Source organism: Chiloscyllium punctatum, chromosome 23 (genome assembly GCF_047496795.1).
Source record: "Chiloscyllium punctatum isolate Juve2018m chromosome 23, sChiPun1.3, whole genome shotgun sequence".
Taxonomy (NCBI): Eukaryota; Metazoa; Chordata; class Chondrichthyes; order Orectolobiformes; family Hemiscylliidae; genus Chiloscyllium; species Chiloscyllium punctatum.
This window is the reverse complement of record NC_092761.1, coordinates 33,523,408-33,595,496: the sequence shown is the minus strand read 5'-3', so window position 1 is coordinate 33,595,496 and position 72,089 is coordinate 33,523,408. Positions and strand designations below refer to the sequence as shown.

Below are 72,089 nucleotides of genomic sequence, written 5' to 3'. Positions count from 1 at the left end.
GTTGTGTTACCAGGATACATGAACACCAACTGGCCACCAAAAGACATGACTCAATATCACTATTTTCCATACATCCAGACAAAGAAGGGCACCACTTTGATTGCGACAATGCACACACACATACTAAGACACGCAAGGACGTTCTTAGAGGAATGACATTCTGACCAGAAGTCCATCAATAAACGCATCAATTTAGATCCTATCTACCTTCTCTTGTAAAACAAACGAACTGGAAATGACATCACCCATCTTAAGAACCCAGGACCTATAAATAGAGAGGCGTGACATACCACCAGCACCTCAGCAGAGACTCTTACTGATGATGTTACCTAGTCATAGTGTCGAATTGTCAGAAAACATACCTTCAAGCACAGCGAGCTAACTTGCATACACACAAACTGTTATTTTTTTTTTTATTAGTGGGATTTCGGAGTTCTTTGTCACTCATGGGCGGCACGGTGGCACAGTGGTTAGCACTGCTGCCTCACAGCGTCAGAGACCCGGGTTCAGTTCCAGCCTCAGGCGACTGACTGTGTGGAGTTTGCACGTTCTCCCTGTGTCTGCGTGGGTTTCCTCCGGGTGCTCCGGTTTCCTCCCACAGTCCAAAGATGTGCAGGGTCAGGTGAATTGGCCATGCTAAATTGCCCGTAGTGTTAGTTAAGGGGTAAATGTAGGGGAATGGGTGGGCGGCGGGTCGGTGTGGACTTGTTGGGCCGAAGGGCCTGTTTCCACACTGTAAATCTAATCTAATCTAATCATGTATTAACAGATTACGAGGTGAGGTGAGCTTACTTGGGTTTGTGGTTTTAATTAACAGAAGTGCTCGACATAGATGTGTTCACAGTTTGGGGCCCTGCTGTAAGGGACTTGGACAGATTTGAACAGATTTCGGGTACAAAATGTCCCAGCAAATTCCAACAGGTTGCAATTAGTGACCGAGATCTTCAAATAAAATCAGTCGGAAAATCTGTTTAATTTTGTTTACTTTTGGTTGTTTAAATTAAAAATGAGGAAAATGGATAATAACATTACTAAAGAGGTTCCCAAATTTGCCAAGAAAGTTTAGAAGGACAGAAGGGGGACATTTTTAGAATTAGCAAATACGTTAGAATTGGGTTTAACCAGGGACAAAAGGAAAGTAGAAATTATAATGGAGTTGGTCAAGCACTTTGATGTATCAAAGAAACAGACATGTGCAGTAGAGATATAAAAAAAACTTAAATTGCAAATATGGCAACTGAAGTTAGAAGATAAAGAAAGAGTCTGAAACAGAGAGAGAAAAAAGAGAAGGAGAGGAAAAAGAAAGAGAGAGAGAATTTGAGATTCAATAGTTGGGAATTAGACAAGAAAGTTAAATTAACAGGATGGAGTTGAAGGGAGAACGTCAGGATGTATACAACAATGGTAGTGCTTTGCCATATTTCGGTGAGAAAAATGTCAAAAACTTTTTTACTTCATTTGAAAAAATGGCTCGGAAGATGGCGTGTCCAGTGAACTTGTGGGTAAATGCTCGTTCAGACTAAGCTGGTGGGCACAGCTGGTGAGGTATGTGCAGCGCTGTCAGATGAGGGGTCAAGAGATTATGCAGATGTAAAATTGGCTATTTTGATTGGCTATGAATTGGTACCAGAAGCATATAGACAGAGGTTCATAAAAACAGAGACGGAACCAGGTCAGACTTGCGTTAAGTTTAAAAGAATTAACTACAGTCATTTTGATAGTTGGCTGCTCGACTTAAAAATAGATAAGACCTGTGAGGCTCGAAGGGAGATTATTCTGCTGGAGAAGTTTAAAGACTCACTTCCAGAGACGGTAAGAATTCATGTACACGAACAGCAAGTTTAAGAAGCGAGAAGCGTGGCAGAAATGGCAGGTAAATCTGCATTGGTGCATGAGATGAAATTTAGCTTCCAGGAGAATTTTCATCCTGTGAGGGATAGAAATTGGAAGAAAGGAAGATCACACATTACAAAGCGAACAGTAGCGCACAATAGTTTACCACAGGTGAAAAAGGTAGCCCAAAGGGGTTGAAAGGTGGTGAAAGGCCTCAGGTGTTCTCACTACAAGGGCATGGAACACATAAAATTCCAGTGCTGATGGTTTAAGAAGGGCACTGGGAAAAGGTGGTTTCACTGCAGTAAGCTGGGACACACAGTGGTGGTCGTCGAAGGAAGGCACTTTGGGGAAAGATGTGGCAGAAGAGGCTAAGCCCAGTGGCATTAGTGAAACTAGTAAAGGAGACCCCAAGTAGAGCTGAGGAGCTGCAGGAGAGTGCACAGCCGAGGCAGGGTCTGCGTATGGAGTTAGTACCCGATCTCTGAAAGAATTCGCCTCTGTAGATAAAGTTTACTCAGAAAGAACAAGGGGAGAAGGACAAGAAGTTATAATTTTGTGAGATATGGGATCTGCTCAGTCTCGAATAGTTGAGAAGTGAAGCGCCGGAAAAGCACAACAGATCAGGCAGCTTCCGAACAGCAGGACAATCGAATATCAGGCAGAAACCCATCGTCAGGAATGTGGTGGGGGGACAATGGGGCTGAAAGATAAATACAAGGGTAGGAGCTGGGCTGATGGTAGAGTCACTGGGAAGGCGAAAAGATGATGTAGGTGGGAGTGATAGTGATCTGTCAGAGGGCAGGGTGGAGTCGGTAGGTGGGCAGGAAGATGGCAGGTTAGGGATTTCAAAAGGCCAGTGCTAGGTTGAATGGTTCAATCTGGGAGAGGTTGGGGGAGGGGAGATTTGGAATTTGGTGAAGTCAACGTTGATGATGGTTCTAGTTTGAGGGTTCTAGTTGTCCAACCACCTATCCACAACACCCTCCTCTCCGACCTATCACCATCACACCCCACCTGCATCTACCTATCGCCTTCCAAGCTATCTTCCACCCAGCTCCACTCCCACTCTCCTATTTTTTCTCGGCCCCCTTCCCTCTCCCTTACCCCACCCCCACTTTCCTGATGAAGAATTTATGCCTGAAACGTCAACTCTTCTGCCCCTCGGATGCTGCTTGGTTGGCTATGCTCTTCCAGCCCCACACTTTTCAACTCTCACCTCCAGCATTTGCAGCCCTCACTTTCTCTCGGCCTCTAATAGTGAGAGATGAAAGTATTTTCACTCTTTCTGACATATTAATCAAGATCGTAACAATTTGTGGAATGGGGTTAGAAATTAAGTATTCCCTTGTGTAACATCAGGATGGAATGCCAAATCAAGGTTGGGGCAGTAACAGTGACAGTGAGTAACAGAGTGTCATTTCCAGGAATATAGTTTATTCCTGTGAACGATTTAACAGGATACAAGGTGGGAGTGGCACCCCTTGTATTGGAGAAGGCAAAAGGAAAACTAAGGAATTGGGGAGTTAAAAGAAAAATACCCAGGATTTTTCCAGACTGTATAGTAAAAAGATTCCACTGTCATAAGTTAGAGCAGGAAGGAAAACTGTAATAAAAAGCCAAAGGAGTTGATGTGCAGTGAACTGACCCCCTGTTTGATGTCACGCTGCAGGAAAAACCTGAACAGGCAGAGGATCAGGCAGAGGGGTTTAGGCCAGAAAGGCTAATGGACTTACAACAGATATATACACATACATTCACACACACATACACATGCACACACACAGAAAAGGAATCACAATATATTGTCGAACGTTGTTAACTTAAAGATAAAATGCTAAAATTAAAATGGAGACCCCGATAGGTTAGTGCAGAAGGGAAATGGGCCGAAGTGCACCAGATTGTTTTAGAGGTAGCGTACAGTGTTACGGGTAGCACATAAACTAACTGCAGGGGTCACTTAGGTGTACAGAAGAATCAGGTTAAGGTACAGAGGCATTTCTAGTGGCCTGGAATGCACACGGACGTGGTTATTATTTGTTGCACATGTCAAACATTCTAAATGGTAGGTAAGTCACAGGCAGTAATAAAGCCAGAACCTTTGTTACCAATTACTGCATTCGAAGAACATTTCACGTAGGTTATGATGAGTTCTGTAGCTCCCCTATCTAAAATAAAAGTGGAAACTAATATTTGCTAGCCATAATGGATGTGTCTACCAGATTTCCAAAGGCAATTCTATTATGGAGTGTTAAGGTAAAAAGGGAGGTGGAGGAGTTGATAGCTTTCTTTACTCACTGTGGGCTCCGCAGAGAGATTCAGTCAGACCAAGGTCTCATTTTACCGCTCAGCTGTTTAAGGAAGTCATGGATAGCTTCGGCATACAGCAGTTTAAATCAAGGGTATCCCATCCTGAATCCCAGGGAGTCTTGTAAAGTTAGCATCAGACGCTGAAGACCATATTAACAGGGTACTGTCAGGATTACCGGAATGATTGGAATGAAGGTGTCTCATTGAATTGTTTGCCATAAGGCAAAAATTATTTGTCCCAAATAAATCTACTCAGTTTACTTCATTTGAGTTAATATTTGTACATGAAGTGAGAGGTCCTTTGGAATTAATTGAATATAAATTGACAGGACCGAAGTCAGAGATCTCACACTCGGATTATGTATGTGAGGTGAGGGAGAGATTAGATGGAGTAGGTGAGTTCGCTAAAGATCACCTGAAGTGCACAGTATAGAATGAAGCACGTGGCAGATAAAAACTCTGAAATTTTGACGATTTCCTGTAGGGATGACATATTAGTATTGCCACCAGTGATAGGTTTTCCCGTCAAAGCCAGGTTTAGTGACTCAAGAACAGAGTTATGGTCAGATGAACAAATTGTGCAGTTTACCTGTATGATGTAGTGACCTTTTGCAAGTGATTGAAAGCTCACATGTTACAGTTGGCAGAGCATGTTGAACGATTACAAGAAGCAAACTTGATAATAAACTTAAAGAAAACAGAATTCGCAAAGGCAGAGGTGACGTTCTTGGGACATAACATTGGACATGGAAGGTTGATCCCATGGAACACAAAGACAAAGGGCTTTGAGGAATTTCCACAACCATCCTCGAAGAAAGAGATGCTTCGATTTTTGGAACTGAGTGGATTCTATCGGAAGTTTGTTCCAAACTTCAGCAGCGTATTGGCACCACTGATGGACTTAGTAAAGAAGAATACAGAATTGTGGTGGACAGAATAATGCCAGGAGGCATTTGACAATTTTAAAGCAGGATTAATCACCGCACCAGTTTTAGCTACACCAAATATTTTGAAACCCTTTGAAAATTCTATTTGCTTCTAGGGATATAGGGCTTGGAGATGTATTGATACAGCAAGGTTATGATGGATTTGAATGGCTAATTGGCTACTTGTCTAAAAAACGCAATATCCACCAGAAAGAAAAATACAACATTCTCCATTATTGAAAAAGAATGATTAAGTTTTGCACTGACCTGACAATATTTCAATGTTTATGTGACAAATAAATTGTTGGAGATTGTTGTGGACAACGACAAACCTCTCACGTTTTTTGGAATATTTAAAGACCAAAATATGAGAGGATTTCATTGGGGTCGTATCACACCAACTTTAAATTTACAAAATGTACATGCTGTGGATCCTAAACTGTGATAGCAGATGTGTTATCGCGGATTTAAAGGATAAACTTTAGATAAGATTTGACTTATTCCAGTTTAAATAGGTGTACAAAATTAATATCAATGACATAACTGAGATTAATAATTTTGTATTTCATAATAATGGGATTAAGAATTAGAGGAAAAGAAACGAAGCCATCTTTTCATTCTGCTGGTTCTTTTTTTTCTAAAGAAGGGAGGTCTTATGAAGCCGAAACTATGTATGGGCACTTTAAAATAGAACGGGTTTTGTTGAATAGAAAGTACAGCACAGATGCCAGCTAAATGTCAGGCTGTTCCATATGTCACAATTAGCTGGGAAATGGAGACCTGAGTTTTGGTTGCTGTTTTCACAATAATTCAAATACAACCAAAGAGTTTAAATAATGGTCAGGATACCAGAAGCCAACGGAACTTGAATATTATTGTTTGGACACCTGGAAAGCAATCAAATTATGAGAATTTTTGTATCATGGGGAGGAGATAAACCCAGCATTTTGAACACTAGAGGGAGAGCCGCTGTCATCCAACAGCAGAGTAACTGCTGTAGAGCAGCAGTGCTAACTGGCCATCTCAAACACTCTCTTTCAAAGATACATGTTCATGTAAACCTACTTGCAATAAAAACATGACCCAGGGAGATCAGCAGCTGGAAGAGTGAACACAGCAGGGAAGATAGAGACTGTGTGGTCTTGAGATTGTAATGTTTAATATATGGGCTGTTGGAACAGAATATTTTTACAGAGTTGGAGTCAGATAGTAAGTAGCTAAGAAAAGAGGAGCTTGTATTTGTGAATAGTTGTTGTTTAGTGTTCAGTATTAAACCTAAGAAACTAATTGTTAATTTTTGTTCAAATAGTGGAATGTAGGAGATCTGTATCACTCATATTTTAACAGATTACAAGGTGGGGCGAGCTTTTCTGGGTGTTTGGGTTTAATTAACAGAGGGGTTTCGACTCTACCTTGTAAATGTCCATCCATGATAACCCCAATTCGCCCATATCCTTCCAGTCCTTTCCTATCAACATATTTATCCAAATGCTTTTGAAATGTTGTTAATGTATCTCCTTCAATCACACCTGCGGACAGCTCATCCACATACCAGCCTCTGTGTAAAGAACTGGCCCCTCAAGTTCCCTTTTATTCCTTCCCCTTTAACCTTAAACTGATCCTCTGTCGTCCTCGATTCTCTGAACCTTGGAAAAAGACTGAGAGTATTAACCCCACCATCATGATCTGATTCAGCTCTATAAGGACTCCCTCAGTCTCCCACATGATAAAGAAAAGGTCCTAGCTTATCCAACCTCTCCCTAGAACTCAGACCATTGGGTCCTGGGAACGTCTTTGAAAATTTCTTCTGCATTCTTTCTAATTTAATAGCATCCTCCCTATAACAACGTGACAAAACTGAACACAATACTCCAAGTGCGGACTTACCAAAGTCCTGTGTAACTGCAACATAAATTCGCAACTTCTATACTCAATGTCCTACCTGATGAAGGCCAATGTGCCAAAAGACTTCTTCTTCACTGCCCTGTCTACCTGTGACTCCACTCTCAGAGTACCGTGCACCTGAACTCCAAGGTCTCTCTGCCCACTACACCCTTGAAGATCCTCCCATTCACCATGAGACTCCTACCTTGATTTGAGTTCCCAAAATGTAAGACATCACGCATCGATATTAAATTCCATTTGCCATTTCTCGGCCCACTTCCCCACCTGATTAAGGTCCTGCTGCAATTTCTGATAAACTTCCTCACTGACCATGCTCCCACTTACTTTAGTGTCATCTGCAAACTTACTAATCATAACTTGTACATTCTCAACCAAATCATAGATAACAAACAGCAATGGACCAAGCCTCCAGTCTGACAAGCATCCTTCCAATCAACCCTCTGCTTCCTACCATCAAGCCAACTGTGTATCCAATTGGCCAGTTCCCCCCGCATTCTCCGCGATGTTACCTTCCTGAGCAGCCCGCTATGTGGAACCTTATCAAAGGCCTTACTGAAATCCATAGAGACTACATCTACCATTCTGCCCTCATCAAACATCCTGGTAACTTCATCAAAGGACTTTAAGAAATTTGGGAAGCATGATCTTCCACTCACAAGTCTATGCTGACTGCTTCGAATCAAACCCTGTGTAAGTAATGGGTGCAGTCAATGGTATGCTGTCCTTCATTGTAAGATGATTCGAGTACATAAGTAAAGCCATCTTCCTGCTATTGTAGAGCCTTGTTGAGAGAACATTTGGTGCACTCTCTACAGATGTAATGTCCTTTGTAAGGAATGATCTCCTTACCACAGACACGGGTGATGGTAACATGAGGATAGAGTGAACAAGCTGAGTGTTTAATCTGTAGAGCTGTGAGAGATGAAGAAATGGTGACGCTGAAACACGAGGAGTGGCAGCGATCACTTATTTCCAAAAGGCACATTGACAGGGAGAGAAATTCCATACTTTACCCAGGATTGATTGGTTTGATTTAGACAGTCTAACGTGACTTTCCTAATAGTTTATTTGCCTTTACTAACTCTCCCCATGTTATTGTGCATTCGCCGTGTGAACCCGGTACTGAACGTCAGGTTATTCACAATCCCCAACAGCAGCCAGAATACCTCCGTCTAAAACAGGTATCCATTCCCAATCACTTCCGCCCTACAGAGAGAACACCAGGCTGGCTTATCGGAGATGGAAGATGCCTTCTTGAGACTTCACACAAGACATATGGCTTCCCTCTTCACCACTAGAAAACCACGTTAAAGTCCCACATGTGTATCATAAGCAACATAGCCAAGAGGAGCTACGTGGAGCAGTCTGTTTGTGCAGCCTCTGCCCCCCTTGTTCATCATGTCAGAGCATCAATTAGGAGACACATAAGACTGCCGATGCTGGAGATCAGAGTAGAGCATCAATTGCTGGAAAAGCACAGCGGGTCAAGCAGCATCAGGAATCAGCAAAAATTACCTCATTCTACCCCCGTGTAAGTGCATTGAGGTGGGAATGGCCTCCGACTGTTCCTGTATAAGGGACTCAAGGGAGTGATTGGCTTCAAACTCGTCCAATTGGACAGGGCCAAGGGCCTGACTGGTTAACCCTGGTTCCTGTTTGACAGCTCATTGTACTGACTAGTATGAGAATGTTGCAGCTTTAAGAGGTTATTTTGCCCGTGTTTCTTTTAAGAGAGAGATTGAATGATCGTTCCCAAGCTGGGTAGTTTAGACCACTTGAGTAACAGCTAGGGAGGCCTTGTGTTTATTTTAATGCAGCCTGAATGGGTGTGGCCAGCTCTCACAGATTAGGATCTCTGGGTTTTGGTTTCTCAGTGACATCAGAAACTATTGGGGTCTCCACAGAGTTGGAAGCTTCAGTGAAGGTCTCCTGAATGCTACACTCTCTGAAATTTCTCTTGATGCTGTTTTTAATTCCTGGATTGGAGAAATGTTTGTGACAATCTGTGTCTGAATATTCCTTTTTGCCAAGGGCTGTGTTTATGGGATTTCCCTATATTGGAACAGTTCATTAGTCATAGTTCTAGATCTATTATTCTGTTAAGCTGTCCAATAGAATTACGTTATGCTAAATTCCTCTTTCTTTGGTTTCATTTTCTCTTTCGTGTTTAAGTAGATGGTGTTTTGCTTCACAGAGTAGTTTGACCAGTCACATTGCATCTGAAACAGATACTTTGCATTTCCTTTAAAATGTGAAAACATTAGACTCTCGGCTATTGCCGTCAAATATTTTCAAGGCGCTCTGGTGTGGCCCATCACACTAGACTCCTTCTCCTCCTGAGTAATAGGCTGGAGTCACTGAATGGGCTGTCCCTGTTCATCTCCAATAGTGTCTATGGGCTGAATGACTTCCTCATATTCCTGTGAAACCAGCGTGAGGTATTGGATGAACTCTTGTTTTACTGTGGCAATGTGCAGTGCCCGCCAGTCCTGTTACATGAATGTTACGGACCATTTAACAGCACAAGTCTCAATGGAGTCTGGATCCTGCTACACATGGACAAAGACCAGTTCAGGAGTTGACGGGGGACAAAATGTTCTGAACATTGTGGAATCTTCAGCGACCATCCCCAGTTCTGATCTTATGGTGGGGAAGGTGGGGGCGGGGAGACATTAATGAAGCAGCTGAAGGTGTTTGTGAAGAGGAAGCTCCCCTGAGGATCTCGCACAGAGGTGACCCATGACTGAGATGATGACCATCTTCCTTTGTGCCATGTTTGATCCCAAACACTGGAGAGGTTACCCTGTAACCTATTAAGTTCAGATTTGTTAAGCTCCTTGATGTCAACAGAAGTCAACCACTGCCTTGATATCGGGGCCAGTCATTTTTACCTGAACCCTTGTCTCAATCTCTTTTGTTCACATCAATAGGCCATGATATAGGAGCAGCAAGTGTTTTCTTCAAACAGGTGGGATTGAATGTCAGGATTTCTCTCCTCACGGGTGTTCGGGAAGCTAGATGACTAAACGTATTTGAAGAGGAGCTGTATGGACATTAACCTGTCAGAGAGTTCAGGGCTATGAAGAATTGGATATGAAAGAAAATTTGAGATGAAGAGCAGATCAGTCACGATCTTAAAGAAGGGCAAGGCAGGCTTGGGGAGTGAACAACCTGCCCCTGTTTCTGATGTTCTCCCATTCTGTTATTGGAAAGATAGTGAGTGTTATTTTCATGAATGTTCTGTTATTGAATGTTGCAGACAGGGAGACCAGAGGATTTTGTGAGCCATCCCTGAGTGAGGTATGGTGGCTGTATTCACACTGAATCTGAGTGTACAACATGACTCTGTGAAGAGAGATGAGGGGTCTCTTTCGTACCCAGCCTGGGTTTTCCAATTACATTTCCCAACTCACTTCAAACCGCGTGGGACAGTACTGAGGGGCTGAATGGTCTCCTGTGTTTCTGTGCAACATCTTATAGGAGTAGGTAACCTCCAACTGCTCCTGTCTAGCAGGTTTGAGCGGCTGAATGGAACACAGGAACATTGGACTGAGGAGCAGGAGTGGGTCATTAGATACTTTGAGCCTTCTCCACGAGGCACTAAGTTCGTGGCTGATCAGGATGTGGTCTCAGCCCCACTTTCCTGTCTGCGTCACATTATGCATAACTCACTTCTTTGTCAAATATTTACCTAACGCAGCCTTCAATCAATGTGAACATAGAGAAACGATAACCTTCCACTGAAGAGAATTCTGACTGGAATGGTCCTTTCAGAATTATTTGTCATCCCTCTTATAGAATCAGAGAGTCATGCAGAATGGAAACAGAGCCATTAATCCATTCTGTTCACTCCAATCAGATATCAAATCTGATTTAGACCAATTTGCCAGCATTTGGCCAATATTCCTCCTGTGATTGTATCCGCCTTGACCACTTCCTCTGACTGCACTTTCTGTACATACACCACTCTCTCTGTGAAATATTTACCTTCAGATCCCTTCTAAATCATTCGCCCTCTCCCCTCCAACCTATGCCCTCTTGTTCTGGACTCCCCTATCCTTGGGAGCAGAACATGGCTGTTCAGCATATCCATGCCCCTGATGATTTTATAAACCTCTATAATGTTGCCTCTCAACCTCTGACACTCCAGGGGGAAACACCTCAACGTAATCAGCCTCTCCCAATAGCTCAAGCCTCCAGTCCTGGAACATCCGTGTAAGTCATTTCTGCAGAAAACAGAGGTGTACGCAGTATTCTTAAAGTGACCTCACCAACATCCTGTACAGATTCACCATACCACCACAACTCCTATACTCAATGCTCTGACTGATTAAGGCAAATGTGCCAAATGTGTTCAGCACCATTCTGTCTACCTGCGACTCACTGCTACAGGTAATCATGTACATAAACATCAGAAAGTTAACATGATTGTAGTGCCAGCAGATAGGAGGACCAGTGATACATTGATCATTATTGAGATTAGATTCTGTTAGAAACATGAGCTTAACATGTCAGGAAGTGAAATCAAATCAATTCGTTCAGGGTGGGTTATATGCAAAATAACAGATAGCCCGGAGTGAGTTCCAGACTGGAATCTAATCGAGGGTTTCGGGTGGTTAATATACAGAATACCAGATACCCCGGAGTGAGTTACAATCTGGAATCTAATCAAGGGGTTCAGGGTGGTTTATATTCAGAATAACAGATAGCCTGGAGTGAGTTACAGCCTGGAATCCATGGACATGGGTTAGGATCTATCCTGTCTATACCTGACATATGCTTCCTTCTTTTTCTGAACCAAACCCTCAATTTCTTTAGTCAGCCAGCATTCCCTATAACTACCAGCCTTCCCTTTCAACCCTGACAGGAAGTTACTGCCTGGAATCGAATCAAGGGGTTCAGAGTGGTTTATATACAGAATAACAGATAGCCCACAGTGAGTTACAGCCTGGAATCGAATCGAGGTATTCAGGGTGGTTTATATACTGAACAACAGGTAGCCCAGATTGAGTTACAGCCTGGAATCGAATTGAGGGGTTCAGGGTGGTTTATTTGCAGAATAACAGATACCCCGGAATGAGTTACAGCCTGGAATCTAATTGAGGGGTTCAGAGTGGTTTATAAACAGAATAACAGATAGCTCCGAGTGAGTTACGGCCTGGAATCTAATCGAGGGGTTCAAGGAGGTTAGTATACAGAATTATAGATAGCCCGGGGTGTGTTACTGCCTGGAATCTAATCAATGTCTGTTCACTTTAAGATAGGACGGATTTTGCTGAATCGAAAGTCCAGCCACAGATGCCAGCTAATGGTCAGACTGTTCCAAATGTAACAATTAACTGGGAAATGGAAGCCTGAGTTTTGGTTGCTGTTTTGACAGCAATTCAACTGCAATCAAAGTCTTTAAATAATGCTCATAATATCAGAAGCCAATGGAATTTGAATATTATTGTTCGTACACTTGGAAATCAATCAAATTATGAGAATTATTGTATCATGGGAAGTAAATAAACCGAGCATTTTGAAAATAGAGGGAGAGCCGCTGCCATCCAACATAGAGCAACTGCTGTAGAGCAGGAATGTTAACTGACCATCTCAAACACTCTCTAACAAAGACACATGTTCATGTAAAACATACTTGCATTAAAAATAAAACATGACCCAGGGACACCAGCAGCTGAAAGGGTGAACACAGCGGGGAGATAGAGACTGTGTGGTCTTGAGATTGTAACGTTTAATATGTAGGTTGTTAGAACAGTATTTTTTTTTTACAGAGTTGGAGTCAGATAGTAAGTAGTTAAGAAAAGAGGGGCTTGTATTTGTGAATAGTTGTTGTTTAGTGTTCACTATTAAAGTTAAGAAACTAACTTGCTAATTTTTGTTTAAATAGTGGAATGTAGGAGATCTGTGTCACTCATATTTTAACAGATTACGATGTGAGGCGAGTTTTTCTGGGTGTTTGGTTTTAATTAACAAAGGGATTTGACTCCACCTTGTAAATGTCCATTCACACTAACCCCATTTCCCTGCAGTTGGCCCATATCCTTCAAGTCCTTTCCTATCCTCATATTTATCCAAGGACACTGTTGCTGATGTGAATATTGAGTCACAAGTGATTAGAAGGGATGGCCTTGAGGTACGTAGGGAAGAGGTCTGGGGAATACTGGAAAGGATGAAAATGGATAAGTCCCCTGGGCCCGATGGCATTTATCCTAGGATCCTCTGGGAAGCTAGGGAGGAGATAGCGGAGCCATTGGCCTTGATTTTTATGTCGTCGTTGTCTACGGGAATTGTGCCAGAAGACTGGAGGATAGCGAATGTGGTCACCTTGTTCAAGAAGGGGAGCAGGGACAGCCCCAGAAACTAAACTCCAGTGAGTCTCACTTCTGTTGTGGGGAAAGTCTTAGAGAGAATTGTAAGGGATAGGATTTATGAACATCTGGATAGGCATAATGTGATCAAGGATAGTCAGCATGGTTTTGTGAAGGGCAGGTCGTGCCTCACAAACTTTATTGAATTCTTCGAGAAGGTGACTAAGGAGGTGGACGAGGGGAAAGCAGTAGATGTGGTGTATATGGATTTTAGCAAGGCATTCGATAAGGTACCCCATGGCAGGCTAATGCAAAAACTACGGAGGTATGGCATTGAGGGTGCATTAGAGGTTTGGATTAGGAATTGGCTGGCTGGAAGGAGACAGAGGGTAGTAGTTGATGGGATAGGTTCATCTTGGAGTGCAGTTACTAGCGGTGTTCCACAAGGATCTGTTTTGGGACCATTGCTGTTTGTCATTTTTATAAATGACCTGGAGGAGGGGCTTGAAGGCTCGGTGAGCAAGTTTGCGGATGATATGTAAGTCGGTGGAGTGGTGGACAGCGAAGAAGGATGTGGCAGGTTACAGCGGGATATAGATAAGTTGCAGAGCTGGGCAGTAAGGTGGCAAATGGAATTCAATGGAGCTAAGTGTGAAGTCATTCACTTTGGTAGGAGTAATAAGAAGATGGATTACTGAGCTAATGGTAGACTACTTGGTAGTGTGGATGAGCAGAGGGATCTTGGTGTCCATGTACGCAGATCTCTGAAAGTTGCCACCCAGGTAAATAGTGCTGTGAAGAAGGCATATGGTGTACTGGGCTTTATTGGTAGAGGAATTGAGTTCCGGAGTCCTGAGGTCATGTTGCAGTTGTATAAGACTCTGGTGCGGCCTCATCTGGAGTATTGTGTGCAGTTTTGGTCGCCATACTATAGGAAAGATGTGGAGGCATTGGAACGAGTGCAGAGGAGGTTTACCAGGATGTTGCCTGGCATGGTAGGAAGATCGTATGAGGAAAGGCTAAGGCACTTGGGGCTGTTCTCATTGCAGAAAAGAAGGTTTTGGGGTGATTTGATAGAGGTGTACAAGATGATTAGGGGTTTAGATAGTGAGAACCTTTTTCCGCTAATGAAGTCAGCTGTTACTAGGGGACACAGCTTTAAATTAAGGGGTGGTAGGTATAGGACAGATGTTAGGGGTAGATTTTTTACTCAGCGGGTTGTGAGTTCATGGAATGCCCTGCCAGTAGCAGTGGTGGGCTCTCCTTCTTTATGGTCATTTAAGCGGGCATTGGACAAGCATATGGAGTTTATTGGGCTAGTGTAGGTTAGGTAGGCTTCGGTCGGCGCGACATCGAGGGCCGAAGGGCCTGTACTGCGCTGTATTTTTCTATGTTCTATGTTCTATGCTTTTGAAATGTTGTTAATACACCCCCCCCCCACCTCAGCCACATCTGCTGGCAGCTCATCCACGTACCAGCCCTCTGTGTAAAGAAGTGGCCCCTCAGGTTCCCTTTTATTCCTTCCCCTTTAACCTTAAACTGATCTCCCCTCGATTCTCTAAACTTTGGAGAAAGAGTGAGAGCATTCACCCTATCCATGTCCCTCATGATCTTATACAGCTCTATAAGGTCCCCCCTCAGTCTCCTACACTCTAAAGAAAAGGTCCTGGCTTTTCCAACCTCTCCCTATAACTCAGACCATTGGGTCCCGGCACGTCTTTGTAAATTTCTTCGACACTCTTTCTAATTTCATTATATCCTCCCTATAACAAGTTGACAAAACTGAACACAATACTCCAAGTGCGGCCTTACCAAAGTCCTGTGTAACTGTAACATAAATTCCCAACTTTTATACTCAATGTCCTGCCTGATGAAGGCCAGTGTGTCAAAAGCCTTCTGCACTGCCCTGTCTACCTGTGACTCCACTCTCAGGGAACCTTGCACCTGAATTCCAAGGTCTCTCTGCCCACTACACCCCATAAGGCCCGCCCATTCACCATGAAACTCCGACCTTGATTTGAGATTCCAAGCTGCAAGACCTCACACATCTATATTAAATTCCATTTGCCATTTCTTAACCCACTTGCCCACCTGATTAATGTCCTGCTGCAATTTCTGAGAAACTTCCTCACTGATCATGCTCCCACTTATTTTAGTGTCATCTGCAAACTTACTAATCATGCCTTGTACATTCTCAACCAAATCATAGATAACAAAAAGCTATGGACCCAACCTCCAGTCTAACAAGCATCCTTCCACTAAACCCTCTGCTTCCCATCAACAAGCCAACTGTGTATCCAATTGGCCAGTTCCCCCAATATTCTACGTGATGGAACCTTCCAGAGCGGCCTGCCATGTGAAACCTTATCAAAGGCCATACTGAAATCCATAGAGACTACATTTACCACACTGCCCTCCTCAACATTCTTGGTCACTTCAAAGAGGACTCTAAGAAATTTGGGAAGCATGAACTCCCAATCACAAGTCTATGCTGACTGCTCTGAATCAAACCCTGTGTAAGCAATGGGTGCAGACAATGTTTTGCTGTGCTTCATTGTAAGATGATCCGAGTACATAAGTAAAGCCATCTGCCTGCTGTTGTAGAGCCTTCCTGAGAGAGCATTTGGGGCACTCTCTACAGATTTGATCTCCTTTGTAAGGAATGATCTCCTTACCACAGACATGGGTGATGGGAACATGAGGATAGAGTGAATAAGCTGAGTGTTTCATCTGTCGTGCTGTGATAGATGAAGAAATGGTGACGCCGAAACACGAGGAGTGGCAGCGATCACTTATTTCCAAAAGACACATTGACAGGGAGAGAAATTCAATACTTTACCCAGGATTGATTGATTTGATTTATTGTCACGTGTCCCTCAGTACAGGGAAACACTTTATTTATGAGCAGTGGAGACAGATCATAGTAAGCATGGCCAGGCAGATCATAGAGTGGAAATAGACTTGGACAGAGTAAGGCACACAGGTTACACTGAACAGGACGTGCATTAGACAAGATCAACATGAAGAAGATCGCCATTATTTGAACTGAGAGCATCCATTCATCAGACTAATGTGACTTTCCTAATAGTTTATATGCCTTTACTAACTCTCCCCACGTTATTGTGCAGTCGGCGTGTGAACACTGTACTGAACATCAGGTTATTCATAATCCCCAACAGCAGCCACAATACCTTCTGTCTGAAACAGGAAGCCATTCACACCAGCTTCCACCCTACATAGAGAACACCAGGCTGTCTTCTCAGAGATGAAAGATGCCTTCTTGAGACTTCGCACAAGACATATGGCTTCCCTGATCACCACTAGAAAACCATGTTAAAGTCCTACATGTGTATCATGAGCAACGGAGCCAGGAGGAACAAGGTGGAACAGTCTGTCTGTGCAGCTTCTGCATCTTGTTAGAGCATCAATTAAGAGACAGTGAGGAGCGCCGAAGCTGGAGATCAGACTAGAGAGTCGGTTGCTGGAAAAGCACAGCAGGTCAGGCAGCATCCTTGAAGCAGGTGAATCGACGTATTGGGCATAAGACATTCATCAGGAATCAGAATCAATTACTTCATTCTGCCCCTGTGTAAGTGCATTGAGGTGGGAATGGCCTCCTACTGTTCCTGTGTAAGTGACTCAAGGGACTGACTGGCTTCTTCCTCGTCCAATTGGACAGGGCCAAGGGCCTGACTGGGGTACCCCTGGTTCCTGTTTGACAGCTCATTGTACTGACTAGTATGACAATACTGCAGCTTTAAGAGGTTATTTGGTCGGGGTTTCTTTTATGAGAGAGATTGAACGATCATTACAAAGCTGGGTAGTTAAGACCACTTGGGTAAACAGCGAGGGAGGCCTTGTGTTTATTTTATTGCAGCCTGAATGGGTGTGGCCAGCTCTCACAGATTAGGATCTCTGGGTTTTGGTTTCTCAGTGACATCAGAAACTATTGGTGTCGCCACAGATTTGGAAACTTCAGTGAATGTTTCCTGGTTGCTACTCTCTCTGAAAGTTCTCTTGATGCTGTTTTTAATTCCTGGATTGGAGAAATATTTGTGACATTCTGTGTCTGAATATTCCTTTTTGCCAAGGGCTGTGTTTATGGGATTTCCCTATATTGGAACAGTTCATTAGTAATAGTTCCTAGATCTATTATTCTGTTAAGCTATCCAATAGAATTACGTTATTCTAAATTCCTTTTTCTGTGGTTTTATTTCTTCTTTCGTATTTAAGTAGATGGTGTTTTGCTTCACACCGAGTAGTCTGAACAGTCGCATTGCATCTGTAACAGACACTTTACGTTTCCTTTAAAATAAGAAAACATTAGAATCTTGGCTATTGCTGTCAAATATTTTCGAGGCGCTCTGGTGTGGTCCATCACACTAGACTCCTTCTCTTCCTGAGTAATAGGCTGGAGGCACTGAATGGGCTGTCCCTGTTCATCTCCAGTAGTGTCAATGGGCTGAATGGCTTCCTCATATTCCTGTGAAACCAGTGTTAGGAGCTGAATGAACTCTTATTTTACTGTGGGAATGTGCAGTGTCAGGCAGTACTGTTACATGAATGTTACTGATACTTTAACAGCACAAGCCTGAATGGAGCCTGGGTCTTGCTGCACATGGACACAGACCAGTTCAGGAGCTGACGGGGGACAAAACGTTCTAAACATTGTTGAATCTTCAATGACCATCCCCACTTCTGATCTTATGGTGAGGAGGGTCAGGGTGGGGAGACATTGATGAAGCAGCTGAAGATGTTTGTGAAGATGAAGCTACCCTGAGGATCTCCCACCGAGCTGACCCAGGACTGAGATGATGAACATCTTCCTTTGTGCCATGTTTGACCCCAAACACTGGAGAGTTTACTCTGATTCCTAATGAGTCCAGTTTTGTTAAGCTCCTTGATGTCAACAGAAGTCAACCACTGCCTTGATATCAGGGCCAGTCATTTTTACCTGAACCCTTGTCTCAACTTCTTTTGTTCACATCAATAAACCATGATATAGGAGCAGCAAGTGTTTTCTTCAAACAGGTGGGATTGAATGTCAGGATTACTCTACTCAAGAGTGTTCGGGGAGCGAGATGACTGAAAGTATTTGAAGAGGAAATAGATGGATATTGACCTGTCAGAGAGTTGAGGGCGATGAGGAATTGGGTATGAAAGAGGATTTGAGGCCAGGAGCAGATCAGCCACGATCTTAGTGAAGGGCAAGGCAGGTTTGGGGAGTGAACGACATGCCCCTGATTCTGATGTTCTCACATTTTGTTATTGGAAAGTTAGTGGGTGTTATTTTTATGAATATTCTGGTATTGCATATTGCAGTCAGGGAGATTAGATGATTTTTTTTAACCATCTCGGGGTGAGGTATGTGGGCTATATACACAGTGAATCTGGGTCTACAACATGACCAACAAATGGATCACAAGCTGCAGATAGGGGAAGCTTTCTAAAGAGAGATGAGGGGCCTCTTTCATACCCAGCATGGATTTTCCAATTACATTTCCCAAATCACCTCAAAGCATGTGGGACAGTCTTGAGGGACTGAATGGTCTCCTCTGTTTCTGTGCAACAGGTTATAGGAGTAAGTGGCCTCCAACTGCTCCTGTCTAGCAGGTTTGAGGGGCTGAATGGAACACAGAAACATTGGACTGAGGAGCAGGAGTGGGTCATTAGATACTTTGAGCCTTCTCCACCAGGCACTAAGTTCGTGGATGATCAGGTTGTGGTCTCAGCCCCACTTCCCTGTCTATATCCCATTGTGCATGACTCACTTCTCTGTCAAATATTTAACTAACGCAGCTTTCAAGAAGAAACGATAGAGAAACGATAACCTTTCACTGAAGAGAATTCCGACTGGAATGGTCCTTTCAGAATTGTTCGTCATCCCTCTTATAGAATCAGAGAGTCAGGCAGAATGGAAACAGACCCATTCATCCATTCTGTTCACTCCGATCAGATATCAAATCTGATTTCGACCAATTTGCCAGCATTTGGCAAATATCATTCCTCTTTCAGATACTTTTTAAATGTGCGATTGTAACCGTCTTCAGCACTTCCTCTATGAGCCTTCTCCACCAGGCAGTAAGATTGTGGCTGATCAGGTTGGGGTCTCAGCCCCACTTTCCTGTCTGTATCCCATTATGTGTGACTCACTTTAGATTTAGATTTAGATTTAGATTACTTACAGTGTGGAAACAGGCCCTTCGGCCCAACAAGTCCACACCGCCCCGCCGAAGCGCAACCCACCCATTCCCCTACATCTACCCCTTACCTAACACTGCGGGCAATTTAGTATGGCCAATGGACTGTGGGAGGAAACCGGAGCACCCGGAGGAAACCCACGCAGACACGGGGAGAATCGCCTGAGGCGGGAATTGAACCCGGGTCTCTGGCACTGTGAGGCAGCAGTGCTAACCACTGTGACACCGTGCCGCCCATAATCTTTGTCAAATATTTAACTAATGCAGCTTTCAATCAATGTGAACATAGAGGCACGATAAACTTCCAGAGAAGAGAATTCCGATTTGAAAGGACCTTACAGAATTTTTCATCATCCCTCTTATAGAACCAGAGAGTCATGCAGAACTGAAACAGACCCGTTAGTCCGATCTTTTCACTCCGATCAGATATCAAATCTGATCTAGTCCCATTTGCCAGCATTTGGCCAATATCCCTCTTCTTTCAGATACTTTTTAAATGTGCGATTGTAACCACCTTCACTACTTCCTCTGACAGCACTTTCTGTATACACACCACTCACTGTGTGAAACATTTACCTTCAGGTCCTTTCTAAGTCAATCCCCCTCACCTTCAACCAATGCCCTCTTGTTCTGGACTCCCCTATCCTGGAGAGCAGAACGTGGCTGTTCAGAATATCCATGCCCCTGATGGTGTTATAAACCTCTATAATGTCTCCCCTCAGCCTCTGACACTCCGGGGGAAACACCTCAACCTAATCAACCTCTCCCTAAAGCTCAAACCTCCAGTCCCGGGACATCCGTGTATGTCATTTCTGCAGAAAACGGAGTTGTACGCAGTATTCTTAAAGTGGCCTCACCAACATCCTGTACAGATACAACATACCCCCACAACTCCTGTACTCAATGCTCTGAAAGATTAAGGCAAATGTGCCAAATGTGTTCTGCACCACACTGTCTATCTGCGACTCCACTTTCAAGGAACAATGCACCTGCAGCCCTATGCCCCTTTGTTTCACAAAATGACCCAGGACCTGACCATGACGTATATAATGTCTGCCCAGATTTGCCTTCCCAAAATGCAAAGCTTCATATTTCCCTAAATTAAACTTCATCTGTTACTCTTTGCCCCTTTGTCCCATCTAATTGCGGTCTCGTTATACTCTGAGATAATCTACTACACCACCTTTCTGATGTCATCTGTAAACTTACTAACTATTGCCCCAATATTCACATCTAAATCATATACATAAATGATAAAATACAGTGAACATTTGACATCTACTATTCACAACTCTGGGACCCCCTTTCTCTTAACTGCTTATTACCCGACTCCAGCTCTACAGCAATGTACTGTTTCTGGGTCTGCCATCTTCTCATATCTCAGGTGATTGTAAGCTCTCAGTTCAGAACAGCATTCACCCTCTCTTAAAGGTACAATACACACTTTCAACTTCATCACATTATACCCTGATGAATATTGATAAGTGGGACCTATCCGATTTCTCTTGCTCTGTGGTTTGTCAATATCTCATCTACTCTGTCTCGTATGTGTCAGGATTTTTGTTGCTCCATTGACAGTATGTCATTATTCAACTCCGTTCGTGGGAATATATCAGTATTTCACTTGCTCACACTCGTGAATGTGGAGCAGGATTTCAGTTGTTTCATGGGGACTGTGACACTATAACAATCTCAATGTTTGCAGGTGGCACCGAACCTGGAAGAACTCTGAAGTCTATGGAGGAGAGTGTGGAACTCTAACAGGACAGTGATACGTTGGTGTAGTGTTCAGGTGTAAGGCAGATGGGGATCAATGCAGAGCTGTGTGAGGTCATGGACTGTGGTAGGAAGGACATTGAAAGACAGTTTAAAACAGGCTGTGCCATTCTAAAGGGGGTGCATGAGCAGAGGGCGCTGGGTGTATATGAGCACAGATTGTTGAAGATGTCAGGACAAGGGGGGAGAGCAGTAACGATCACAGATTAGTTACAGTATCTGAGATGTTTACAGGGGGAGGTGTAGGACGGAGTCTCCGTGCTCCCTTCCTGGGAGGTGGTGGTGACGATGTGTTGTGAGCCCACCCTCCTGCCCACCGAGACCGTGGGGATTCCATTTGTACCAGCTCGACACAAAAGGGAGATGGCATCAGGGCCATGGCTTCTAAGTTGTGCCGGGGGGAAATGGAGCTGTCAGTGGGTTTAAAGTGAGAATTGCCCTTCACTGAACATTGCTCCTTACTCGGTTGGTGGGACGTGGATGTTTCAGAATCTCCACAGGAGGTGTCCCTTTCCCCTCCAGCTCGTACCAGGATCCTCCCCACATGGCGGGGGGAAGGGGGTGAGGGAACGGATATCGGGCACTCCACCACCCGGCTTGGCCATTTCTGTCCTATTCCAGGCTGTTTCTCTTGGAATGGGAGAAAGGGAGGGAGAGAGTGATGGTGGGAGTGGGTGGTCCTGCTGTTAGTGTTAGTATAGGTGGGGAGGGGGTCATGGTGAGGTGTCCGGAGTGAGTCAGTCCACAGTGTTGTATCCATGCAGTGTTATTAGTGTGGGGGTGAAGTGGAGGGAGGGGGGGAGAGAGGGGGAGAGAGAGAGAGAGACAGAGAGAGAGAGACAGAGACAGAGAGAGAAGATGCTGCATGCAATAGTGAGAGTGGTGGATCATGAGCCTTGTTCGGGGGTCGGTGCTATAACAGATATACAGTGAGTGTGAGGGAGCAGAGAGAATACGGTGACCCTTATCCTGACAGAGCAGGGAAGGTTATTGATGCTTGTCCTGTGTTGCTGGACATTTCTTCAGACCGCAGATACTGCACTGAGCTGGGTGGGGAGCTCAGAACATGCTCGGTAGGTCTGGTGGTGTCGCCCCCTCTGGGAAGTGAATGGTCCCCTCTGTACTAGCCCATCCACCAGGACCTCTGTTCCCCTGTCGACAAACCGTGGTGTAATTGTCCCTTATCTGCCATGCTCGGGGTAAACTGTGCAGGGCAGCTCCAAACTGAGAAAGCTCAACCGTGTGCCCCTTGGCCTTTTAAAGATGGCCCCAGTGCCAGGGATCAAGAAATATCCAGGGGCACCCGGTCAATAGTGAGTACCTCCAGTCATGATGGGTGGAAGAATCGGGCTGGTATTGAATGAGAGGGACACCAGGGGGTGGAGTAGGTAGTTAATGAGGTGAGTTCGATAGCACCAGGAAACTAGCTCGGCCTCGTGTGGACGATCCCTCTGTCACACTCAAGGAAAATCAAACAGAGATAAATTATTGTTAGAATCTGCCCAAATGAGTCGTCGATTCTGTTGAAACTAATTCCAGTTACAAAGATGCACAACAAATGATCATCTGACCTCACACCAATATCCCTTTTTCCCATTTTTCCTGGGAAGACAGGCTCATGTTACAGGATGTTATCGAAATGTCTACATTTCAGCATTCTGAAAGCTGGGAACACATCCTTCCATGACACTGTCTCTCAGTCTCCCCCTCTCTGTCTATTTCCCAAACCCCTCCCATGTGGTGATATTTAAACTGATTCCCCCGCCACCTCTCTCTGGCAGTGATGTTCACACACACAGCACCCCCTTGTCAGGGCAACAATGGAGATATGGAGCTGAAAATGGGTGTGAGCTAACATCCAGTCACTTCCAGCATGCGCTGTTAGTTTCCCCACGCTGGGCAGTGATCTAACACAGTGTTACTGAGCAATGCCCTGGGGTGGGGTGCACAGTCCTACATGCTGGGAGGATAACTGCTCCAAGTTTACAGATCAATGCATTGGGTGGGGTACACAGCGGGGAGGGTAACTGCCCCTGGTTTACAGATCAATGTACTGGGGTGGGGTATACAGTCCTACATGCTGGGAGGGTAACTGCTCCTGGGTTACAGATCAATGCACTGGGGTGGTGTACACAGTCCTACATGCTGGGAGGGTCACTGCTCCTGGGTTACAGATCAATCCACTGGGGTGGTGTACACAGTCCTACATGTGGGGAGTGTAACTGCTCCTGGTTTACAGATTAATTCACGGGTGATCACTGCACAGATCGCTGTGCTTGTCAGACTATCTGGTTGTGGTTTATAGATAATGCAATGATGTGGTTTGTGTCGCTCCCCATGCTGGATGGATATTTGTTTCAATTTACACATAAGTGCCCTGCTGTGCTCTGCACAGCTCCCAGTGCTGGACAAATATATATGGTCTGGGTTTATAGATCAATGTTCTGATCTGATCGGTGCAGTGTTCCACTCTGGACAGATTGCTGGGTTGTATTGACCAGTGTAATGGATGAATCTGGACAGATTGCTGGGTTGTACTGAGCAATACACTGGCCTGGTCTGTACAGTGAACCACGGTGAACAGATATCTCCTCTGGTTGTGTGGTGTCTGGGCTGGATCTGTGAGGTGGATTGAGAATGTGGTATATCTAACCATTTCAGCTGATCTGGCAATGCCTTTAGTTCCCATTCCTGTGATTGGACCATCCGTCTCTCATCCCATTAATGTTACAGTGTGTCCAGGTACAGTACATCATGTTGGTGGGGTGGGGAGGGGGGGAAGGTCATGGACAGGTCAAGGGGTTCCCCGGAAAGTTCTGTCCCCGACATTCTATAACTGACATTCCCCAGAACGTTCTGTCCCTGACATTCTATAACTGACATTCCCGGAATGTTCTGTCCCCAACATTCTATAACTGACATTCCCCAGAACGTTCTGTCCCTGACATTCTATAACAGACATTCCCCGGAACGTTCTGAGCCCGACATTGTATAACTGACAATTCAATTCACTGACGTCCGGCCGTTCACAAACAAATAATAAGATCCCGAGGGACGAGATCCCGTTCCAGGGAGAAGGAGACACTGTTCCGAAGGCCCCTCAGGCAGTTAAAGGGGGGAATACGTTTTCCCTGTGTTTATATTTCTCCACGACACAGGATCGACCACAATTTAGATCAAAATACAGGAATTCCCAAACTCTGTTTGTCTTCAGGAAACTGGGAGAGAATCCTTCAGGACAGTAACGTTTCCACCCTCCGTATTAGGAACTGGGAAGGAGTGACCTGTGTCTGTTCTCGAGTGATCGAGTGTGTGGGAATGTTCTAGAAACCATCTGTCCTTATGGATGTGTCTCTGTGCGTTTGGGGAGGGAGGGTTTCTTGTGGTTTATGTCACATTTTTGTCAGTAATTCCCACCTTCCCATTTGTTATTCGAGCTCCAATTATTTTAAAAAATCCCTGAATACAGGGACACATTTGAAAATCTCACTGGGTCCCCCATCTAACGGGTCCCTTTGCCTCCAGGCTGATGGATAATGGGTTTGTTTTCTTTCCTCACAGTGAACGTAGTGACCATCTACGTCCTGCTTTATAAAGATTGTGGATTGTCTCCATGTGTCAGACGTTACCTGGGGGCCATGGCAGCGGCGGATCTCTTGGTCATTATCCTCGACCTGATCCTGAGACACATTCCAATTGTCTATCGGGATCAGTTTTATTTCCTGAGGTACTCCGTCCCCGTGTGTAATATCCACGCCGTCCTGGTTTATGCAGCCACTGACTGCTCTGTCTGGTTCACCGTCACTTTCACCTTTGATCGGTTTGTGGCCATTTGTTGCCAGAAGCTGAAAAGTAAATATTGCAGTGAGAAAACGGCGGCTGTGGTTCTGGGAGCAGTGACTGTGCTGAGCTGTTTAAAGAACATTTTCTGGTATTTTATGCTCATGGCTCGGTATTGGCTGTTGAACGCCCCCTGGTTTTGTGAGGTAACATGCGCTGTTCAATCCTCCAGTGTCTGGGTCACAATCGAGTTCCTCCACCACATTATAACCACGTGTGTCCCATTTCTCCTGATTCTGCTGCTCAATGTTCTCACCGTCAGACACATTTTAGTGACCAGCAGAGCCCGCAGGAGACTCCGCGCTCACAGCAATGGCGACGCTCAGTCTGACACTGAAATGTGAAACCGAAAAAAATCCATCATTTTACTGTTTGTGATCTCGGCCAATTTCATCCTGTTATGGTCAGCGTTAATGTTGTATTCTATATGGTTGCGGATGTGGTTTATTGGGTATCGGTCTGTGTCTCTCCATTCCTTTGTGCAGGAATTGGGCTTCATGCTGCAGCTCCTCAGTTGCTGCACAAACACCGCGATTTATGCCATGACCCAGACTAAGTTCAGGCAGCAGCTGAAGAATGTGCTGAAATATCCCTTCACCCAAATCCACCCATCCATCAAATTCCCTGATTAATCACACCATCCAGGATTTTCTCATTTCAGTTCAGTGTTTCAGTGATGGAGCAGCCTGTCGCTATGGTAACAGACTGAGGGTAGCGCTGGTTTGTCCATCCTTATCCCACAGGGGGGTTACACGGAAACATTTCAATGTTTCTCACAACTCAGGGGCCAGTGAGAAAAGGCACCATCCCACTGACTGTATCCATCACTGCCATTTGTAACCAATAAAAATGTTGATTAAAGCGTGCCGAGCAGCAGAGTGACCGATGTTGTTGTGTGTCTTTGTGTTGGAGAAGCTGAACTGGAGAGAGACAGACTCAGCCCCAAGTCCTGGTCCTCAGGGAAGGGGAGGGGACCGGGCCCTGAGCTCAGGAGCTGGGTTTAACTCCCCCTGTACACCCCCACTCCAACCTGGACTCCCCATTTCCTCTCCCCTACCCTTTCTCCTCATTGCTCTCCCTCTCTATCTCTGCATACTCTTTCCTTCTCAACACCTCTCCTTTTCACTCTCACTCATTTTCCCCGTCTCCTATCACACAAACCCCCAATCCCGGTTTCTCCATCTGCCTCCACTCTTCCCTCTCTCCCTCCCTGAAAGAGAGAGCGAGAGGAGAGAGGGATGGAGTTGAGAGAGGGGCAAACAGAGAGGGCAAGAGAGTGAGGGAGATGGCAGCAAGAGAAAGAGAGAGAGACAGGGGCGATAACGAGAGAGAGAGAGGGAGGAGAGAAATGGAGATGAGGCAACAGTGATTCGAGAGAGTGTGAAAGAGCAGGGAGAGACAGGGTGGGGGGACAAAGATAGGGGGGTGAGAGAGAGGGGCAAGAGAGAGAGAGAGAGGAGGCGGGCGAGAGAGAGAGGGGGACGGACAAAAGGGGTGGGAGAAACGGGGGGTGCGAGAGAGAGGGGCGCGATAGAAGGGAGGCAAGAGAGACAAGAGTGCGAGAGAGGGGGGATGAGAGAGAGGGGATGACAGAGAGGGGGGCGAGAGAGACAGAGGGGTGAGAGAAAGAGGAGGACGACAAGAGACTGGGGGCGATGAAAGAGACCGGGGACAAGAGAGAGACTGGGGCGACGAGAGAAACCAGGACCGTGACAGACCGGGGGTGGGGCGGGGCGAGAGGGACCGGGGGTGAGAGAGAGGGGGTGACGAGATAGAGAGAGGCGGTGAGAGAGAGGAGGGGAGCGAGGGGGGGTTGCGAGAGAAAAGGGGCCAAGTGAGAGGGGGCGAGAGAGAGAGGGGGCCGACTGAGAGGGGGGGGGTGAGACAGAGGGGGACAAGAGAGAGACTGGGGGCGATGAGAGAATCCAGGGACGTGTGAGACCGGGAGCGAGAGAAACCAGGAACATGAGAGACTAGGGGGGTGAGAGCAACCAGGGGCGAGACGGAGGGGGTGACAAGAGACTGGAGGCAACGAGAGAGACCAGGGGTGATGAGAGAGACTGGGAATGATGAGAGAGAGAAGGGGCTGAGAGAGATCGGGGTTGGTGAGAGAGACCAGGGAGGGCGAGAGACGCAGGGGGGGCAAGAGAGCGGGGAGGGGAGGGGGCGAGAGAGACGGGGGGGGGGGTGAGAGAGACTGGGGCGAGAGAGACCATAGGCGATGAGAGAGACCGGGAGTGAGAGAGACCTGGGGTAAGAGAGAGGGGGTGACGAGAGACCGGGGGTGACGAGAGAGACTGGGGGTGAGAGAGACCGGGAGTGATGAGAGAGACGGGGGGTTGAGAGAGACCAGGAGCGTGAGAGAACAGGGGCAAGAGAGACTCAGGGGGCGAAAGAAATCGTGGGGTGAGAGAGACTGGGGACGACGAGAGAGACTGGGGGCGAGAGAGAGACAGGGTGTGAGAGAGACCGGGGGCAAGTGAGACAGGAGCCGACGAGACAGACCAGGGGCGAGAGAGACCGGGGACGAGAGAAACCTGGGGCAACGAGAAACTGGGCGTGACGAGAGATAACGGGGCAGAGAGAAGACCGGGGGAGACAAGAGAGACCGGGGGCAAGAGAGACCAGGGGCGAAAGAGAGACCGGGGGTGAGAGAGAGGGGTTGACGTGAGAGACCGGGGGCGAGAGAGACTGGGGTCAAGTGAGACTGGGCGTGAATGAGATCAGGAATGACGAGAGACCGGTGGAGAGAGAGACCGGGGGTGATGAGGGATACCGGGGTTGACGAGAGAGACCAGGGGATGAGAGAGACCGGGGCGATAGACCAAAGGGAGAGAGAGAGACGAGGGGGGATGAGTGACCGAGGGCAAGAGAGACCGGGGGTCGAGAGAGACCGGGGGGAGGCGAGCGAGAACAGGGGCGACAGAGAGACGGGGGGGGGGTGCAACGAGAGGCCAGGGAGGGTGAGAGAGATCAGGGGTGAGAGACGCAGGGGTGCGAGAGAGACCGGGGGGCGATGAGAGAGACTGGGGTGAGAGGAACCGGAGGGTGAGAGAGAGCCCGGGTGCAAGAGAGAACAGAGGCAAGAGAGACCCGGGTGGAGGGGGGTGAGAGAGACGGTAGGGGGGAGGGTGAGAGAGTCCGGGGGCGAGAGAGACCGGGGCGAGAGAGAACAGGGACAAGAGAGACCCAGGGGGTGAGAGAGATCGAGGGGAGAGAGAGACCCGGGGAGATGAGAGACCAGAGGTGAGAGAGACCGGGGCGATGAGAGACCGGGGGATGAGAGACTGGGGATGGGGCGAGAGAACAGGGGTGCGACAGAGACTGGGGGCGAGAGAGACCGTGGGGAGTTAGAGACCGGGGACAAGAGAGACTGGGGAGAGTTAGAGACTGGGGGCGAGAGAGACCAGAGAGAGTTAGAGACGGGGGGCAAGAGAGACTGGGGACAGTTAGAGACCGGGGGCGAGAGAGACTGCGGAGAGTTAGAGAGCGGGGGCGAGATAGACTGGGGAGAGTTCGAGACAGGGGGCGACAAGAGAAACCGGGCGTGAGCAAGACAGGAGCCGACAAGACAGACCATGGTAGAGAGAGACCTGGGGCGAGAGAGACCGGGGGCAAGAGAGAGGGGTTGATGAGAGACCAGGGGGTGACAAGAGAGACTGGGCGTGAGAGAGACTGGGGCAAGAGAGACCAGGGGCGAGAGAGAACAGGGACAAGAGAGACCCGGGGGCGAGAGAGATCGAGGGGAGAGAGAGACCCGGAGAGATGAGGGACCAGAGGTGAGAGAGACCGGGGCGATGAGAGACCAGGGGCAAGAGAGATCGGGGAGAGTTAGAGACTCGGGGCGAGAGAGACCAGGGAGATTTAGAGACCGGTGGCGAGAGAGAACAGGGACAAGAGAGACCCAGGGAGCGAGAGAGATGTTGGTGGAAGGGTACCTGTTGGGATGGTGTGAGATTAAGAAATGGAAGGCTTGCAGACTTCTGTCATTGCAGATGGATTTGTACAGGGACTGGATGACCATGGTGAATATGGCGTGTTGAGGGCCAGGGAAACGAAATTCTTGAAGGAGGTGAAGTGCATAGGCGTGTCACGAATGTAAGTGGGCATTTCCGGAACTGGGGAGAGAGGATTGTGTCGAGGTAGAAAGAGATTATTCGGATGGGATAGGCGCAGGATAAGACAATAGGTCGACTGGGGCAGTCAGGTTTTTGAATCTTAGGAAGGAGGTAGAATTGTGGAGTGCGCAGTTCCCGCACAATGAGGTTGAAGGTTGTGGATGGGAGGTGCCCAGAGGTGAGAAGATTGTGGATAGTCTGGGAGATGATGGTTTGGTAAGGGGAGGAGAGTTTGTGATCGTGGTCTGTAGGAGGAGGTGCCTGCGAGTTGGCACCTGGCTTCAGCTTTGTTCATCTGCCCGACTCACAAGCCTAATTTCTGATGAATGGCTTATACCTAAATCGTCCATTCTCCTGCTCCTCGGATGTTGCCTGACCTGCTGTGCATTTCCAGTACAATACGCTCCACTCATTCATTATTACTGTCTCATTTCACACTACCAGGTCCGAGCTGTCTGTTTGATTCTAATGAGCACTGTTCTCCTGAACTGCGACAAAATCTGCCAATCTGAAACAAAAACAGAAATTGCTGTAAAATCACAGGTGTGCAGGCAGCATCTGTGCAGATGAATCACAGTTAACGTTTCACATCCATTGGGTCCGTCTCTCCACAGATGCTGCCAGACGTCCTGAAATATTCCAGCAACGTCTGTTTTTGTTTGATTTTCAACATCAGCAATTTTTTCGTTTTTGTTTTCTTGTTTTCTGCCAAATATGATTTGGCTAAAGATTATATTAAATGTTTTAAATATGACTACGATGGAATGGCCAGATCCACCAGCCGGCTCCTTTTATTTGGTTCACGTGACCAATGCCTTTCCACTTGGTCACCGCGCCCTACAGAGGCACTGCATATAAATTGACAAAATTGTGGCATTCTCTCGGATTGGTAATCAGGAGCGAGATTGATTGAAATTATTGAAAACTTAGGATAAACAGTTAAAATACGGGATATAAAACGGGAAAATGAAAGGGAAAGAGAGAACGGCGAATGATAGTTTTTTGACAAAACTGAAATATAATTGCTCAAGAATCAGAAAGTGCTTTCATTCACAAACATACCATAATATGGAATTTATGGGACAACCAATGCAAGTAGATCTTAGCAAAATCTTAGTTTTAAAGTCTTGCTGCAACTGTTTCGGTTATAATGAACGCACACATGGGATTCAGTGCTGTAATGATCTCCTAAAATGGAAAAGGAAATCCTTGCCTTCGAGGATACGTGGAGAATGTTCACTGATTCATCCCAATAATGGCAGGACTGTCGTCTGGATGCGTATGAGTAAAATCTTTTAATGTTCCATGGAGCTTCGAATGAGTGGTGAAGGGAATGTCTCCATTCACAAATTAATCGTTCAGTAGAATTCAGTATAGGGACCCATGAAATGATGAACAAATTGAATAAGAACATGGACATACGATACACAATAGGTACGACCATTACTATATGAAAACTGTTGATTTCAGATCCACGGTGGCCTTTGGTGATGGCATTTACTGTCCAGAACCAGTCTGCACTGGAATGACGGGAGACACACTATGAAGTATTTGAACTTCAGTCACCTTTAGAAATAGCTGAGATGGACTCAGGACACGGGGATATAGAGATGTTGGCCTTACAAACCTTTCAGACATTCCGTGGAAGAATAAAGGAAGTGATAGATAATTTTCGTCTCCATGGAGACGATGTTCATGAACTGGATAGATAGTAATTAACCTTATTGGAGTTTATAAATAGAGACGTCGTATTTAAAAAGCAAAGAGTTCATAGTGTAACTGTAAAATCTTTAGGTCACACTCAGTGGAAGCATTGTGTGTAATCCTTATCCTCATTCTCCACCAAAAGCATGTAAAGAAGTGAGAAAGGGCACAGACGCTGTTTCCTGGATAGCAAGATATTAGAAAGCCAAGTGACGTTGTTTACTAAGACATAAGAATATCAGAAAAGATACAACCGGTTTCATCGGGATGATAGAAAGAATGACGGAGTTTATTCACGAGATTTGGAAATGCTGGAGCAAAAACACGCAAGTTTGATGTAAACAAATGAGATTTTCACATATCGCGAGGTTTGAATGAGTAAATCGGGGAAAGTTCCTCTTTCGAGTGAATCAATAACTATCGTTTGAGCTTGAAAACCATTAGGGAATGATTAAGAAAAGTTTGGATGAGAGTTTCTTCCACTCAATAGAGTTATTTTAATCGTGAACGACTTTACAGAAGTAAAACGTAGAAGCTGACTTCAGAGTGGTTTAAAAGGTACACGAACAAACGTACAAGGAGAGAATTTACCATTGAGTGAAAGTCAGTATGGTTGCGTAACAATTTCGAATTTGTTGACTTCAGACACAAAGATATTTCACGAACACGTACAACTGAATAAGACTGAGTATAACAAGTTCATGGATTGGTAAGGTGTGGCGTATTATTCAAGGTGAAACTCGGTAAATGGAGCTGATGTCCTAAAATAACTGCAGACAGAAGTTATATCCTAATGACTAGGAATTGAATCGTCACTTGGAGATGCAACACCTACTTTAAAGATTTGACCACATTCACATGATGTTATGTACATTTCGTACATTCTTAACTCCACCCAAGAAATCCACCAAGGAGAATGGGTCCTTTTGTATTGTTCACCCTCTGTACTTCTCTGCAGCACGCCAGTTATGATAAAATATGCTCGCACCAAAATTCAGTTCAATACAATATTCAAACGGTCCTATGTGATTTCTTTTTTTATTATTGCAACAACCTTTGTGAGTTTGTAACAAACTGTGTAACATGAAACCAGTTCAACATCTATTTTCCCAGAATTTAAAGTAGTGCACATGGGAAACGTTATCCATCTGGTGAAAAATCACCTTCCGCTCTATCTCCACATATGTTTCTTCACGTTTTAGATCCTTGCAGTATGTTTGTTGATCAAGGAGTCATTATCCAGAAGAGGTAGTTTCTCAATCCACAAACACGGGTATTATCCCATAAACTGGGCTTTGCTCAATATCACCGTACCCCTCAACACGACGACAAATTAAAGCTGCTCCATGTGAGGCTCAAAATTAAAACTTCGGCACAGCACAGCCCACTATACTGGAACAGAGATACCGTGTACTGGTCACCTTCAGCACAGGAGCAACACATTAATGCTTACCTCCACATTCCTGGTTTTACCTTAACGTTTGGGAAACCGCGTTTCTCTGATTCATGGCTAGTAAACGGGGATAATATGATCATCTTAACCAGTGGTTCTGTCCCCGAGTGAGGAAAGTGGTGAGGTACTCATTGCAAAGATGAAATGTACAATTTCATCTTTTGCCTTCATTAACTCATGAGCTTTTTATTTTGTTTTGCATCTGTAGAAATCTTAAAATCTTCATCTTGAACAGACTCAATGACAGATCTCCATTGTGTCTCTGGCATCAAATTTCATAGTGCAAACTCCCTCTGAATTCTTCCACCGCATTCCGCTGTTTGGGAAGTGTTCCTGTTGTGGGAAATGCACTACCCCGTGTGTCACGTGCTGCTCCCAGCATGCGCTCTGGCACTGCACTCATTTTCCTTCTGACACTTGCTCACTGTGTTGCTGTGATCATACAGTGACTTGGTGTCGCACGCCCAGGAAAATGATACACATCAAGGTTTTTGTATTGTTGAGTTCAATTGTCAGTTTAGCCTTATTTTGGATTTTGAAAGTGTCTGTTCTGTACACAAGTGCGTGTCAAAAACATCTGAGCGGAAGTTAGGTCTTCGGAATAATGATATTGAGCACTATGCACTCTCCTCCAGTCTGGAAAACAATTCCTCACAGGCTATCTAATAGACAATAGACAGCAGGTGCAGGAGTAGGCCATTCTGCCCTTCGAGCCAGCACCACCATTCATTATGATCATGGCTGAACATCCTCAATCTGTATCCTATTCCTGCCTTATTCCCATAACCCTTGAATCCACTATCCTTAAGAGCTCTATCCAACTCTTTATTGAAAGAACACCTCCTGCTGTCTCGGGTTCTTCATTCCGTTGACTTCAAATTTCACAGAATTCAACTGACCTTGTTACATAGTCATTTCCTCATTTTTGTTCAGATCAATGTGTGCACAGTGTGACAGTGGGAGTGCACTTGCCCCACAACCCAGGGGTCAGACCATAGTCTTGGAACCGGACTGTGTTGTTTCTCATTTCACCAACACCAGGGAGAAATATCTGCTGCTCTGCATAATTTACGAAATTCAATTATGCATAAGGTCATAGCCTTCCGAGTATCTGTGACGAGGTGGCCGAGTGGTTAAGGCGATGGACTGCTAATCCATTGTGCTCTGCACGCGTGGGTTCGAATCCCACTCTCGTCGCTGTCATCAACGGCTTTCAATGGTGCGGTTTTCAGCTGTCGCATTGAAACTGGAACTCCAATGGTCAGTTTATATGCTTTGTCGCTATTGCAAAATCTCAAGGAATAGTTTGTGCCGTTTGACTAAACTGCATTGAAATGTAGTTTGCTCTGGATAATGAAAAGAAACGCGTTTTCCTTTTTCATTTCAAGCTGCTGTGAACGTTTTTTCGTAAGAAAGATATCCAGGAAAATCAAATAACGAGAGCTGCGAAGTGCATGTTTATGCAAAGGGATTCTTAATGAATATTTTCTCAGATGAAATCTGGAACAAGTTGAGTAGAAGTAATTCATCCTGGTGAGAAGAGCACAGCGAAACACCACAAAATAATGGAGATATTTCAAAGGGGCAGGGTGTGGGTTTAGGGGCACTGAGAACTGGGTGTAAATGCACAGTGGAGAATTGCCGCTGTGGGTGCCGTGCCTGGGCACGGAGAGACTTACACATTGGTCTCGCCCTCGCCCCTTGCTCTCGCCATTGATGAATGCTGGACAGAAGGCACAGATAAACACAAGATGTGGGAAGTAAGCTCCTTCTCGTTATGCACACACTGGATGCATCACATTGAACTATGAACAACTGGAGAAATCAGCATGTTACCTTTAGGGAGTGAAACTAAACTGTGGATCAATAACCGCAGATTCATGCAACATAAACATGAAAAATGATTTAAAATGTAGGGTGTAGGGTTGCTCACTGAGCTGTAACTTTGATATCCAGACGTTTCATTACTTGGCTAGGTAACATCATCATCAGTGGCGACCTCCAATTGAAGCAAAGCTGTTGTCTCCTGCTTTCTATTTATATTTTTCTCCTCGATGGGGTTCCTGGGGTTTGTGGTGATGTCATTTCCTGTTCGTTTTCTTAGGGGTTGATAGATGGTATCTAGATCTAAGTGTTTGTTTATGGCATTGTGGTTGAAGTGCCAGGCCTCTAGGAATTCTCTGGCATATCTTTGCTTAGCCTGTTCCAGGATAGATGTGTTGTCCTAGTCGAAATAGTGGTATTTCTAATCCGTATGTAGGGCTACGAAGGAGAGAAGGTCGTGTCTTTTTGTGGCTAGCTGGTGTTCGTATATCCTGGTGGCTAACTTTCTTCCTGTTTGTCTTACATAGTGTTGGTGGCAGTCATTGCATGGAACTTTGTAGATGACGTTGGTTTTGTCCATAGGTTGAACTGTGTCTTTTAAGTTAGCTTTTGTTTGAGAGTGTTGGTCGGTTTGTGTAATACTAGGATTCCGAGTGGTCTGAATAGTCTGGCTGTCATTTCTGAAACTTCTTTGATGTATGGTAAGGTGGTTAGGGTTTCTGGCTGTGTTTGGTCTGCTTGTCGTGGTTTGTTCTTGAGGAATCTGCGAACTGTATTTTTGAGTATCTGTTCTTCTCGAATACGTTGAATTGGTGGTTCTCCTCTGTTTTCCGAAGTTCGTCTGTGCTGCAGTGTGTGGTGGCTCGTTGGAATAGTGTTCTGATACAGCTTCGTTTGTGTGTGTTGGGATGGTTGCTGGTGTAGTTAAGTATTTGGTCAGTGTTTGTTGGTTTTCTGTATACATAGGTTTGTAGTTCTCCGTTGTCCTTTCTTTCTACTGTGACGTTCAGGAATGCGAGTTTGTTGTCGGTTTCTTCCTCCTTGGTGAGCTTTATGCCTGTGAAGGTGTTGTTGATGATGTCAAATGTCTCTTCTATCTTGTTTTGTTTTGTGATTACAAAGGTGTCATCTACGTAGCGGACCCAGATTTTTGGTTTGATTGTTGGTAAGGGTGTTTGTTCTAGTCTTTGCATAACCGCCTCTGCTATGAATCCTGATACCGGAGATCTCATGGGTGTGCTGTTGGATTGTTTGTAGATATGTTGTTGAAAGTGAAGTCGGTGGTGAGGTACAGGTCCACGAGCTTCATTATGTTTTCGTTGGTAATGTGATTGATGGTTGTTGGTGCGTCTGTGATGGTCTCTTCTAAAAGTGTGGTAAATGTTTCCTTTGCCAGGTCGATGTTGATGAAGGTGAACAGTGCTGTTATGTCGAATGAGATCGTTGCTTCTTCTTCCTCTATTTTGGTGTTTTTGATGATTTTTCGGAACTCCTGGGTGGAGTGGATGGAGTGCTGTGACTCTTCTATGAGGCATTCAGTCTTGCGTGTAGTCCTTTGGCCCGTCTGTAAGTTGGTGTTCCGGGTAATGAGACTATGGGTCTGAGGGGGGCCTCCTGGTTTATGGATTCTTGGTAGTCCGATTCGACTTGGGAAACACCTTGATCCTGGGACAGTCAAAGCCAAGACATGCCAGAAAATTCCCAAAGGCCTGGCACTCCAACCACAACGCCATAAACAAGCACATAGATCTACATGCCATCTATCAACCCCGCAGAAAACAAACCGGAAATGACATCACCACAAACCGCAGGAACCCCATCCAGGAGAAAGATATAAATAGAAAGCAAGAGACAACAGCTTCCCTTCACATGGAGGTCGCCACTCATGGTGTTACCTAGCCAGGTAATGAAACGTCTGGATATCATACCTACAGCTCAGCGAGCAAACCTACACCTTAAACCTCAACCTGAGTTACAAACCATCACAATCCTTGCGATTTAAAGTGTCTATACGCATATCAGTAATAGACTTTTTGATATAATACCCGTCTGGTTGAAAGAAGAAGACACCACATTTCAAGATGGATGACAACGTTACCAATGTTGTTTTGAAATTGAGATCTTTTTGATCATTTTACGCAGTGAACAAGTTCATTTTAAATAATGCAAACTACATACTCTCACCTGGAATAAAAATGTGTTTTGAATACAAACATTGTCCTTGTTAACTCGCAGTTACTCAACATGAAAAATAGGATGTAATTTTTATTAAGCAAACATCAATTAGCACCATTATCTTACTTCGGATGGACTGCAGTATGCACATGCGAAATAAGGTTTAAGAAAGAATGACTTTTGGAAATAATGATTCGGTGGTGACTAAAAATAATATTCGGTTCTCATGATGTGGTTATTCCACCATTGGTCCAGTGGTGGGGATGTTCAGTGTGCAGTATTTCTATGATGGTATAGAAGTATGTGAGGTGCCAGGGATGGGAGCTCCCACTTCATTTGGAGCAGCGTCTTTTGACGTGGACCAGAGAGCATTGTGACATCAGTCTGGGAGTTCCAACTACTCTTGGAGCAGCTTCAGTTGACATGGAGCAGCAGGGAGCATTGGAACATCCGAATGCAAGATCTAACCTCATTTGGAGCAGCTTCAGTTGACATGGAGCAAGGAGCTTTGCGAGATCCGTCTGGGAGTTCCACTCTCAACTGGAGCAGCTTTTAATGACATGTAGCAGCAGGGAGCATTGGGACATCAGAGTGATACATCCAACCTCAACTGGACTGCTTCTATTGATATGGAGGAGGGAACATTGGGACATCAGAGTGATACATCCAACCTCAACTGGACTGCTTCAGACTGGGAGCTCCAACCTCACAAGGATCAGCGTTTAATGACATATAGCAGCTGGGAGCATTGGGACATCAGAGTGGTAGGTCTAGCCTGAGCTGCACCACTTCTACTAACATGGAGCAAGGAGCATTGGGACATCAGACTGGGAGCTCCAACCACACAAGGACCAGCTTTTAGTGACATGTAACAGCTGGGAGCATTGGGACATCAGAGTGGTAGGTCTAAACTCAACTGCACCACTGGTAATGACATGGAACAGTGAGCATTGGGACATCAAACTGGGAGCTCCAACTTCAAGTAAAGCAGCTTCTATTGACATGGAGCAGCAAGGAACATTGTAACGTCAGGTTGGGAGCTCCAACATCACCTGGAGAAGCTTGTATTTACATGGAAGAGGAGGGAGCATTGGGATATTAGGCTGGGGGAAAGGATATTCAACTATTTTAATCTAAAGTAAAATATGTTTCGACACCTCATATGTTAATTGATTTATGAAGAATCTTTCCCGGGAAAATAATTAATTCTTTAGATAGTAAAGACAAGTCCTGCAAATATTCAACTCAGGAAAACGCATTGGTACAGAGAGAAATGGGAGTGATGCTTCCAGTTTTTGTCTTTTCATTTCTGGCCGACTCTGCGCTGGATTACGTCATCGGAAGGACGTTTTCACTCATTTCCTGCAAATTCTGACAGGTCATTAACGATATCTAAATATAAAAATTAATGGGAATATGCGATGTTATGATTAGGCTGGAGTTTACCTCAAATTATGGTGAAAACGCAGAAAAGTCAGTTGCAATTTCCAAGATCAGCAGTGACCTCATTGATTGGCTGATCAGATTGTGAATGCTCGTTGTTTTGCGGCCAAATTAAAGTGAATCATGATGGTGATTATCTTTGTTCTTTGTTCACCTTGTGACTGTTACTGTTATTGCTCATGTCCTTGTTAACACCAGAGCTCTGCAGCGTGTAAATTCTCGGCTGTGCATCTGGCCATTGGTGCAACCATTCGAAGAGCTGGCTCCGGATCAGGCAGTTGTAAGTTCGTCTTTTACTTTGCACAAGCGCATTGTGGAGATTCATCACAAATCCAACCTAATCACTTTTGTTATGCTGTTGTGGATAATATTTGAAATTTTCATCTCCACGAAAGAAAGTTCTTTCACTGTCTTCGATCAGTTAAACATTACCAAGAGCTATCAGAGTAAAAATCAAACAGCACCAGATTGTATCGAACAGAGTTATTTGGAAGCACCAGTGTTCCATGCACTGCTTCGTCATCAGGTGTTTGTCAACTGTTGGAATCTAAAATGGCTTTGTGTGATTATTAAATGTATCCACCCCAGTCCAACACCAACACCTCCAAGTCATGGGTACCGTCAAAACCACGAACGGATCGGTTAAAGTCCAGATGATCTTCCAAAAGATCACGCATATTGACACACACACCAAGTTTCTGCAGAAAAACACCCACTTGATGAAGGAGCGGCTCTCCTAAAGCTAGTGCTTCCAAATAAACCTGCTGGACTCTGCCCTGATATTGTGTAATTTTTAACTTTGTCTACTCAACTCAAACACTGGCACTTCCATATCATAGACAACATCAGTCATGTCCCAGCGCTGTCAGAGAAGGCAATCCTGGAATAGCCCAATACATTGCTCATGGGTACGTTTCGTTTTCAGAAACCAAAGCACTTAGTCGCTGCAGCACCGATGGATGAAAAGCACACAAAAGAAATAGCTGAGACTCAGTTTTGACATTATTTTGAAATTCTTTGGAAAGTGGAATCAGAGGAGAATGAAGGATTAACTGTCTGACTATGCAGAGAGAGGGAAGGCACTTTTCCCTTCTTTGATGAGCTGGGGTATTGACTGATCTAAGGCATGTAACAGATTCCTGGTAGAGCTGCGCTCTCTGCATCAGGAACAAGAACTCCTGATTTCCTGAACGGTAATGAAACCCAGGGCACTCAGTTAAAGCGCTGAATACTAACCACTAGACCACCAGGGATGAGGGCAGAAGTTGTTGCACCGTTTCTTCATAACTCAGTTTTTGGAATTATGTCACTGCAGATATGTTTCCCCTCAAAAACGATTGAATTATCGAGTGTTTACAGCACAGAAATGGGTCCCTTCATCTCATTTCCCAGCACTTGGTCTGTAACCTTGTGAACTCTGACGTTTCACCTGAATACTAATTTCTCTGGTACGTTTTAATCTCGTAAAACGCAATAAGTGGGATTAAAGATTGAGATGGGAACTGAACCCCATTTTTACCCATAGACTGAAGCACGCAGACACATTTCCCCAAGTGTGACACAGGCCTCGGGAGAAAACAAGGAGAAAGTAAGATTTCACCGACTGGTCTGATGTTGTCCCGTTTCAGAGTTCAACACTAATGTCTGGTTACAGCAAAGAAAGGAAGCATTCAGCCCCTCCCGTCCCAGTGTTCTTTGCCCATTGTTTCCCCATTACTCTGTAGTTTATACTGCCTCACCTCGTTCTTGCTGCCAAACTTGATCACTGCTCACGCCCGCTATTTCCTGTCCTGCCAAACGGTTTGCCTCAAGTTCTTGGAATGAAAAACAGGAATCGCCTATTTCAAGCACTTTTCTAATTTACAAGGACAGTTTTATCACCACTGAGCAAGCACATTGCCAGCTCAGAGAGAAGGTCTCATTCGTTAGAAACTGAAATACAAAGATGATTGGATATCCTCAGTATTGTAAACCAAACAACAACACCGGAATAGGGCCGAGGGGATCACGCACAGAAGGATGGGAGAATAGAATGGCGAATCTCATGGTGTCCAGGGTGATTTTAACAGAAATCTTCCCTGGTAGTATAGTGATGAGGATTCAGTGATTTCACTGTCATGGCTTGTTAAAGGTTAACGTTTACAGTAATCAATATGAAATACTGCCTGATATTTCGAAGCAGAATGATGTTGTGCAGCAGAAGGAATCGTTTCCCTGCATGACCTAATAAGAGAGCTCAGAAGAGCCAGGAGGAGACATGAGAGCCAGGAGGATACATTAGAAGTTGTTGGCGGATAGGATCAGGGTTAACCCTAAGGCTTTCCACAGGTATGTCAGGAATAAAAGAATGACGGGAGTTATATTAGGGCCAATCAAGAATAATAGTGGAAAGTTGTGTGTGGAGTCAGAGGAGACATGGGAAACACTAAATAAATATTTTTCGACAGTGTTCACTATATAAAATGAAAATGTTGGCGAGGAAGATACAGAGATACTTGCATCTAGACTCGAAGAAATTGAGGTTCACAGGGAAGAGGTATTAGAAATACTGTAGAGTGTAAAAATTGACAAGTCCTCTGGGCCAGATGGGATCTATCCTAGAATCCTCTGGGAAGCAAAGGAAGAGATTGCCGAGCCTGTGCCATTGATCTAGAAATCATCATTATCTACAGGAATAGTGCCTGAGGACTGGAGGATTGCAAATGTGGTTCCCTTGTTCAAGAAGGGTTTTAGAGACAACCCTGGTAATTACAGACCAGTGAGTCTCACTTCAGTTGTTGGTAAAGCGTTGGAAAAGATTATAAGAGATAGGATTTATAATCATCTAGAAAAGAATAACCTGGTCAGGGACAGTCAGCATGGTTTTGTAAAGGTCGTGCCTAACGAATCTTATGAGTTTTTTTGACAAAGTGACCAAACAGGTCGATGAGAGTAAGCAGGTTGATGTTCTGTATATGGATTTCAGCAAGGTGTTCGATAAGATTCCCACAGTAGGCTATTATACAAAATGTGGAGGAATGGGATTGTGGGAGACATAGCAGTTTGAATCAGTAATTGGCTCGCTCAAAGAAAACAGAGTGTTGTAGTTGATGCAACATGTTAATCTTGGTGTCCAGTTACTAGCGGCATTCCGCAAGGGTCGATGTTGGGTCCAGGGCTATTCGTCATTTTTATAAATGACCTGGATGAGGGCTTATAAGGGTGGGTTAGTAAATTTGCGGGCAACACTATGGTCGGTGGAGTTGTGGATAGTGACGAAGGATGTAGTAGGTTGCAGAGAGACATAGATAGGATGCAGAGCTGGGCTGAGAGGTGGCAAATTGAGTTTAATGTGGACAAGTGTGAGGTGACACACTTTGGACAGAGTAATTGGAATGCAAAGTACTGGGCTAATGGTAAGATTCTTGGGAGTGCACATGAGCAGAGAGATCTCGGTGTCAATGTACACACATCCCTGAAAGTTGCCACCTAGATTGACAGGGTTGTTAAGAAGGAAAACAGTGTTTTGGCCTTTATTAATAGAGGGATTGAGTTCTGGAATCAGAAGGTTATGCTGCAGTTGTACAAAGATCTGGTACGGCCACATTTGAAGTATTGTCAACAGTTCTGGTCCCGCATTATAAGAAGGATGTTGACGCTTTGGAAAGAGTGCAGAAGGGATTTTCTAGCCTGTTGCCTGGTATGGAAGGAATGTATTATGAGGGAAGACTGAGGGCCTTGAGGCTGTCCTCGTTGGAGAGAAGACTGAGAGGTGACTTAATAGAGACATACAAGATAATCAGAGGTTTAGATAGGGTGGACAGGGAGAGTTTCTTTCCAAGTTTGGGGACGGCAAACACGAGGGTCACAACTTTAAAGTGAGGGGAGAAAGGTATAAGACAGATGTCAGAGGTAGTTTCTTTACTCAGAGAGTAGTTAGGACATGGAATGCTTTGCCTGTAACGGTGGTCGATTCGCCAAGATTAAGTGCATTTAAGTCGTCATTGGAGAGGCATATGGACGTACATGGAATAGTGTAATGGGATGGGCTTTAGATTAGTATGACAGGGCTGCGCAACATCGATGGCCGAAGGGCCTGTACTGCATTCTGATGTTCTATGTTCTATATGCTGCAGTTCCAAATCAGCAATGTCATTGGCAATTGCCTGACGTTCAATCAGTTTAAAACAAGAACGGAGGGGTCGTCAGGAAAACGGAAGGGGAATAGTGGTTTGTGAAAGTTAACTACATGCCTCGTGGAGCCAGGTTCAATGTAGATAATGAATATCGGTTTTCCTGTTTACCTTGGTATACTGATCACTTCGGATCAATTACCCAATATTGTCTATCCTTTGTGTGCTGTTCTTTGTACATTTCACCTCGGTTCAGTGCTCCGGGGGACCAGGCTTTTTTTAAATTTGGCACGTTTTACTCAGGTCTGTTTTGCAGCTTCATATTAAGGCCAACAAGTTTAGGAACAAATACTCACCGTTCAGACCACCAAGTCTGTTCCACTATTGAATGGTTTCACATCTGATCTGATAACCTTGAACTGCACTTTCTTGCCTTTTGCCATAACGCTTGATGTCTTTGCTGTTTGAAGATCTGCCGATCTCAGCCTCATTACACCTAATGACATTTCCTCAACCGCCGTCTGCTACAAGAAAGTCCACTGATCCAGAACTGTCTGAGAGAATAAATGCTTCTTCATCTCTATTTTAATTGTGAGATCCGCATTCTAATACAAAGTTAAAAATCGCACAACACCAGGTCATAGTCCAACAGGTTTAATGGAAGCAATAGCATTTGGAGAGCTGCTCCTTCATCAGGTGGCTGTGGAGTACACAGTGGTAAGGTACAGAATTTATAGCGAAAGGTTACAGTGTAATGTCACTGAAATTATACATTGGAAAAATACCTTGATTGCTTGTTAAGTCTTCCATTTGTTAGAATGACTATGTTAGGTTCATTTCTTTCTTATGTAAATCGAAAAACTTTCTTTTGACAGTTACATTCTCAGGTGGGCTTTACCAATTAGTGTCAGCACAGATAATATGTTGAAGGTGCTCGTCCCTGTGTGCTGCGTCCATGCCATAATGTTTAGACTGATGCTCATCTAAACAAAAACCAACACGCTGCAGGCAAGAATGCCTTAAGACATGGTACATTGGTGAAGCTGAGCAGAGGCTACAACAATGGAACGGACGCTGCACATCAATCAACCGACAGGTGTTCCCCTTCCCAGTTAGAGAACACTTCAGTGATCCAGGACATTCGAACTCGGATCTTCGGGTGACAACCCTCCAAGGCGGTCTTCGGAACAGGCAGCAGCTAAAAGTGCCCCCGCAGACTGGTACCCATGGTCATTGGGTTCATGTCACAGTACAGGTGATCCTATTGCCCTATCTACAAACAGAGACCCTCCGACACTAGTGCGCGCGCGCACACACACACACACGTCTGTGGGGTGAATTTGTACTTGCAGAGTTACATTGTACTTTGCTCAAAACTGCATGAATCCATGTAAGTCTCTGGTAACTCATTTTTATAAATTAGAATCAGTCTAAATATTATGGAACAGACAGCAGCACAGGGGGGCAGACACCAGTTGTTAAACATCACCTGAGAATGAAACTTTAAAATAAAAAAGCTTTGCACTTTACATATGAAAGACGTGAAGCTCACATGGTCATTCTAACAGATCGGAGACTTAGCAAACAATCAAGGTATTTTTCAATGCACAATTTCAGTTACGACACTATCCGAGTGAATCTCTCCTGCAACTCTCCCAGTGCGACTCATCCCTGGACAATTCTAGCAATGAGCCGAATGAACATATTTCTATTCTGTAACAGCATCGGGGGTGGCGCTGCCGCATTTATTGTCTTCCGGTTTGGAGTCACGTGGACGCCAGACCAGATAAGGACGGTAGTTTCCTTCCCTCAAGGACGTCAGTGAAACACATGGGTTTTTCATACAACATATTCTTAATTCTAGGCATTTATTGCATTCACAAACTATCATCGTCGTGGCGTGGTGAGAATCCAACCCTTCTCCCCAGAATATTACCTGGCTTTGATGTGTTAACAATCCAGCGATAATACCACTAGGCTATCGCAGAAAGCCCTCACGGGGGATCTTTTCCAATAGAGTCTCTTTTCCCAAATTATTCCTTATGCCCTTTTATTGAGCCTCACACTCCAATAATCTCTTGTCCATGTCAGTAAAAGCTGCTAAAAGAGAATTGATGTCACAGCCAAGCTATCCCAACGGATCGAATGATTTGAAGGTGCCAATGAAGAGATTGGGGCAACAGTGAGTGCAACGGCACAGACTGGATGGGATCAACGTGAAAGTGTATGTGAGATTTTGCAATGCCTCAGTCAAATGGGACGCGAGACGGAAAAGAGAGTTAGGGAGAGTGCGAGGGAGAGACATCTTCGAGAACTTTTGGCTTAAAATCATGATACATGAAACGCAGAAATATCAGAGAACAAAATTCTATGGAAAACCGATCATCACCTCGGAGAATATTATCTTGTAAAAACGATTAATTTCTGACCGTGTTTCACCAAAAGTAAAACTTTGAGAGAACTGACTGCCATGATGTGGATTCTAGCCGAGGTCGCTGCAATCGCAACATAAAATTCGAACTACTAAACGGTTACAGCATTCCACATAGCACGCTTGCAAACTGCAACCTGTATGGTAGCAGAGGAAATGTCAGGAAGAATGTACAATATCAGGACATAGCGACAGGCATGTGGGAAAGCAGAATGAACCGAATCTTTAACTTTAGCGTCCCCAGAGACTGTGGAGTTTCCATGAATGAGCGTACAGGAGAATGGGATTAATGAAACTCTCCAAACTCTTGGGAGATTGCAGAATATTGTTGAAACGTATGCTTCAATATAATTATATTTGAACATCGGCTACTTCATCACTTTCCCCACACAAGGCAGGACCAATTGCTGCATGAAATCACACATAATCCTAGTTCCAGAACCGGAATCAGAGAAACTGTATGAAGCATGCACGAAGATCCAATTGGAAACTGGGATGGAATGACAGGAGAGAGGCGCATGTATTTCCGAGGTTGGGACAGCTCCTGCTCAAAAGCGGGGCGGAAGGGAATACTTGCCCCCATTTATAATATTATGACCATAAACAACACATGTTGCTGAGACAGCCGATTGGCGCATCCAAAGAGTGTGGAGACTTTAACTTTGGGATGGCAAGGTTCGAAATTTCATTTTCCCATTTGGATCATTGGTTTTGACAATGGCATCTGCTTTTGTTCTCATCAGCTCAGAATCAGCTTCTTGTTCCCAATAAATACTGCAACCAGGAGAAGGTGGTGTTGTGGTTATATAATAAACTACTCATCCCTGGGGACTCACACACGGAACTGGTAATGTTAAAGTTTGATGAATAAAACCTGGAATGGAAGCCTGATCTCAGGAACAGAGAACATGACTTTAATTTCTTGCAATCCCATTCACGCATGTCACTTATACAGGGGATGCTACCATCTTTACCCAATCCTGCCTACTTGTGTCTCCAGTACCTGAACCAAATAGCTGACCCTTAATCCGAGAATGACGACCGTGTGGGACACTATCCCTCTGAAGCACATCCTATCAGACCCACACTCCATACCTATTCAGTCCCTTCATTTCCCATGGCTGATCCCAGTAACCTCCACACCTACAGACTGTGGGAGGAAACTCACACAAGCAAAGAGAGAATGTGCAAACTGAACACAGTCACACGAGACTGGGATCGAATCCATATCTTTTGTGCAGAGAGGCAGCAGCGAATCAGGAAGAACACCAAATGCTGTCCTGTCCAGCGACATCCACACCCTGTGGATATATCAGGAAGAATAAAAACACATTCACAACATGGACAACGGTACTTGCGTCTGCATGGACATGATTTGAACCAATCGTTCATCCTGGGTAGATACAAAGACAACGATATCACAGAGAAACCAGCGCAATGCCGGATTCAATTACCTGCTGAAGTGGAATCTCAACTACTCAGTCAAACTGGGGACAGGCTATTCAACAGTCCCGTGTGTGGGAAGGGCTCATTGAGCAGAAGAACCACAGTAACCAACAAGATTACATATCCCAGAAGGAGATCAATTAAACTGTCAATGCTGCTGTTAATCCCAACCAGCTGCCAGTTTCATAGCGTCAAAGTCATAGACTCACACAGCATGAAAACAGGCCTTTCTGTTCTCCCAGCTCATACTGAACATAATGCCAAACTAGGCGAGTCGCATCTGATGGCTCTTGCAACTGCTGAGGGTTAACAATGGCCTTGTGATATTATTACTGCATTGTTAATATGAATGTCCAGATATAATTCTGTGGACACGGGTTCAAACCCTGGCAAGGCAGATGCTGGAATTTTATTTAAATAAATTCCTGGAGTCTAATGATAATGTTGAATCAGTTGTTGTAGATCTGATTCACTAATGCCTGATAGGGAATGAAACTCAAAGTTTGGGAGAAGATTTGTAGCTCGGGTGCTCGTTGTTGTGGTTTCGTTCGCCGACCTGGGAATTTGTCTTGCAAACGTTTCGTCCCCTGTCTAGGTGACATCCTCAGTGCTTGGGAACCTCCTGTGAAGCGCTTCTGTGCTGCTTCCTCCGGCATTTGTAGTGGCCTGTCTCAGCTGCTTCCGGTTGTCAGTTCGAGCTGTCCGCTGTAGTGGCCGGTATATTGGGTCCAGGTCGATGTGTTTGTTGATAGAGTCTGTGGATGAGTGCCATGCCTCTAGGAATTCCCTGGCTGTTCTCTGTTTGGCTTGCCCTATAATGGTGTGCGAGATAAGTGGCTGTCCAGCCCCATCTACGGCACTTTTTATTTCCCTTCCCAGGAACAAAGACACGGAGGAGTCTGTCCAAAACTTTTTCATTCAACTTTGCAAAGTCGGGTGTTGTTCCCAAAGGTACACACACACAAGCATAGTAATCTCCACACATTATATACATGTATATGTGGGCTGGGTCTACTACTGCTGCCTTGACCAACGAGTGCTCGGATTCCCCACTGTTTTCCTTATTTGGGTTCTGGTGCCTGGGATTATTTTGTTATTCCCTTGGCCAATCAGTGTTTGAGCTTCCCATTCTTCCCTTATATGGATGATGTTGTACAACTGTGGTTAAGGGCGGCCTCTCAACTATCGAGGAAAGCTGTTACAACTGTTTCATTCATATAAACGTGGGGGAGGTCCGGCAACAGTTTCGAGTGTCTGCTTGTGTTTACTATAAGGTAGAAAAGACTAAAAGGCAGCTCACCGTCTACCCCCTACATGCTTGTGTTTACTATGAGGTAGTAAAGACTAAAAGGCAGCTAACCGTTTAAAAATTACACTACCCCCTACAAATCCCCCGTGTCTTTTCTTACGGCCTGTAATTTTTCAACCGTAAGTTTCTTCCCCAGGGCATTTAATAACTCCCAAGGTTGTTCATCAAACTGCCCGTCTCTAATACTACCCCCGCCCAAGAGGGATTCACGTTGTTCCATCTAGAGATTTATTCGTTCAACCTGCCCATAGGGAACATCCTTCTTAGTAAGGGCGGTTTCGATCAGTCGTTGAGTTAATCCCCGGACACAGGGAATAACGCCACACCCAAGGGCAGTGAGTACCCCTGCCACCACTATACATGAGACAAGAAAGGGAACGACCACCCCCCGTCCATTTACCGAACCAAGCTTCCAACCAGTCCGTGAGGCCAGAGTCGATGCCCGAGTTTTCGGCCAGTTCGTCCGCCAATGTGGTGAGTCCATCCAAGGCGCGGGTGATGGACCCATCAGGGGCTGTGTTGTTGGGGATGAAAGTGCAGCACTGAGTGCCTATCATGACACAAACACCCCCCTTCTCTGCCAACATCATGTCTAAGGCCAACCTATTTTCCCACGCCATCCTACTAGTGGCGTCCAGTTGTTCTGCTATTCCATTCACTGCATCCCGGGTATAATTAATGAACCTCTGCTGATTGTAGTAAATATAATTAATCCAATCCACATTCTTATTGATGGTCACCCACCAGAACAGTGACGACTGAAAACCTGCCGCTATCTGGTTCCTAGCCTTGTATTCGTCAGGAACACCCCTGGGGACCCCTATGGCATCTAAATATATGTTATCATCGAAAGAGGTCTCCAAAGCTCTCTCAGTTCTTCCACTAGAACGGGGTTGCTCTTGTTTTTCGAATACCAGGGTGAATGGGATGGCCAATTGAATGATTGCACAAGTGCCCGTCCATTTTTGGGGCAGGGTCGGTCGCAGAACCCTCCCACCACAGTACCACCAGAGGTCTGCCCTAGGCACATGAATGTGGGAGTAATTCCCACCCCCGGTAGTTTCATTGACCAGCCGAATTGAGCCGCTGCACTTGTCTAATGTCCCCACATCGTCGTCCCACTGTAGTCCCGTCCGAGAGACGCAGGCCTGGTGCGTACCCGTTACCCCTGAGAATGATGGCGGGCGGGGCGCCCCCTCAGACCTGACAGGGGGGAAACTTCAAACTCAAGGGTCGACAAGTGGGGTCGTTCCAGGCCACTCGGTCCTGGTACAGCCTTATCATGCAGTCCATGGCTCGTGGGTGTTTCTCCCATCCCAACGGGAATGGGACCACCTGAGGGTTAGGGCGGGCACTCGTGCATGCGTAGCAATCACTCTTTTTCATGCTCCTCACAGTATATTTGACCCATTCCATCCAGGCATTCGCCTCCCCGTATCCCGTTTCTATTTCAAAGGTCTTTTCCAAATCCGTCGTCTCAATTATTCTGATCTTTTCCTGCTTATCAGTGGTGGATGAGGCCCCAGACTCAGCTTCAATGACCGTGATATATGTGCAGCACAGCTGCATCCCCCCCCCATCCTGCCTGGCCCCCAACTCTAATACCCAGTATTGTTCTATTAAGGCTCACCTCGTTCTTTTCCAAGTTCTTTATGGTCAGATAGAGCGGATTGCACTGATTCTGCCCACAATCTCATCCAGGGGTGATGGGATCACGGACAACTGACACCATAGCCTGGACCCCGGGGGCTGGAGGCCTATTTAGGCCTTCCCTACCATGCAATTGTAATACTAACGTCTGACCCTGGAATCCCCTTTCTCTCTCTAGGTTCCGCTTAGTTTGATTCAGTTGACTTTTAGTCCTACAGGGCACCAACTCACATAGGTCTAAGCTAAATGTCTGTGTTGATTGGTTGGCAAGCACGGAGATGGTGAACCACTGACGGTCCTCTGCTTGTTTTTTCCAGAGGCCAAATTGGGTAACACGCACACTATGACCCAGCCCAAGGATAATGGCATAGCAATTTAACAATACGATTGACCGCATTTTTTTTTTCGCGACACCCGTAGCCCAAGGGCACAGTTCCTTTAGACTCGCAAAAGTCCGATTAGTTCGTTCTCAGGGTCTCTATTCCTTAGATGCCTTTGTCAGAGAGGTTCGTTCGTCCTCCGTCGGTTGTGGCACTGGTCCCTTGACTCGAGTGTAATGTGTCCAGCCCTTTTCGGCCGTACGGACAGCCGTTTCGGTCGTCAAAAGTACCAGGAAGGGACCGTCCCAAGTTGGTTCGAGGGTACGTTCCTTCCAGCTTTTAATCAGGACCCACTGACCCGGCTTGACGGTGTGCACCGCAAACTCGAGGGGCGGCGTCTGTGCCAAAAGTCCCTGTTGGCGTAAACGAGATAGAGCAGACCCCAGAGCCACCACATATTTTTGCACAAACATATCCCGAGACTCAAATACAGGAGGTTCCCCCTTCGGCCCATGGAACGGGAGGCCAAATAACATTTCGAAAGGGGAGACGCCCAAATCCCGCCTTGGCTGGGTGCGAATTTGCAACAGGGCAAGGGGTAGGCATTTGGTCCAAGGCAGGCCGATTTCACTAGTGAGCTTGGTTAGCTGCTTTTTGATGGTCTGGTTCATTCTTTCGACCTTGCCCGAGGAGGAGGGATGCCAGGGGGTGTGCAAATCCCAGTCAATCCCCATTGCTTGCACTACATTCTGGAGGACGGTCAAGGTGAAGTGGCTCCCCTGGTCAGAGTCAATAGCGCGGGGTAGCCCAAATCGTGGGATGATTTGCTCGAATAGAATCTTGCTAACCTGAGTTGCCGTTGCCGTGGTAGTGGGGAAAGCTTCCACCCATCCTGTCAGGTGATCTACCACTACTAATAGATACTTCAGGCGACCTATGGGGGGGAGCTCAGTGTAATCTACCTGGATATACTCAAACGGCCTTTGGGCCGGACTCCTACCCCCTTGTCTTGCATGCTGCCGCAGCCCCCTTTTGTTAATCTTTCGACATGTTATGCAATCTCCTGTGACCTGCTTGGCTACCGTGTACAGACCAGGGTGAGCATATCGGCGCAGGAAGGCATCGCACAGTGCCTGGGCGCCCCAGTGACCCCCTTGGTGTAAACGGGCAATAATGTCCCGCGTCAACGGTCGATTTAGTAGCTGGCGGCCATCGGGTAAGGTCCACTTGCCTTCCCTATCCTTTGTACCCGCCAGAGACGCAAGAAGAGTTTCTTCTTTGTCAGTAAACGTGGGCACTTCGGTAATTTCGGATATCTGTGGAATCCTTACCAGGCAGTTTATTACTTCCTTCCCCATCCCAGCCAATTTTGCCTGTTCATCTGCCAATTGATTCCCCAGGGTCTCTATTTTATCATCTTTCTGGTGTCCTTTCACATGTACTACAGCAATCTCTTGTGGCAGCAACAAATCCTCCAAGATCATGGCTACTAGTTCCTCGTGGACCAACTCCTTTCCTCTACTATTTATCATTCCCCTTTCTTTCCAGATCTTCCCAAAGGTGTGTACGACCCCAAAGGCATACTTAGAGTCAGTGTAGATTGTCCCGGCTATTCCCTTTAAATTCCTCAGAGCCCGGTGCAAGGCGTACAATTCGCACGTTTGTGCGGACCAGGCATTCGGTAGCCGTCCACTTTCCACTAATTCCCAACCAGTCTCACTAATGACTGCATAACCGTTGTGTCTCTTCCCATCTATCACTCGAGAGGACCCATCAATGTACCACCGCCTTCCTTCATGTAAGGGGGTATCCCTCAGATCTTCCCTCACTTTACTCTGGTACTCTATTATGTCTGAACAGCAGTGTTCCAGTTCCTCCTCCCCTTCCCCTTTCCAAAGAAAGTCCGCCGGGTTCTGGCAGCCCCCGACTTCTATTCGGAGGTCTTCTCGGTCTAACAATATGGCTTCATATTTCAGAATTCTCGAGTCAGTCAGCCACCTCCCGGCCTTCTGTTTCAGGATAGTTCTAACCTGGTGGGGAGTAGTGACTGTCAAGGGGGCCCCGAAAGTCAACTTCCTGCTTTCCTCTACCAGCTTTGCCGTGGCTGCCACCGCTTGGACACACTCCGGCCACCCTCGGGAGACTGGATCCAGAATGTTTGACAGGAAAGCCACGGGCTTCCTTTTACCCCCCCCCCCCCCCCCCCAGTCCTGGGTCAATACTCCAAGAGCGGTTCCCTTTCTGGAGTTCACAAAGAGGCGAAATGTCTTACTAAAATCCGGCAAGCTTAAAACAGGTGCGGCCATCAATTTTCCTTTTAGGATTTCAATTAACTTTTTCTCCTCCTCCTCCCATTTTATTCTGTTGGGTGCCTCCTCAATGAGTTTTAGGTACAAGTCTTTAGTAAGGGGGGCATAGTCGTCTATCCATAACCGACAATAGCCTAAGAGTCCCAAGAACTTCCGCAACTCCCTCTTGGTCGTTGGGAGGCCTAGTTCGATTATTGCCCGCACTCTTTCCGGACTTATTCGTTTCTGTCCCTGGCTTATCAAGTGTCCTAGGTACTTAACCTCTTTCTCGACATATTGGAGCTTCTTCTGACTCACTCTTAACCCCTTCTCAGCTAGGTAATTTAACAGGGCATTAGTCCCAAGTAGGACGTCCTCCTCCGCCGGTCCGGATAAAAGGAGATCGTCCACGTATTGTATAAGCTTAAGGGCCGGGGACAAGGTTAGTCCCTCCAATAATTGTTCCAGAATCTGCCCGAACAGAGTCGGGGACTCAGTGAATCCTTGGGGGAGTACGGTCCACCTGTGCTGTTGTTTTCTGCCAGTATCAGGATCCTCCCATTCAAAAGCAAAAAGATCCCGACTGTCCTTGTCCAGGGGACACGCCCAGAAGGCATCCTTTAAGTCTATAACACTAAACCAGCCGTGGTCCGGGGGGATTCGCCCCAGAATAGTGTATGGGTTTGGTACCACAGGGTGCCGTACTTGGACAATTTTATTTACTTCCCTTAGGTCTTGGACCATTCGGTAGCTCCCATCCGACTTCCGGACCGGCAGGATGAGGGAATTGTATCGTGACATACAGGGCTCTACCAATCCATCTTTTATTCGGTCTTCCATAACTGTCTTCAGGCCCTGTCTCCCTTCCCAAGAGATGGGGTATTGGCGCACTCTGACGTCGGGGCTCTGGGGCTTTAATTTTACCTCCACAGGTCGAATTGCGAGTCCTCCCTGGTTCCCTTTGGCGACCCAAACCCTAGGGTCTATCTCTGTCAATCGGGACTCACTAAGGTATGACATGGTAACGGCTAATTCTTCCTCTTCTCCCACTTCTATTCGCAATCCGAAACGGACTATCAAATCCCGTCCCAACAACCCATAGGGAAGATGGGGGAGGTGAAGGAGTTCCACCTGGATCTCCTCCTCCTCCAGCCGCAAGGGTTGTGGTTCGAATATTTTCGCATTTAAAAAAAACCCCACCCTTAACACCTAAAATGTTTAATGTTTTAGCTTGGAAGCCAACCCCCCTCGGATGGAGGGGAATTGAGGACCTGCCAGCGCCTGTGTCAACTAAGAAGGTAACATCTTGTCTAAATGGGCCCACCCGTAAATTTACCAGGGGTTCTTGGTAGGCCCGTGTTTCAATCCTCCCCTGACTTCCCTAATCCATTTGTTCACACTCCATTTCATACATCATTTCTCTTTCCCTTTTAAACTCGGGACAATCCCTTTTGAAGTGTCCCAGTTTCCCGCAATGGTAACATCCGGCCTTCTGAGGGCGCTCAATTCCATAAGATCCTCCTCTCTCACTTCTGCCCCGTCTCGCTTCTCTCCCTCTCCAACTTTTCTTCGGCGTTCCTCTCTCCACCCCATAATCTCCCTTATTACATCCCTCTGAACGTACACCTTCTGTGCTTCCCGTAATAATTCTGCAACATCCTTTTCAGCCCAAACCTCCACTTTCTGTAATTTCTTCTGAATGTCAGGCCATGACTTCGTCACAAAGTGCACCTTAAGCATGCTCTTGCCTATTTCCCCATCGGGGTCTAAACCTGAATACTTTCGCATGGACTCCCGCAAACGGTCTAAAAACTCACTCGGGGATTCATCCTTTTTCTGTCCAACTTCAAATGCTTTTGCTAAATTCCGCTGTTTGGGCACGCAGGTTTGGATCCCCCTGATTATAAGGCTTCTGAGGTCTGTCATATTGGCCCGTCCCCCCGCATCGTTATGATCCCACCGGGGGTCCTCTAAGGGGTACTTCTGCTCTCCACGCTGAGGGCCGTCCTGATGCTCCCTATCCCAAATGGCCATTGCACTATTCCGGATCATAACAATTTCATCGTAATTAAATAGTATTCTCATCATGGCCTGCAGTTCAGCCCATGTGTATATACTGGGCCCCAGAAATTGGTCCAGTTGTATTCCCACACTGATGGGGTCGTCCAGTAGACGGGGTAGTTCATTACGGAGTTGCCGGATATCCCCAGAATTTAAAGGTTGTACTACGAACCCGGTCCGTTCGTTCCCAAACGGCACCTCTCGTAAGGGGTTCAGCTGTTCCATATTGTCACTCCTCCCAGCTCTCAATCCCTCTTCTCGACCTCTCCGCATCTCGAATCGGACTGATTTCCTAGTGCCTGGGGTGAGTTCTGTGCCCCCTCCTGTGCCCCCCCCAGCAGTCCCTTCCTCACTGGTCGTAGCCTGCTGGGACTCGGAATTATCCGTCGCAGGAGGGAGGTCCGCGCTGGACGCCTGGTCGTGCGCGGGTGGTATATACGGGGGCGGGGAAGACCGTGGCAAACCGTCAGTGAGGATGTCCCAAGACTTCTGGGGCTTCCTCGGGTCTGTTTGGGGAATCAGAGGATAGAGACGCGTGGGACTCTCGCCGTCGCCCGCCAACCAGGCGGCGGCGTATTTGCTCTCCTCTGGGTCAAACGGTTGTTTTCTGTTAACATATACATTTAGGATTTGACACACCCAGTCTTCATCAGACCCATACTCGGGCCAAACTACCGAGGGGGCGCGGATAGGTTCTTTGGTCATATAAAACAACAATATTTTATCATGGTCTCTTTCTTTAAGTCCTTCGTTCTACTACTGTCCGTCCATAGACTTAACTTCAGACCTAATGGACTATCGGGGGGTATTTCTTTCCCATTTGCAGTCGTCCCTGACTTTTCCTTAGTAAATCTAGAAGTCTGATTTCCCATGGTCTATCTTCGGTCCTGGTCTTAAACGCCCAAAGCGTTTTCACAGATGACCGTCAAAACCACAATTTCCCGTGGTTTATCTTCAGTCCTGGTCTTAAACGCCCAAAGCGTTTTCACAGATGACCGTCAAAACCACGATTTCCCGTGGTTTATCTTCGGTCCTGGTCTTAAACGCCCAAAGCGTTTTCACAGATGACCGTCAAAACCACGCGGCCAACAAGGAAGAACAAAAGAATCTCTTACCTTGATCCGTGCACGGAGTTGTCTGGCCTTTTTAAATGTGTGTACCCCCGTGTATAGTCACTAACCGGTCGTCCCAGCACTCGTCCGTGTGTTCCTTTTCCAGGATTCAAAATTATTTTTAAATGAGCCGGGTCACATCCTCTCTTGGCCGACGGCCAACGGACCAAGCCGATCAGTGAGAAGTATAAATATATACTAGACGCGTCTTTGTTGTAATCAGGCTTGATCCGTGAGCCGAAGAGACTGCCCCCCCCCGGCAATAATTCTTTCATCCCGGAGGAGCCCCCAATTGTGCGAGATAAGTGGCTGTCCAGCCCCATCTACGGCACTTTTTATTTCCCTTCCCAGGAACAAAGACACGGAGGAGTCTGTCCAAAACTTTTTCATTCAACTTTGCAAAGTCGGGTGTTGTTCCCAAAGGTACACACACACAAGCATAGTAATTTCCACACATTATATACATGTATATGTGGGCTGGGTCTACTACTGCTGCCTTGACCAACGAGTGCTCGGATTCCCCACTGTTTTCCTTATTTGGGTTCTGGTGCCTGGGATTATTTTGTTATTCCCTTGGCCAATCAGTGTTTGAGCTTCCCATTCTTCCCTTATATGGATGATGTTGTACAACTGTGGTTAAGGGCGGCCTCTCAACTATCGAGGAAAGCTGTTACAACTGTTTCATTCATATAAACGTGGGGGAGGTCCGGCAACAGTTTCGAGTGTCTGCTTGTGTTTACTATAAGGTAGAAAAGACTAAAAGGCAGCTCACCGTCTACCCCCTACATGCTTGTGTTTACTATGAGGTAGAAAAGACTAAAAGGCAGCTAACCGTTTAAAAATTACACTGCCCCCTACAATGGTAGTGTTGTCCCAGTCGAATTCATGTTGCTTGTCGTCTGTGTCTGGCTGGTTTGTGACTCCAGATCCATAATATCGTGCTTGACTCTGATCTTCCCTCTGGGCAATAAATGATGTACTAGGCATGAATGAATAGCTTTTGTTAATCCCACTGATACTTTCCAATTCATTTATCGATCCAAATAGCCTGTAAATATTGCAAATGTACTTTCATTCATCACTGCCTCAGGAAGTGAATTGCACACATAAACCATCCTCTGTTAAAAAAAAGCCTCTCTTGTCTAATTGTAAATCCCTCTTTTCACTTTAAACATTTGCCCTCTCGTACTGAGGGCCCCCCTCCTTGGAGAAAAGACAGTTAAAGTTAACTCTAGCCGAACTCTCAATAATTTATACATTTCTATCACGTCGCCTTTCAAACTCCAGTGCTCGAGTGAAAATATTCTCAGCCGATCCAACCTTTCGTTATAACTCAAACCTTCCCCACTAGCCATACACAGGTATCCCTGTTCTAAACCTACCCCAGCTGAATAATTTCCTTGCTTTTACTGGGCGGCAAGAACTGGACACAGTTTTCCAGAAGACGCATCACCCAATGTCCTATTCTACTTCAAAATAACGTACCAACCCCTACGCTCAAAGGACTGCGCAACGAAGGCGAGATGACATTTTTTAACCATTCTGTCTATATATGAAGCAAACTAAAATTAATTATGTACTTGCATTCCTGGCCTGTGTGTTCCATAGCACGATGCGACGCCCGATCATTAATTGTATAAGCCCTACTCTTATTTGATGTAGCAAAATGCAATACCTTCTATTTATCCAGATTGAACTTCATGTGACATTTTTCAACCCAAAGACGCAATGGATTAAGATCCTTCTGGAATCTTAGATCACCTTCTTTACAGTCTCCAATTCTGCTGTCCTCTGCAAGCTTATGAACCATGGCTTCTATGAGTTCTATTGTTTACTCATATAGGTAAACGATTTTTAATTGTTTGTCGTGGCCATCATTTAGCTGTTTGTAAATCAGGTAACAATTAGTCATGTCGTTAACCATGAGGAAGAAAGCCATAGACTGCAGGGAGATTGGAAACAATTGGCAAGAAAATGTGCTGAAAGGAATTCAATCCAGTGAAGTGGGTGATAATGAATTTGAGGACGCACAATGAGTAAAGTGTGAATACTGAGTGGTTTAAAGTAATAAAAGAGAAATTGGAGTAGACATTCACGAATGTTTGAAGGTGATTGGACAAGGTATCATGTGATCTCGATGGGTTGGAGATACTTTCTGTTCTTGACGGCAGGTGGGAATATAAGAGCAGGGAAATGATGCTGGAACTTCAGCAACGGCCGATTCGAGATCAATGGACAGGGTAATCAGATGGACGGAAGTGCGTCCTGCAGGTGCTGGAAATCAGAATCAAGAATAGAGTGGTGCTGAAGGAGCACAGCAGGTCAGGCAGCATCCGAGTTGCAGAAAAAACTAACGTTTCGGCAAACGCCCTTTATAAGGAAAAAAGGTGGGAGCCTCGTGGGTGGAGCGATAAACGGGAGGACTGGGTCTGGGAAGAATTTAGCTGAGAGTGCAAGAGGTGGATAGAGATGGGGTTAAAGGTGATAGGTCGGAGAAGAGGGTGGAGCGGATAGGTGGAAAGGAAGATAGACAAGTGGAACAGGTCAGTAGGATGGTGGCAAGTTAGAAAGTTGCAACTTGGATAAGGTGACCGTGGAGAGATGAGGAAACTGGTGAAGACCACGTTGATGCCCTGGGTTTGAGGGTCCCGAGGTGGAAGATCTGGCGTCTGGTGGTGAGGGAATGGCGGTGGAGGAGACCCAGGAACTGCATGTCCTTGAGAGAGTCGGGGGACGTGGTATTTGATGTTTTTGGTCATGGGGCGTTGGAGTTGAATGTTGCGGGTTCCCTGGAAATGTTCTCTGAAGCGGTCTCCGAGAATGTGTCTGTTGGCCCCAATGTAGAGGAGACCACATCGCAAGCAACAGATGCAATAAACGACATGTGTGGAAGTGCACACGGACATTTGATGGATGTGGAAGGCTCATTGGAGCCTTGGAAGGATGTGAGAGGGAAGATGTGGGTGCAGGTTTTGCAATTCCTGTGGTGGCAGGGAAGGTGCCGTGAGGGGAGGGTGGGTTTTTGGAGGGCGTCGAGTTGACTAGGTAGTCGTGGAGGAAAGATTATTTGTGAAAAGTGGATAGGGGTGGGGAGGGAAATATAAATTTCCCTGTCACTGCAGGAATTCCAAAACCTGCACCCACATCTACCTCCTCACCTCTATCCAAGGCTCCAATGGAGGCTTCCACGTCCATCAAAGTTTCTCCTGCACTTCCACACATGCCAGTTCTTATATACGTTCCGCCCGATGCGGTCTCCTCTAAGTTAGAGAGAAGAGATGTGTTCTCACACAACACTTCAGAGAATATCTCCAGAATACCCGCAAGAATGAACCCCAGTGCCACATGGCTAAACATTTCAACTCCTCCTCCCACTCTCCCGAGGACATGCAGGTCCTGGGCCTCCTGTATTGCCACTGCCTCACAACCCGATGCCTGGAGGAAGAAAGCCTCATCATCTGCCTCGGGACCCTTCAATCCCATGGCATCATTTTGGACTTCACCCGTTGCCTCATTTCCCCTCCCCCTACCTTACCCCAGTTCCCACCTTCCAGCTCAACACCGTCCGCCTGACCTGTCCCACCTGTGCATTTTCATTCCCACCTATCCATCCCACCTACTTCTCTGACATATCATGTTCACCCCACACCCGCATCCACTTACAGCACTCTCAGCTACCTTCTCCCCAGCCCCACACCCTTCCCATTTCTCTCTCCCTCCCATGTGCTCCCAGTCTCATTCCTGAAACCTTTGCCTGAAACGTCCATTTTTCCTGCTCCTCAGATGCTGCCGGACCTGCTGTGCTTCTCCAACACCACTCTAATCTTGACGGGAGTCAGTTGATTGAGAGGATTTTCAGATATTTTCTATTGTTGACCACAGGCTGTGGATGATATCAGAACTTTCGCAACCACCAGTTTAGGGAACAGCTAAAGGACTGAGCACAAGTCTGGTCATGGCATAAATCAACATTTTTCTTAAAATTGTAAGACAAAAGATGAAAGGCTGAAGTATGCAACATTGCCCATCAAGACCGTTTCAGCAATGATTTTCTCACTGATTCCTTTCCACCTCAGGGTGTTATGGGCCTTGGAGGGTAAGTTGAAAATGGTGGCGTTTCGTTGCATCTTCCAACCTTGTCCTTATCGTTAGTACAGCTGTTGAGCTTTGAAGGTTGTCAAAAATGCCCGAATCACTTACTCCAGTGCATCTTATAGTTGGTGCACTCTGCTGCAATTTCGCCTTAGCGGTGAAGGGAATGAATATTGCAGGTGTTGAAGAGGGTACACTCAAGTGACTGCATTGTCGTGGACGGTGTCCAGTTCCTCAAGTGTAATTGAAGTTACACCCATCTAGGCAAATGGAGAGAGTTATATTAACGTCTCATTTGTGCCTTGCAAAAGATGTAGGATTCACAGAACAATGAGTTGAGTTTATAATCAAAAAATGTCTCAAGAACATGTTGTTGTTGTCAAAGTGTTTATGTCGCCAGTTTCTATAAGTTTTTTTCCCCGAAATAATAGCTCTGTGGACGACTGCACGGGGTAATTTGTTTACAGTAAAGTTATTGAATGTCAATGAAATATGATTAGATTCTCATTTGTCGGAGTGTTCATTACTCTATTTCGTCCTTATGTGGAAAATCTGATTCCAGTCATGCTTGATTTCAAGTTCCAATTCCCGTCTGTGCTTGAAATTCCAACCGTTTCTTCACATAAATGTCTCCGCCTGCCGTAATAATATGTAAGGACGCTGCAGGGACAGCAGAGATTAATGAGCATGTTGTCAACACTGGAGAAAATGGAGCTTCGTGGAATGAAAGGCTGGGATTATTCTCCTTGAAACAAAGAAGACGGAGGGGAGCTCTATAATCACATAATAACATTTATAAACGTTCAATATTCAGGGTAGTTACGGGCTGGTGGTTCACCCTCTGGTAAGAGGAAAGCAGAATTAGATGTTGCCTGTTTAGTTCAGAAATTAGATTAGTGTGGAAACAGGACCTTCAGCCCAACAAGTCTGCACCGACCCACCTACACCTAGCACTGCAGGCAATTTAGTATGGCCAATTCATCTAAACTGCACATTTGTGGACTGTGGGAGGAAATCGGAACAAACCCACGCAGAACGTGCAAACTCCACACAGTTAATCGCCTGAGGCAGGAATAGAACCCGGGTTTGTGGCGCTGTAAGGCAGCAGCGCTAACCACTTTGCCACAGGGCCGCACACGTCTTTGCTCAGGGGCCAGTAAATCGATGGAACTCCTTGCCGAAATTGTTGTTGAAGCTGAATTGTTGTGTATTTTCAAACTGTGCCACACAGATATTTAACCAGAAAGATCATAAAGCTTTGTCTAGGCAATGCTGGAGAATGGAGTTGAGGATTATCAGATCAGCCATGAGTTCGTTGAATGGTGGAGCAGACTCGATGCGCTGAATGGCCGACTTCCAATTCTACATCATTTGGTCGAACGCCTTATTTTATTGATACCTTTAGAATTCTGAGGGGAGGGGATGAAATGATAGAAAAGGTTTCTCAATCTGATCAGACAGATCAGGAACTATGCTCATAAGCTCATGAACAGCAAATGTGTTGGGGCCTGGATACAACAAATGGCACTGGGCACACCGCAGATGGGTATGTGCAGATGTTGTGATTGCTAAAGAAAATTGGTGGATCTAATATTGTTGCCAACTTGGTGATCACGCTGTATGATGGATCGCGGTATGATTCACACAGCAAAAGGTTGTGAAAGACTGAAAGATTCATTTCACTGGAAAAGTTTTCTGCGGTTCCAATTCAATTGACTGTTTAAAATACTGATCAGAACTTTGTGTGGAGTATTACATTAAAATTCACAATCCCACTGGATAAACTATTACACTCGATCTTTCCTTATTTGTTCCCCTTTCATTCGACGTAAATTCATAGAATGTCAGATGGAATGAAAGGAGAAAAGAAACGTTTGCACTCCATTTCATTATCCCAATGTAACTTACAACAGTATCAAATTGCTTTACTTCGACTTTGATGAGGTACCGATTTCTCACAAATCTCCGGTGCAATGAAGGGCAAGAGCAAGATCGTCCACGTTCAATGTTGAATTCAATTTTGCTCCGAATTTATTTCAGCTGAACGAAAATACTGATGAGAAAAACAGAAGGTTGAACTACAAAACAAGATGCCAGTTTTGATGCTCAGTTACATTGGCAGATTTCAATGAGTATCAAATGAACCCAAAATCATGGCGTTCCTCCTCCCATCTTTAAGGCATGGGATTAAAGCAGGAAATCGATCTCCAAGAGACGGGTCACTTCCTATTCATTATGGAATAGCTTTCCTTGACAATATACCAAATCTGCTCAGTTCCATTTATTATGCTTCATGTGGAATATTAATAGAAATCTTTTAAAAAACACTGAGTTTTTTTGCTGAATCTTACTCAGCTGCAGACATTTCCGATATTTCTTTGCATCTGAAGTAATCCAAATTAGATATTGTTTCCTCGCACCTTCTACGCCCTCCATCCTCCTTTACACTTTTACCTGGCCACAGGCTGTCTCTCTCCTGTTGAAACTCACTGCTTGTGTGTCTCTCAATGTGCCTTTCCAAATATTTTGGAAACAGATTGTCTGAGTGACAGAAATTCTGCCCCCATTATTTCTTTGTCCTACATCGATGGTTTTGAAATCTTGACTTTCAGAAATTTATGAACTTGAAAAAGTGAATTTGCCACATATTTACTCTCTCCAAACCTCAAATACTCTGGAAAACTTCCATTCGGTTTTCCTTGGTTTAGTTTCAAATTTTCCAAAACACAAATAAATAAAACTCTATCCCCACTAAATGCTGTCAGCATCGTCTCCAATGTCTTAGCAGCACAGTAAACGCTGGAAGTGTCCTCTCCAATTGAATCACCGATTCCCTACATTGCAGAAAGTACAGTTGAGTCAATCGGGTCTGTCGGGAGACTATGAACAGCATCTCAACCAGACCTAGCTCCCGTCTCTATCCCCGCAGACCTCTGGCTTGTGATTTCAAATAAACCTGGTGGAATAAAACCTGGCAACTTGTGACTGCTGACCTTATCACTGCGTTACCCCTGGCGAATTCACTGAACTTACTGAGTTCACTCCCTGGACAGATGAGCGCAATTTAACATGGCCAATCCACCGAACCTACAGACTTCAGGGCAGTGCGAACCACTGATCAAATGTAACATCACATTGAACACTATCTGGATCATGTGTAATGGCTTTACACACTGCAACTCCACCTAGTGAAAGCAAGCTGCGCCCATCAACCCGAATTCAATGCATCCAAACGCGGTTCTACGCTGTACAAACTCAGTAGTTCTGCTGGAAATGTCTCTGCGCTCAGATCTGAATGGGTTTACTCTGTTTTCTTCCTCAGATTCCTGCTTTAAATGAAACACATCAGTCAGGAACAACTCTATATAATGGTTTTGATTGCAACACAAACACAATGTGCAGTTTGCTGAAGTTACGTGTTTGCACTTTCACTGACACTCTGTCTCCCCAGGAGCTGCAGTACTTCCCCAAATGATTCAGACAGCACTGTCCTTCCTGAGACATGTCCCATCGAGAATGGAAGGCCAGCCATGAATAACCTTCACTGGGGAACAGAGCGACAGGTTTAAAACCTTTACGATGCCCCCAGCGGATTATTGAGCCCTGTGACAGGTGGGGACACTAACCACAATACTGTGGAGGACAACAACGTCGAAGGAGGCCCTTCAGCCTGTTGTGGCCGCACTTGTCAAACACAACTGCTTAACGACCTGAATCAAGTTTTCCATCGTTGAGCCCATGATCTTACATGTTTTGGCATCACAAATTAACATCTCAAGTTTTTTATTAAGGTTAGAATGATTTCCGCCTCTCTGACCCTTTCCGCAAATCTACTCAAACCTTTCTGCCTTTTCCCGACATCTCTTGGCCCCAGTGTTCGATCTCTCCATCAATAAGAAACGCTTCTTTCAGTCTATCCTATCCATATCCCTCAGTATTTAGTACATCTCAGTCATGTCTTCTCCAATCTCCTCTGCTCGGAGACAAACAACCCCAGTCTGTCCAATCTCTCCTCACAACTGAAACTCTTCAGCCCAGACAATATCCCAGTGAATCTCTACTGCACCGTTCCCAGTGCGATCACATCCATGCAGTACTCTGAATTGCAGAACTGCACACAGTAATCTAGCTGGGGCCTAATGAACTTTTTTTTCTATTCTGTTACAGTATGAGGGCGTCGCTGGCTCGGCAGTATTGATTGCTATACCAAATTGCACAGCGGGTAGTTGAGACTCAACCGTATTGTCGTGATTCTGGAGTCACATGGAGGCCCGAGCAGGTAAGAATGGCTGTTACATTCCTTAAATGACGTCAGATAGTTTTGTGTTTTTTTCATCAATTGAACATGGATATATAGGAGTTATTAGATTCTTAATTCCAGATATTTATTGAATCCCAATTCTACCACCTAGCATGGTCGGAGTGAAACCCAGGTACCTGGTGTCTGAATTAACAGTTCAGTGTTCAGTGGTAATAGCGCTCGGCCATTGCAGAAAAGCAGTGAAACTGATCTTATCCAATTAAGTCGATTTTCCCCGATACTGTTCTGTGCCATTTTCCTGAGCTTGACCTCCACTCCCCACCACCCCCCCCACCCCCAATAATATCTGGTCCGTATCAGTAAAAGCTGCTACATGAGTATTGATCTCACAATAGTGGTAACTAAATGGATCAAATGGTCTGCAGGTCCCGATGGTGCGGTTGGAGCATGTTCACCCAGCAACAGTGACCCCAGCCACACAGACTGATCGGTATCAATGGGAGAGTCTGTATTAGATTCTGCAATGCCTCAATGAAATAGGAAATGACTCCGCAAACACATGAGGAAAGAGCAGCGCTCTGAAAGCTAGTGCTTCAATTAAACCTGTAAGACCATAAACTGGTGTTGGGTCATTTTTAACTTTGTACTCCATTGTCCAACACCGGCAACTCCAAATTAATGAAATGGGGGTATGGGATGGAAAGTTCGGTTAGTGATCGTAGGAGGGAAGAAATCTCTGAGAACGGGTGGATTTGAATTCTGACATATGAAACACAGAGATGTGAGCGAGCAGAACTTGGAGGAAAAAAAATCACCTTGGAGAAAATCAAAACTTTGAAACAACTGATTCCTTTGTGTTTCACAAAAGACAGGGACACACAGAGCTATTACTGTCGTGACTCGGATTCGAACCGAGGTTGCTGCGGCCACAACGCAGAGTACTAACCACTATACGATCACAGCATACCACAGACGAACACAGCAAGTGCATGCTCTAAGTACAGTATTATAAGGAATGTTAGGCAGAGCACCAAATGCATACTATCAGTGCTTAGCGAACAGTAGCAGATATGTGGGAACTCAGAATGGTCTGACTGTTTAACATCGGTTCCCCAGTGGCTGTGTTAATTCCATCATTAATGTGTTGAGGGCTGAGATAAATATATTTCTCCAAAACAACAAGGACTCCGGGGACAGTGCAGCTTTTGTTACCTGCACATCCACCAATATCATTTATTGTATCTGTTGCTCCCGGTGCAGTCTCCTGTACATTTGGGGACTGGGCGCCTCCTAGCAGAGCGCTTTAGGGAACATCTCTGGGACACCCGCACCAATGAACCACACAGCCCTGTGGCCCAACATTTCACATCTCCCTCCCACTCTGCCGAAGACATGGAGGTCCTGGGCCTACTTCACTGCCGCTCCCTCACCAACAGAAACCTGGAGGAAGAATGCCTCATCTTCCGCCTCGGAACACTTCAACCCAGGTTATCAATGTGGACTTCAACAGTTTCCTCATTTCCCCTTCCCCCACCTCACCATAGTTCCAAACTTCCAGCTCAGCACTGTCCCCATGACTTCTCCTGTGTTGTCCTACCTGCCTATCATCTATTCCACCAACCCATTCCACCCTCCCACCAGACCTATCACCTTCATCCCCTCCCACATTTACCAATTGTACTCTATGCTACTTTCTCCCCACCCCCAACCTCCTCTCACTTATCTCTCCACCCTTCAGGCTCTCTGTCTGTATTCCTGATGAAGAGCTTTTGCCCGAAACGTCGATTTTACTGTTCCTCGGATGCTGCCTGAACTGCTGTGCTCTTCCAGCACCACTAATCCAGAATCTGGTTTCCAGCATCTGCAGTCATTGTTTATACCAAGCTTTTGTTGAAAGGCATATTTCAATAGCAATGCAGTTTAACATCGGTTACTTCTCGAGTTTCCCCACACAAGGCAGTAACCACTGCTGCCACATAGTCCCAGATCCCTGCCCCAAAATCAGAGGAACTGAGTGGCGCAGTCGCGAAGATGCAACTTGAAATCGAGATGGGAATGAGGTCGCAAAGATACTCGATGGTTCAAGTGAATCAACCGGAGAATGCACGGTTTCTATGATGGTTTATAGGCGCAAGCAATTCCGAGGTTGGGAGTGCTTCTGGTCAAAGGCGGGGCAGAAGGAAAAATCTGTTCCCGTTTATAATAACAGCAATCTACAGTGCATCTTGCTGAGACAGCTGAGTGCTGCAACTGGAGCGGGGGCAGCTGGTTTGAAGTTTAATTTTGCTTCACTATCACCCACTTCCCTGGAATGAATTGCTTTCACCATTTTTATTTCCAATTGTTTGGTATCTCCCTGTAGTCTGCAGCTTTCTTCCTCATGGTTAATTGCATGACGAACTGTTGTATGATCTGCACACTGCTAAATCACGGCCACTACAAGTAAATAGGAATCATTGATCTATATGAGTAAACACTGGAACTCACAGCTGGCATGCTTCATAGGTTTGCAGGCGACACCAGAATTGTCGACAGTGATGAAGATTATCTAAGTTTCAAAAGGATCTTAATCCAATGAGTCGTTGTACTGAAAAATGTAACATGGAGTTCAATCTGGATAAATGGAAGGTATTGCATTTTGGTACAACATAAAGAGTATGGCTTAAAGTCATGATCTCTGTTCCTGAGATCAGGCTTGTATTTCAAGTTTTATTTGTCGAACGTAAACATCACCGTTTCCGTGTCCCAACCCCCAAGGATGACTAGTTTAAAATATCATCCAACACCAACTTCTCCTGGTTGAAGGCTTGACTGTGTGGAAGGAACTGATACTGAGCTGATGCGAGCAAATGTTGCTGCCACCGCCAGTGTCGGAAACACAGATCCAAACAGCAAAATCATCTTTTAAACCCACCATTGCAAAGTTAAGGGCTCAACACGCACCACTTGTGCCACTCAGCTGTCTTAGAAAGATGCACCGGAAATCGCTATGATCGTATAAACGGGGACAACCATTCCTTTGAGCAGGAGCACATTCAAGCGAGGAATTTCTTGAGCCTCTGTACCATCACACGCTCACCTATTGCATCACTGGTAACTCTGCGCACTGATTCCCATCCCTATTTCCGGTTGGATCTGGGCGGCTGTGCCGATGTTAAGCTAAAATGCTATTGAAGCATGCATTTCAACAATATACTGTCCTGTCCCCCGAGTCTTTGATGTTTTGTCGAAATCGATCAATCCCATCTTTCAACGTTCTTATTCAAGTGATCTCTACAGCCTCTGAGGACATCGAACTGAAAGATTCAGCTCTTTCTCACGTCCCACATGTCTGTCACTGTTTGCTGAGTACGGATATTGTACATTTGCTGTTCTTCCGAACATTTCCTCTGCTAGTATACTTATTGCTGCTTGCAAGCATCCTGTTCTGTGGTTACTGTGATCGTGGTTGTCGGTATTTTGCATTGTGACCACAGCAACCACGATTTTAAACCAAATCACGGCACTAAGTGTTCTCTCCGTTGTCCTTTTTGTGACGCAAGCGAAGAAATTAATTATTTTACCTTCAAATTCCACTCTCTTACATCTCTGCGTGTCATATATCAGGATTGAAACACACCCGTTGTCGGAGGTTTCTCTCCTTCCCACGATCATTAAACCTCCTTTCCGTCCCTCCCCCCATTTCTCTGAGGCAATGCCCAATCTATCAATCTCTTTCACATTCATACTGCTCTGTCTGTGCTGCTGCTGCGGTTACTGTTGTTGGGTGAACGTGCCCCAATCCCACCAACGGGGCCTTCAAACAAATCGATCCATTTGGATACCGCGGTTGTGAAATCAATCCCCATGCAGCAGCTTTTACTGACATAGGCCAGAGACAATTGGAGCGTCAGGCTCATGGAAAATACCCAGGGCAGTTTTGGTGAAAAGACATTTTATTGGAAAAGATCAGCTTTTGTGGTTTTCTGTGTTGGTCTTGTGGTAATTTCATAGGACTAATAATCCAGAGACCCAGGTAATAGTCTGGGTACTCGGGCTTGAATCCCACCATGCCAGATTGTAAAATTTGGATTCAGCAAATATCTGCAATGAAGAATCGACTAGTTACTATAGATCCATTGACAATTGTTGAATAAAAAACCATTTGGTTCACTGATGTCATTTCAGGAAGGAATCTGCTGTCCTTACTTGGTCTGGCCTGCATGTGACTTCAGACTCAGAACAATATGGTTGAGTCTCAATTTCCCTCTGAGTTATTCAGTATGGGTAATAAATTCGGCTTAGCCAGAATCGCCCTCATACTAATCCAGAAATTTTAAAGCAAATGCTCATTAGGCTCAAGCAAGAGTGTTGATTGCAGTTTTGCAAGTAGCAGGGATGTGATCACACTGAGAAAATCGTAGGAGATATTTACCGGGATATTGTTTGGGATGATGAGTTTCAGTTGTGAAGAAATACAGGACAGAGTGGAGTGTTTGTCGCAGTGTAAAGGAGATGTAGAGGAGACATGATTGGGTTAGGTATGGACAGGGTTGACTGAACGAGTTTCCCATTAATGGAGGATTAGCAGGGGGCAGAGATTTAAGAAGAAAGTCAGAATGGTTTGAGAAGATGTGCAAAAGTGCTTTATAAGCCAGTGAGTGGTTGGAATTTGGAATACACTGTCTGCATTGTTCAGAATGGCAGAAACCCTTAGAACCTGAATAAACATTCAGATGTGAACTTGTGATGCCATGACATATAAGGCTGTGGGATAAATATTGTGAAATGGGATTCAGTTCATTAGGCAGTTGTTTTTGACAAGTGTCATCACAATTGGTTGAAGGGCCTCCTTTGAGTCTCTTGGTCTCCGTAGTATAGTGGTTCGTGTCCCCGTCTGTCACAGGGCTCAAGTCTCCACTGGGGACAGTGTAAATATTTTAAAACTGTCGCTCCATTCCCAAGTGCGGGTATTGATACCTGTCCTTCCATTCTCGATGGGGCATGTCAAAGGACGGACAGAGCTGCATGAATCAGTGTGGGAAAGGGCTGCTGCTCTCAGGGAGGCAGAGTGTCAGTGAAAATGCAAACATGTGACTTCAGCAAAATGCACCTTGTTACAGTGTTGGAAAGGAAAAAACATTTGGCAGACTTGTTCCGGATTGAAGTGTTGAAATTGGGTTGATTTGCTTTGATGTGGCTGAGTTACCAGTGTATAAAAGCATTAAAAATGATTCAGGTTTTGCTCACTATAATGGAACATTGGCTCAGTAATTCGCACTGCTGTTCGGTCTGAGGGCTATGTTGATTGGTCAAGTTAAATTGCCCTGTCGTATCCAGGAAATGATTTCAGTAAATTAAGTGAATTGAGTAAAGCGGGAACACGGTCAGAAGTCACAGGACGCCAGGTTATAGTCCCACAGGTTTATTTGACATCATAATGGGGAGGGTTCCCCCTTCTTCTGGTGAAATATACGGGAATAGGGAGGAGAACTAGGTCTTGGTGAGATGCTTTTCAGAGAGTCGACACCGGCTCGATTGACTGAAATGCCTTTCTGCACTGTAGGATTCTGTGATTCTATCGGACAGGGTAATGACGGTGTTTACTGGGGGTAAAGCCACTCGAGTCGATGCTGACGGGGTTTACTGAGGATGAGATTTTATTCACTTGTTGTCTTCGAAAATTTAGAACAGTTATCCCTGAACCAAAAAAGACCTAATTGGGGGTTTTCATGTTTTGAAAAGTTTGGACAGAGTAAATAGGTGGAAAATTCCTTATTTCAAGTGAGTAAACATCTAGACGTCAGACATTCAAACCCTTTGATAAAACCTTTGAAGGACAAAGAAAAGATGAGAGCAGAATCGCTGTCACTCCGAGAATCTGTTTTCCAAAATATTTGGAAAGGCACATTTGTTGACATACAAGGAATACATTTCACAAGAGGGCGACAGCGTGTGTCTCGGTAAAGGTGTAGGGGTGGGGCGTAGTCGGTCAGAAGTTTCGGGGAAACAATGTCTAAGTAGGTTGACTTTAAATGTAAAGAAATTTTGTGAACGTGTGCAGCTGAATAAGATTCGGTTCCAAAAACTCTGGATTTTCAAAGATTTGGCATAATATTCTGCCTGAAGCATTGTAAATGGAACTGAGTGGATTTTTCTTATTGTGAAGGAATGATATTACATAATGAATAAGAAGTGACAAGTTGAGATCGACGTCCTGCTTTAGTCACTTGCGTTAAAGCTGTGAGGACAAACACCGTGATGTTTGGTCCATTTTATACTCGGTGAATACTGCCAAAGCAACGAGCAACAAAACTGGTGGGTTTTCTTTTGCATTTTAACACTCTGATTTTCTAAGCAGTATTTTCCTTAAGCTGAAATAAAGTCGGAGCAAGTTTGAATACAACATCAATCGTTCCAATGAGATAAATCTAATTCCCTTCCGATTATTACAATGAACATTGTGAGGTTGCAGCAAAGTTAAAATGAAACGAACAAAACAGCGTTTCTTGCAGTTTAATCCAATTTCAGGTTCAGCAATATCAGAAAGGCCATTGAGCAACAACATCGCCTTTATTTCCCTCTCCATGGCTCCTTCTTCACGTGAGAGAGAAAGTGACTGAAGAAATTATGCGTCAAATGTAGGTGTGAATATGACGGAAAATTCTTGTTCTCTGATTCATCCTGACACAGTTCTGATCAGAATGTATCAATGACAGATATTCATTGTGACGAACATGGCTATTTATTGGAAGTTGCTGTTTTTATAATTCTGATGCAAGCAGAAACACAATGGTGTGGATTTGATTCCGCTCTGCAAATTTCTCATCCTTTACTTTCACCACATGTACCCTGATGAGGTCACATGTCACCCCTCTACAAAATGTGCAGAGGAGACTGAACGATTATGGTGTTGTGGTATTATATCTCTGTGCTCCACATTCACGAGTTCGAGTCATACTCTGGTTGCTAACTTCACAAACCGCTCCAGCAGATTTTCTTTGCACCTCACACCTCTGGTATACACTGGATTGAGAATCTTGTTTTTGCCCTTGACTGCACGGGAGATTCAGGAATAATCGACACCACATTAAAGTCGAAATGAAGAGATGGAGCAGTCATTCTATTCAATTGTACATTAAATTCGTGTAATAAGAAGGAACGCATTTTTCTTTCTGCCCCACATTCCATCTTGCCTTTCTATGAATTTGCATCGAAAGAAAGAGAAACAAATAACAAGAGATCGGGAGCACAAGTTTATCCAGTGGGGTTGTTCATGAGTATTTTAACCTGACACTTCACACAAAGATCTGATCAGTATTTAAAACAGTCACTCGGAATTGGAACCGCAGAAAACTTCTCCACTAAAATGAACCTTTCATTCTTTCACAAATTTCTGCTGTGTGTGAATCATACAACGATCCATCATCCAGCGTGATCACTGACTTGCCAACTGTCTAAGCTCTACCAACTTTCTTTAGTATTCACAGCTTCTGTAAACAGCCACCTGTGCTGTGCCCAGTGTCATTTGTTATCCCCACGTCACAGCACATTTCGTCTTCCTGAGTTTATGATTCTTGTTCCTGATCTGTCTCATCTGTTTAATAAACCTTTTCTATCACTTCATCCCATCCCCCCACAATTCTGAACTTATGAATAAAATAAGGCGTTCGACCAAATGTTAAACAAGTGGAAGTTTGCCATTCAGCCCATGGAGTCTGCCCCACCATTCAACGAACTCATGATTGATCTAGATTAGATTCGCTACAGCATGGAAACAGGCCCTTCGGCCCAACAAGTCCACACCAACCCTCAGAAGAGAAACCCACCCAGACCCATTCCCCTCTGACTACGGGCAATTTAACACGGCCAATTCACATGAACGCGCATCTTTGGACTGTAGGAGGAAACCCACGGAAACGCGGGAATGATGTGCAAACTCCACAGTGACAGCTGCCCGAGGCTAGAGTTAAACCTGGGACCCTGGTGCTGTGAGGCAGCAGTGCTAACCATTGAACCACCGTGCTGCCCCAATAATCTGTAACTCCTTTCTGCTCACTTAACTCGACAAATTTTCATCATCTTTCTGATTAACTATCTAGCACAGTTTGGAAATACCCAACAGCACAGGCGGCACATATTGTTTGGCCCCTGAGCAAAGAAATTACTCCTCAATTCTGAATTAAATGGGCATTATGTAATTCTGAAATTATGTCCTCTGGTGCTCTCCTCACAGCCTAGGGCAAACCACCTGCCCGTATCTACCCTGTCAAGATTCCACGAATATTGAACGTTTATGATTGGTGTTATACGATTATAGAGCTCCTCTTCACCTCCTTTGTTTCGAGGAGAATAATCCCAGCCTAACCAACCATTTCACAAAGCTCCATTTTATACAGAGTTGGCAACATCCTCGTAAACCTCTGCTGTCCTCTGCAGCGTCCTTACATATAATGAAGGCAGGTGGAGAAATTTATGTGAGGAAACGGGTTGAAATATCAGGTGCAGACGGGAATTGGAACTTGAAATCAGAAAGTGATTGGAATCGGATTGATACACAGAAGGACCAAATGCAGCAATGATAACTCTGACAAATGATAATCTAATCATATTCGATTGACATTCAATGGCTTCATTGTAACTGAATTCCTACGTGTAATCGTCCTGAGAGCCAGTATTGAGGAGAATTGGAACATGACCACCCATATAAAGAAATTGATGACAAAAACATGTCTGTCAGTCGTTTTTGTTTGATTATTAACTCAACTCATGTCTCCGTGAAGCCTACATCGTCCGCAACGCACACGTTAGATGTTTAACAGGACTCTCTCCATTTGACTCGGTGCGTGCCGCTGCAATATCACTGAAGGACCAGGACACCCTCCACGACAATACAGTCACTGAACTGTACATTGTAAAACGCCTGAATATTTATTCCCTTAACTGCTGAGGCACAATTGCAGCAGAGTGCGCCATTTAGAAAATTCACTGAAGTAAGTCAACCAGGCTTTGTTGACAGAACCTTCAAAGCTCAAAGACTGTACCGACCATAAGGACAAGGTTGAAGATGCACTGAAACGTCACCATTTATGAATTACCCTCCAAGGCACGTACCAGCAGGACTTGGAGAGGAAGCAGTGGTAAATTAATTGAGTGGTGAAGCGGTCTTGATGGCCAAAGAGTTATACTTGAACCCTCCACCTTTTATAT

General features: G+C 45.3%; 1 protein-coding gene and 1 non-coding gene across 2 annotated transcripts; one reads left to right on the top strand and one right to left on the bottom strand.

Annotated features, from left to right (window-relative positions):
• Positions 1-33,491: 33,491 nt before the first annotated feature.
• On the top strand, positions 33,492-33,573 carry trnas-gcu (transfer RNA serine (anticodon GCU)). The gene has a single exon. It is a non-coding gene; the product is annotated as a tRNA-Ser (tRNA).
• Positions 33,574-49,163: 15,590 nt separating this feature from the next.
• LOC140494046 (uncharacterized) lies at positions 49,164-54,963 on the bottom strand. Its single transcript, XM_072592965.1, has 2 exons — positions 53,192-54,963; positions 49,164-50,020 (listed from the first exon to the last, which is right to left on the bottom strand). Exons 1-2 carry the CDS (start codon positions 54,138-54,140, stop codon positions 49,245-49,247), a joined length of 1,725 nt encoding a protein of 574 aa, XP_072449066.1. The 5' UTR covers positions 54,141-54,963; the 3' UTR covers positions 49,164-49,244.
• Between the last annotated feature and the right edge of the window lie 17,126 nt (positions 54,964-72,089).

Bases quoted from the DNA above. Each gene is read 5' to 3' on its own strand.
- LOC140494046 (XM_072592965.1), bottom strand. From the start codon at position 54,140: ATGACCAAAGAACCTATCCGCGCCCCCTCGGTAGTTTGGCCCGAGTAT. The intron at 50,021-53,191 runs GTGAGTTTTTAG...TCCCCCCCATAG, and splicing joins GAAAAAGGATGAATCCCCGA to GTCGCCTGAAGTATCTATTA.